We start from the raw sequence: 72,089 nt of genomic DNA, 5'->3' as shown, positions 1-72,089 counted from the left end.
TTTGTTTTGATAATACGGTTGAGGACGCCCAAATTTCAACATTTAGGTTGACCTTAGAGATGGTCGACCTAAATGTTGAGATGGTCGTCCCCGGTTTTCAGCCATAATGGAAACCGAGGACACCCATCTCAAAAACGACCAAATCCAAGGCATTTGGTCGTGGGAGGAGCCAGCATTCGTATGCACTGGTCCCCCTGACATGCCAGGACACCAACCGGGCACCCTAGGGGGCACTGCAGTGGACTTCACAAATTGCTCCCAGGTACATAGCTCCATTACCTTGGGTGCTGAGCCCCCTAACCCCCCCCCCCCCAAACCCCACTCCCCTGAGAGAAGGATGCCCATCTCCCGATTTGTGTTGGACGATGGGCGCCCTTCTCTTTCAAAAATTCCCCTGAAAGTGTCCTTCCCTGTCCTCACTACTCCTCTCTATCTGTAGTTTTGTAAACCACTTTGATGCCTATGTGTAGGCCTTTGGCCGTATATCAAATGTGTCAAATACATAAATAAATATTGTATTTGTATTGTTATCTGTCATTAGTTTTGCTATGTATGTCACTTTGTAATTTGTTTTGGGTGTTATTGGAAGAGCGGTCTAAATATCTGAATGCATAATTATTCTGGACACCTTTTGGGAGGTAAGTAGGGAAGGGGAGATGCTGGACATGGTTGGGGATGGCCTTGAGTGTGCAGAACACTGCTTCTCAGACACTTGTTTATGCTGTATTTGATGCATATTGCATGTATCCTGTTTATTGCTTAGTTTCTCCTATATTGCCAGTTGCTAAGGCATAAAGGCTCCTGAAGAAGGCACACTGGCTGAAACACGGCCCTTGTTGAGTCTTCCCACAATAGACCTTCGGAATTCATATGCAACATTGACGTACCAAGGGCGGGATGGACCACCCCGTGTGCAAATCAAAGAGGGGTGTTCCACTCCGCTGCTCTGTCGGTCCCAAGTCAGTCCCTTCTCTTGAAACTTTAGACTTGTTCCGCAGGCTGTGCCTTCCTGCAACCTTCACCCCCCGCCGGGTCACCGCCACTGCATTTCCTCTGGTCGGCTCCTCGCCATCTCTCACCTTCCTCCAGCCTGCGCCTCCACCTCCGCCCAGGCTGCCACCACTGCTAGTCTGTCAGAGAAGCAGCAGTAGCAGCAAACAGTAAATATCTTGGATCGTGGGGTCTCTGCACTACCCGTGGCTGCCGACTCCACTCCTTTTGAGGTCACTTCCAGTTAGAGACAAGAGCCAGCAGCCACAGGTAATTAGGCCCCACGATCTTAATATTTGTATTTTAGCCTGTCTTGGCTTTTTTTTTTTTTTAGTTTTTTTGTTTGCTTCCGCTGCTAGTTTGGAGCAGGAGCAGCAGAATGGGGGGAGGGGGGACATGATATGTAAAAAGGAGAGAGGGGAGCCAGGAGCACTGGATGGAAGGGAGCAAGAGGGAGCAGATGCTAATGGAAGGGAGAGAAAGTGCAGACACTGGATGGAGGGGTCAGACGCTGGATGGAAGGGGCAGAAGCTGGTCGGAAGAGGGCAGAGAAAGGGGACAGAAACTGGATGGAAAGAGGTAGAGAGGGGGCGGGTGCTGGATGGAAGGGAGAGAAAGGGCAGATGCTGAATGGAAGGGGCAGAGAGAGAGGGAAGATGCTGGATGGAAAGGAGAGAGTGAAAAGCAGATGAGGAAAGCAGAAACCAGAGACCACAAAGGCAGATAAAAATGTATTTTTCCTTTAGGATAAATTATCATTGCAGTTGTGTTAATACATGTTTATAAACAGAAAATGGAAATAAGGTAAATTTTTATTGGATTAATTTTAATACATTTTGACTAACATTCGGAAACCAAAATCCCCTTCCTCATGTCAGGACAGGATACTGTAATAGTAGTATACTGTACTGACCTAAGGAAAAAGGTTTTGGTCTCTGAAAGCTAAAGGTATTAGTCCAATAACATGGTATTATCTTATTTTCTGTATTTGTTTTATTTCTGTTTGTTAATTTGTAAAGGTATTTGGGGGTTTTTTCCCCAAATTTACATCTGTTATCTTTGGGCCCTGTTTACTAAGGTGTGCTAGCAGTTTTAGCATGCGTTAAATGCTAGAGTTGCTCATATGTTCTTATGGGCGACTTTAGTTTAGTGCTTATTAATCAGCATGCGCTAAAAACGCTAGCGTGCCCTTACCATGGCTTAATAAACAAGGCCCTTCTGATTTTGCACAGTACTAGGGAACATACATACATACATCATCACTATCACTGATGGGGGGGGGGGGGTTTAAAATGATCAGCCCTGAGTGTCAAATACTCTAGGTACGCCACTGATAAGTAATAAAGACTTGTATTTATAAGCTTGATTTCCTCATCTTTTACCACCTCACTCCTTTTTTCTGTTGCTGTGTATACTCGTGAGGATTAGACTTTCTCCTCCTTTTTAAAAATGGATCAAGATCAGGGAAAGTCAGGATTCAGATTCTGTTCTCCGGTTGACACTCCTTGAACAAGTCACTTGAGCCTCCGTTACCTCAGATACAAAACTTAGACTGTAAGCTCTCTTGGGCAGGGAAATACCTATTGTACCTCTCTATATAATCTGCCTTGAGTTTGGATTTTGGAAAGTCGAGTAATCAAAATCTAAAATTCAAATCCCTCTGCTTCAGCAGTGCTAGCTTTCTACCACTACTACTACTACTTAAAATTTCTATAGCGCTACTAGACGTACACAGTGCTGTACACTTGAACATGAAGAGACGGTCCCTGCTCGACAGAACTTACAATCTAATCAGGACAGACAAACAGGACAAATAAGGGATAAGGACAAAGAGTAGCAAGATTCTGTGTGGCATCCCAATGAGTAGCAAGATTCCGGAATCCCAAAGAGTACCAAGATTCCAGAATCCCAAAGACTACTACTTATTTCTATAGCACTACTAGACGTGTTATTTCTATAGCGCTACTAGACGTACACAGCGCTGTACACTGGACATGAAGAGATAGTCCCTGCTAGACAGAGCTTACAATATAATCAGGACAGACAAACAGGACAAATAAGAGATAAGGACAAAGACAAAGAGTAGCAAGATTCTGGAATCCCAAAGACTACTACTACTACTTATCATTTCTATAGCGCTACTAGACGTATGCAGCACTGTACACTTGAACATGAAGAGACAGTCCCTGCTCGATAGATCTTATAATCTAATTAGGACAGACAAACAGGACAAATAAGAAATAAGGGAATTACTAAGGTGGGAATGAACAAGTGTACTGAACAAGTGAGAAAGGGTTAGGAGTTAAAAGCAAGGTGGGCTTTTAGCCTAGATTTCAAGACAGTCACAGATGGAGCTTGACGTACCAGCTCAGGAAGTCTATTCCAGGCATATGGGGCAGCAAGACAAAAGGAACGGAGTCTGGAGTTAGCGGTGGAGAAGGGTGCAGATAAGAGAAATGTACTCAGTAATCTGCTGGATGAAAGATATTGTTGTATCCTCTAATAATAATTTATCAAAACACTGTAGGAATGTAAAATGGGGATTTATTTCACCCCCCCCCCCCCATAACAAATTAATGCGATATTTTGTTCTTTTTCAGAACAAAATACAAAAGAATGTTGTAGTTATAACTGATTGTGATACAATATGAGAGCCAAACAATCACACCAGATAGAGAAGCTAATAATAAAAGCAAAATTCTTTACACAGCACTTTCAACTGTTATAAAAAGCACATGGCTCCATTGGGAGTCCGGCAGACAAATGGCTCCTCCAGCTGTTTCTATTACTTGTCCTCAAGAAACAAAAAGGCAGTGTAATATATGAGGAAGCCCCACAGGAGTAAGACATGGCAGATGCTGCTGCTGACTAGCGTTATCTCTAAAAACATTACTTGCCAGCCTCTTTGTCACCCTCAGATGTTAGCGCTGCGTACGACTGGTAGCGCTATAGAAATGATTTGTAGTAGTTGTAGTAGTAGATGTTATACTCAGGTCCATCAGAATAGCATGCAGGTCCCTAGAATAGTCTAGTGGTGGGTGCAGTGCACTGCAGACAGGTGGACCCAACCTCCTACCTCTCCCTACCTGTTACAATTGTGGAGGAAACTGCGAGCCCTCCAAAACTCACCAGAAACCCACTATACCCACATATAAGTGCCCCCTTCACCCGTAAGGGCTATGGTAGTGGTGTACAGTTGGGGGTAGTGGGTTTTGGGTGAGTTTTGGGGGGCTCAGCAGACAAGGTAAGGGAGCAATGATGAGGTGTGTATCTGGAAACATTCTATGAAGTCCACTGCAGTGCCCCCTAGGGGGCCCTATTGCTTTCCTGGGATGTCAGGAGGACCAGTCTACTAAAAATCCTGGCCCCTCCTATATCCCAATGACTCGATTTTGTGCATTTTGACTTGGATGTTTTTTTTTGTTTTGTTTTTGTTCGAAAATGGACAAAAAAAAAAAAAACAACAAACGTCCAAATCACAAAACCTTGTTCAAAACAGTATTTTGGAAAAAAAAGATAGACATTTTTCTTTTTTGAAAATGACCTTCCTTCCTATTTAGATTTTGGACATTTTTTGCAAAACGTCCAAAGTCGGACTTAGACGTCATATCGAAAATGCCCCTCCACGTCTCATTAATCCATGCCTACGTATACACTCAGTAACTTTGTTCTCCATATTAGTCTCTACCATTTGCTAAGCACCAATCTCAGGCTCACCGGTCTATAACTTCCTTTTTTTTTTTTTTGCATCATACAGACAATCAAATAAACACCTTTGAGCAGGAAATTACAGTTAAATTACCAAAGAAAAAGTAATACAAAAATTAAAATGGTTAATTCACCAAATAGTTCACAAGGCTTATGCATCATAAGGAAAAGCTAAGGTAATGATAACAACAGGCTTTAAACAAAATTAAGGTCCAGTAGACATTACAAAGGCGGCAGATATTCAATGGTCTACCGCTATCCCCTTAACCTCCAAAAAAAGCTATAATTGTAAAGGCTTATTTCAAAAAGAACAAAAAAAAACCATGTAGAACTATCCAGAAAAATTTGTAAGGATATTTCAATTGAATTGGAATGGGACTTAAATATTGCCTTTCTGTGGGTTTTCCAACTACATTCAAAGCGGTCTACATATTATATACAGGTACTTATTTGTACCTGGGACAATGGAGGGTTAAGTGACTTGCCCAGAGTCACAAGGAGCTGCAGTGGGAATCCAACCCAGTTCCCCAGAATCAGAGTCCGCTGCACTAACCACTAGGCTACTCCTCCAACTCAGCCCTCAAAGTATGAACCTGTGGACAACTTCTTTCAGATATATAACCTATAAATGTACTCACTCTGCTGCTCCCCAGTATCTCTCCACACTCGTCCTTCCCTACACCCCTTCCCGTGCACTCCGCTCCATGGATAAATCCTTCTTATCTGTTCCCTTCTCCACTACTGCCAACTCCAGACTTCGCGCCTTTTGTCTCGCTGCACCCTACGCCTGGAATAAACTTCCTGAGCCCCTACGTCTTGCCCCATCCTTGGCCACCTTTAAATCTAGACTGAAAGCCCACCTCTTTAACATTGCTTTTGACTCGTAACCACTTGTAACCACTCGCCTCCACCTACCCTCCTTTCCTCCTTCCTGTACACATTAATTGATTTGATTTGCTTACTTTATTTTTTGTCTATTAGATTGTAAGCTGTTTGAGCAGGGACTGTCTTTCTTCTATGTTTGTGCAGCGCTGCGTACGCCTTGTAGCGCTATAGAAATGCTAAATAGTAGTAGTAGTATATCAGGAAAGAGAGATATCTCCCTACACACTCAGATTTATGAAAAAAAAACTATTCAAAAGCGCATATTTACCTTTGCAAAAATACAAACGTGACTATCAGGATAGATCTGGATGTAACTTCATCTGCAGAGCTTTCTAAAATATCGGTTAAATTTCAACTATCTGAAGAAGCATCAACCACAGAGAGATAAGGTTTAGATTCGGTGCTCCGAATCCAGAAACATAATAAAGTTGATGTAAAAAAGGGACAACAGTGTCACCATATTGGAACATTTCTTTTAAAACCCTGTAAGACAGGTCTTTAGTAGTTACTGTTAACATCTGGGAAAATTCAATATTTGCAAGTTAAAATATCTGGTAAATTTGTCAAAATTCTCAACCTTACAATGAAATATCATTTTTTTCTTGAACCAGAACATTTTTCTGTTGTTAAATGCTGAATTTGATTTCCTAGATCTTGAATTTTAACATTGGAAACTAAGGGGCCCTTTTACTAAGCCACTTGTAAACTACTGTGTGGCACAGGCGTTAATTTCATTTTTGACTCTCTACTCACCGCCAAGGACACTAAAGTCCTCTCAAGGACTATCACTAACCACACCCTCTCCAAAAGACATTACACAATGTGATATCCATAAGCGAGCCTTCTCCAGAGTAGACCCCACATTCTGGAATGAATTGCCTGAAAGGTTCCGCTTAACACAAGACTATCTCTACTTCAGGAACAGGTGAAAGCTTGGCTCTTCAACCAAGCCTTTAATGGAAGAAGCAACTAACTTGTTAGTCTCACTCACACACACAAGGAGTGACTCGGGCTGCACATACTGCAGCGGGACATGTTTATCCACTCCTCCATGTGCAACTTTCTTCAAATCAGTCACCTTACTTTCTAACTCTTCTTATTCTCTTACCTATCTATATGTTCCATCTTTGCTTATAACCTACTGTCAGACTTGTAGTTCTTGTAACAAGTAGAGCGCTGCTGAGCCCGGTACTCGGACCAGGTTATGCTTGGCGGCTGGACAACCCCGGGTTTCACCTGCGCTGACTGCCGTTCCACAGAGGTTGAGCCCCTAGGTGCGGGTGGCCTGCAGGACTTACGGGACAGAGCTGGAAGCGGGGTGATAAATGTATCGGCCAGGCAGGCAGCAGGTCAAGAGAGTAATCCAGGTACAAGCAGCAGTCAGTAGGCAGGCAGCAGGTCAAGAGAGTAATCCAGGTACAGGCAAGGCAGGCGGCAGGCAGAAGGGTAATCCAGATGCAGGCGAAAGTCAGTAGGCACGCGGCAGGCAGAAGGGTAATCCAGGTACATGCAAAAACAGCAACGAGGGACCAGTAGATAAGAACCAGACTAAAGAGTTAAAAACACCTACCAAAGTAGAAGCCGAAGCATGGAGTCCAGGGAGAGCTCAGCTGATAAAGTGCTGGCGTCTGACTTCAGCAGGCAGAAGGGGCACAGCCATAGGACAACAGCAGGGGAAGGAGGAACCGGAAGACCAACAGGAGAGAAGCAAGGGAAGCCAGGCAGAGGAAGAGCAGACCCAGGTGGGTGGAAGCAAAGCAATTAAGGAGTCAGCAACCACTGCTCTCTGAACAAACCCAGAGCAGACTACAGACATATGGCTCAGGCAGTGCCAGTCAAGTGTGCGTGTCGATGGGACCCCGCACAGCCCAAGGACACCACTTGTGTTGAGATAGGGGACATGACACCTACACTGTCAGTTAAAATATTACGTATTGTGTTGACATTGTAAGTAGTATACTATGCCATACTTTGTATTGTTATTTGAATATTTGTTCTGCTGTAATTATCTATTGCTTATGTTTGATTTATTCTTACTGAGGCAAGGACAAATCAAACTTGGGTATACATATAAAGTATCACATACCAAGTAAATGAGTTTATCTTGTTGGGCAGGCTGGATGGACTGTACAGGTCTTTATCTGCCGTCATTTACTATGTTACTATGTATGTATACTGCCTTGAGTAAATTCTTTAAAAAAGGCGGTAAATATTTTTGAATATTGTTCTTACTGATTTGTTTTGCTGTGTACTTGGGTCTTGTACAGTAGTTTAACAGGGTGGGTGGTTTGGAGGGTAAGCCAATCTATAAGGTAACATTGAGGGGGGTAGGGAGGGGTGGGGGAATGGGTAAGGAGGAGTAGCCTAGTGGTTAGGGTGGTGGACTTTGGTCCTGGGGAACTGAGGAACTGAGTTCGATTCCCACTTCAGGCACAGGCAGCTCCTTGTGACTCTGGACAAGTCACTTAACCCTCCATTGCCCCATGTAAGCCGCATTGAGCCTGCCATGAGTGGGAAAGCACAGGGTACAAATGTAACAAAAATAAAATAGATACTATTGGAGATTCTACATGGAATGTTGCTACTATTGGAGATTCTACATGGAATGTTGCTATTCCACTAGCAACATTCCATGTAGAAGGCTGCGCAGGCTTCTGTTTCTGTGACTCACAGAAGCAGAAGCCTGCGCGGCCACATTGGTGTGACTCTGGGCAAGTCACTTAACCCTCCATAGCCGCATTGAGCCTGCCATGAGTGGGAAAGCGCAGGGTACAAATGTAACTAAAAATAAAAAAAATGCTTAAAATCTTTTGAAGTTAAGATTACCTTTCTGTACACTAGGAAGTACTATTATCTCATATTGTTGCTTACTATAATGTAGGTTGTTTTGGTATTGTTTGCCAGCAGCCTTGATGTTTGCTTGTTTTGGCTTGATGTGTCTTGAGCTGTTGCTTCGAAAAAGTTTAATAAAGACTTAATACAAATAAAAAAAAAAGCGGTAAATAAATCCTAATAAATAAATAAGAAAACCAAATATAGTACAAATTATTCAAACCACTATTCCAGCAAGGAACATAAGCATAGAACAAAAATGCAACAAGCCAACAAAAAAAAAAAACATTGTGGTCCCTCTTGTTGCTTTTTATTGGTAAACTAGTAAAAAAGGCCCGTTTCTGACACATATGAAACGGGCGCTAGCAAGGTTGTCCTCGGAGTGTGTATGTTTGGGAGAGTGTATGTGAAAGTGAGTGTGTGTGAGAGTGAAAGTGCGAGTGTGTGTGTGTGTGTAAGAGAGAGAGAGTGTGGGTGTGAGTGTATGTGTGAGAAAGAGTGTGTGCAAGTGCGTATGTGAGACACATTGTGAATGTTTCACACAGATTCAGTGTGTGCGTGGGAGAGAGTGTGTGTGATACTGAGATGCTCTGTGAGACTGAGTGTATGAAACCAAGCGAGTGTGTGAGTGATTGTGTGACTGTCAGATGAGTGTGTGTGTGTTTGTGGCGTGGGTTCATGAAGCACTTGCAGAAGAGAGAGTGAGTGTGTGTGTTTGGGGGGGGGGGAGGTTTGAGGTAGCAGGGCCAATTGATAGTGAGTGTGTGGGGGGGGGGGGGTAGGGACGGCTGCCAGATTATTAAGTGAGTGTGTGTGTGGGTGGGGCAGGGGTTTCAGGAAGCGCTGCCAGATGAGTGACAGAGTGAGTGTGTGTGTGTGTGTACGGGGTTTTAGGATGCGCTGCCAGATGTGAGAGAGTGGTTTGGGGGGGGGGGGGGGTTCAGGAAGCGCTGCCCTAGTTAGAGAGAGAGTGTGTGTGTGTGTTGTAGGGGTATCGGGGTGTGTGTGTTTGGGGTTTCAGCAGGGAAGAAGAGGGGTCTGGGGGTTGGTTATGGAAGCGCAGGCAGTTGATGAGTGTGTGTGTGAGGGTGTGTTTATTGTGCGTTTCCACATGAGAGAGTGTGTGTGTGGTGGGGTTCAGAAAGCGTTGCCAGATGAGAGAGTGAGTGTGTGTGTGTGTTTGAGGGGGGGGGGGTTCAGGAACTGTTGCAAAATGAGAATATGAGTGTGTGGGGGGGGGGCAGGGGTTTCAGGAAGCGCTGCCAGATGAGAGAGTGAGTGTGTAGATGAGAGAGTGAGTGTGTGTGTGTACGGGGTTTTAGGATGCGCTGCCAGATGTGAGAGAGTGGTTTGGGGGGGGGGGGGAGGGGGGTTCAGGAAGAGCTGCCCTAGTTAAAGAGAGAGTGTGTGTGTGTGTGTGTGTGTGTGTGTGTGTGTTGTAGGGGTGTCGGGGTGTGTGTGTTTGGGGTTTCAGCAGGGAAGAAGAGGGGTTTGGGGGTTGGTTATGGAAGCGCTGACAGATGATGAGTGTGTGTGTGAGGGTGTGTTTATTGTGTGTTTCCACATGAGAGAGTGTGTGTGTGTGGTGGGGTTCAGGAAGCGCTGCCAGATGAGAGAGTGAGTGAGTGTGTGTGTGTGTTTGGGGGGGGGGGGGTCAGGAACTGTTGCAAAATGAGAGTATGAGTCTGTGTGGGGGGGGCAGGGGTTTCAGGAAGCGCTGCCAGATTAGAGAGTGAGTGAGTGAGTGTGTGTGTGTGTCTGTTGGGGGGGGGGTGCGTTGAGGAGTTGTGGCCAATTGAGAGTAAGTGGGGGGTTTTTTTGGGTGGTGGGTTCTGGGACCGCTGCCAGATGAATGATTGATTGTGTGTGGGGGGTGGGGGCTGGGGTTTCATGGAGCGGTGCCTGTTGTGAGAGTGTGTGTGTGTGTGTGTGTGTGTGTGTGTGTTTTTTCTTTCATTTTGGGTGGGGGATTGTATTGTGTTGAATTTCGAAGGAAGCGGAGGCTGCTTTCTGGGGTTGTTTGTTGTGTTCCGTCTCCGCTTCCTCCGCGTGATGCACCCGCCGCCGCCACGCGTTGCTCCCCCCTCCCGCCGCCATTCCAGCCTACCGTGTCTTAGTTTTGCTGGCGGCATACCCAAAATCCCGCCAGCAGAAGTCCTTCGTCGTGGGCTCTGCTGAGTGCCACTTGATGTTCTGCATCTAGGCTGTGCAGGGTGGGGTTATGTGCGTCTTACGTCGTGCATGTGCATGACGTCAGACGCACATAAGCCCTGCCTGCAGATCACGCCGGATGTGTTCTTGTGGGGTTTCGGGTTCCCCGGTGCCGGCGGCAAAGCTACACGTCGGTGGGTGGGTAGGGGTGGGGGGTTCCTTCATGTGGATTGTGTTGCGTGTTTTTTTTTTTTTTGCAGGATTTTTGTGGGTGGCCTTGGGGGGGGGGGGGGGCGCAGGTGTGTTTGTTGCACCTGCAGCATGTGTTGGCTGGGTTTTTTTTCTTTTTTTTTGCGGTTTGCTCCCCCAGCTTGTTTGTTTTTTGTTTTTCCTTGACTTTTTTTCTTTTTAAACGCTCCCTGAAGGTTCTTTTTGCTAAGGTTCTCAACTCACGTCATGACGTTTGACGTGAGGGCAGGGCTCCGAGTCATAGTGGGATGGCTTCACCACCATGAAGTTACGAACCCTTGTGCTGTGAGTTCAGAAACCTTTGTCCTCAGAACGTTCAGGGTTTATTATAGTAGATATTGATTGATAAGGAACAATTGCAAAGGAGAAGAACAAGCAAAAAACAGTTGAGGTTTGTCTACATAGAATCCTCCTAATCTACAGTAAATAATCAAGACAATGCATAAAGCTATCTGGGTGGTGTGAATCCTTTGGACTGAGGAATGTCATAGTGTTTTAACTATTCTTAAAAAAAATCTGGGGTTTGTAACTATAATTATCTTCGGATCTGCAGACCAGCAGGGTCTTCTCTGCTGCTTTGCTATCTGGAGTTTTTCTGTTTGTCTGGTTAACAAGGGACATAAATAACTCTCTCTCTAAATATGCTGGAATCTCGCAGGCTGATATGCCCGGTGTAATAAGGGGGTAATTTTACAACACAAAGCCTGTGTTGAAAGTTCAAAAAGGTGCCTTTCTTCAGTAGTGTATTTATTCCAGGTATGTGTGTTGTGTACGCACTCCCTGTCAGACACCCCCCCCCCCCCTGCCTTACAATCATCTCCCTCAATCTTCACCTGGGCAGTGGCACTCATAGACTGCCTGCAGCTTGCACCATCCCGCCCCTTCTGATGCAACTTCCTGTTTTGTGAAGGGCGAGACACTTCACAGAGAAAGCCCTGGTGCAGGCCACAGGCAGCCTATCAGTGCCACTGCCCAGGCAAAATCTGGAATGGAGCAGGTGATTTTAAGGCACGGGGGGGGGGGGGGCAGGGGGTACACACCCTGTTAAAATTTTCTGTGTACCCCACTGTCTCTCATATTCTTATTCTACAAAGGTAACATAGGTGTCTGTATGCCTTTATAAAACAGGCATCCAGAACCAGCTCTGACAGTGCCCATCTTCAAATCCCTACTCAAAGCCCACCTCTTCACTGTAGCTTTCGGCACATAACCATTTACCTCTATTCAGGAAACCTAGACTGCCCCAATTGATTGACTGCATACTTGTCCTTTAGATTGTAAGCTCCTTCGAGCAGGGACTGTCCTTCTTTGTTTAAAATTGTACAGCGCTGCGTGACCCTGGTAGCGTTTTATAAATGTTAAGTAGTAGTAGTATAGCCTCTTCGAAGATGATGTAAATCGTTAAGAGTGTGTGTGTACTCTATCAAGCTTATTTTCAAAAGAGAAGGGTGCCCATCTTCCGATACAAATCGGGAGATGGGAGTCCTTCTCTCAGGGTCACCCAAATCAGCATAATCGAAAGCCGATTTTGGCCTTCCTCAACTGCTTCCCGTCGCTGGGATGACCAAAGTTCACGGGGGATGTGTCAGCACTGTAGCAAAGGCGGGGCTGGGGCGTGATTAAGAGATGGGTATCCTTGGCCGATAATAGAAAAAAGAAGGGCGTCCCTGATGAGCACTTGGCCGACTTTACTTGGTCCATTTTTTCTTGCGACCAAGCCATGAAAAGGTGCCCGAACTGACCAGATGACCACTGGATGGAATCGGGGATGACCTCCTCTTACTCCCCCAGTGGTCACCAACCCCCTCCCACCCTAAAAAAAAAAACTTAAAATTTTTTTTTTGCCAGCCTCAAATGTCATACCCAGCTCCCTGACAGCAGTTTGCAGGTCCCTGGAGCAGTTTTAGTCGGTGCAGTGCACTTCAGCCAGGCGGATCCAGGCCCATCCCCCCTACCTGTTACACTTGTGGTGGTAAATGTGAGCCCTGCAAAACCCAACCGAAACCCACTGTACCCACATGTAGGTGCCCCCCTTTACCCTTTAGGGCTATGGTAGTGGTGTACAGTTGTGGGGAGTGGCTTTGGGGGGGGGGGTTTAGGGGGCTTAGCACCCAAGGTAAGGGAGCTATGCACCTGGGAGCAATTTCTGAAGTCCACTGCAGTGCCCCCTAAGGTGCCTGGTTGGTTTCCTGGCATGTCAGGGGGACCAGTGCACTACAAATTCTGGCTCCTCCCATGACCAAAGGGCTTGGATTTGGTCGTTTTTGAGATGGGCGTCCTCGGTTTCCATTATGGCCGAAAACCGGGGACGACCATCTCTAAGGTCGACCATCTCAACATTTAGGTCGACCATCTCTAAGGTCGACCAAAATGTTGAGATTTGGGCGTCCCTGACCGTATTATCGAAACAAAAGATGGATGGCCATCTTGTTTCGATAATACGGGTTTCCCCGCCCCTTTGCGGAGCTGTCCTGCGAGGACGCCCTCATGAAAACTTGGGTGCCCTGTTCAATTATGCCCCTCCACGCCACCTTGTGTTCCATCAGTTTTGAACAGAGTCTAAAATTTCTGACCAACTGACCCTGATGCAGATTAATGAAACACTGGTCACCATTGGTCATGGTCTGATTTTTGATGCAGGTGGAAGAAACTGTACAGCTAAGTGTTTAAAGCTGTTATTTTTTATAAGTTTTTGATAAATCTACTAATTTTGTAATTTGCAATTAAATTCACTAGGGAGGTTTTTTTTGGCCAATGATGAAGAAGCCCTGCTTTTTCAGCTTATCGATCTGAGCTTCTTGAGGCTTTTTCCTCCCTATTCATCATTTTCATTGCTTTCGCAAATCTCTGAAGACATATTTCCTCAACAAGGCCTACAAAGAGAACCTATAGCCCCAACAATCCACCTCACCAACCCATCCAGTTACGAAAGTCCACTTTTTATACTTACCCACCTAATCACTTCCTTCTTCTTCCACTTACTTAATCTCTACACATTACTAATTGTATCTGATATCCTGGAATGAAAATGTCATAACAAAACTATGTAAGCCACATTGATCCTGCAAATAGGTGGGAAAATGTGGGCTACAAATGCACTAAATAAATTCAAATAATGAAAAAATGTATTTTACCTCCAAGCAAAATAGCCTCCACACACATGGACCGCAGAACAGTTCTATAATGTTAGTACCTACATACATGAAACTGCAAGAGGGGCTTGGATGTGGGAGGGGCATAGCACTTCATCCTAAGGTGCAATTTTATACATCGGTGCAAAGATTTAGGCAAACCAATGCCATGCACTGAGTGCCAATTTTATAATGGCATATTGGCGTTGAGTCCATTATAGAATACTAGCGCAAGTCGGCATTGGTGCGGCTAAATCTTGGCTGACAGGGGCTCAGAACAACATTTTCTGTTCTCAAGTTTAAAATCGTACCATAATCCAGTCGTCTTCAACAATTTTTTAAGCCGGAGCAGCTTTGGATTCTAATGAGCTAAAGGTGAGCTGCCAAGGTTCTTTCCATGTGGGACCATGACAGCTGCAATTACATCATCCTCACCAGCCCACCTTCAAATTTCATTGGGGGATATCCTCAAGGTTGTGAAATGCATTCTTTTTTATCTATTGAGAAATGCCTTGTTCACTTTCCCCTTTCTTTCTTGAACCTGGGTAAAGAGACAGAGTAGAAGTAAAAAAACAAACAAACAAAAAAAAAAACCCAGAAAGACAAGGGGGATCACCCCACACGTCTCTGGGGGCTGCCAACCGCCGGTGCATTGAAGAACATTGTCTTGATCTTTCCATCAAAAGATAAGACATTGGGGTGCTGTATTACTATTGCAGAAATCAGGAGTCTTTGCTAAATACAATACCTTGTTTTATATTACTGCATATCTTGTATATAAAATCTATATATATAAAAGGCACCACTGAAGCCTCCAGCCGGAAGTGTGAAGCGCCAGAGATATCCGGTTTCCCCATGAGTGAAGGAAAACAGCACAGCAGGAAATCCCACGAAACTGTGAAGGACTCAGAGGGGGGAGGGGAGAGAGATGCCCTCACTCTCTCTGTAACAAAAACACAGAACAGCAGGAAACAACACTGAAGGACTGGACTCGGAGGGGGGAGGGGGAGGGAGAGAGGGCAGAGGGCAGGGACACACACACTCCCACATGCACACTCTGAACATAGTAACATAGTAGATGACGGCAGAAAAAGACCTGCACGGTCCATCCAGTCTGCCCAAGATAAACTCATGTGTATACCTTACCTTGATTTGTACCTGTCTTTCTCAGGGCACAGACCGTATAAGTCTGCCCAGCAGTTTTTCCTGCCTCCCAACCACCTGTCCCGCCTTCCATCACCGGCTCCGGCACAGACCGTATAAAAGTCTGCCCTCCCCTATCCTCGCCTCCCAACCACCAACCCCTCTTCCTTCCACCTGCTCTGCCACCCAATTGTAGCTAAGCTTCTGAGGATCCATTCCTTCTGCATAGGATTCCTTTATGCACATCCCACGCATGTTTGAATTCCGTTACTGTTTTCATCGCCACCACCTCCCGCGGGAGGGCATTCCAAGCATCCACCACCCTCTCCGTGAAAAAATACTTCCTGACATCTTTTCTGAGTCTGCCCCCCTTCAATCTCATTTCATGTCCTCTCGTTCTACCGCCTTCCCATTTCCGGAAAAGATTCGTTTGCGGATTAATACCTTTCAAATATTTGAACGTCTGTATCATATCACCCCTGTTCCTCCTTTCCTCCAGGGTATACATGTTCAGGTCAGCAAGTCTCTCTTCATACGTTTTGGAACGCAAATCCCATACCATCCTCGTAGCTTTTCTTTGCACCGCTTCCATTTTTTTTGACATCCTTCGCAAGGTACGGCCTCCAAAACTGAACACAGTACTCCAGGTGGGGCCTCACCAACGTCTTATACAGGGGCATTAAAACCTCCCTTCTTCTGCTGGTCACACCTCTCCCTATACAGCCTAGCAATCTTCTAGCTACGGCCACCGCCTTGTCACACTGTTTCGTCGCCTTCAGGTCCTCGGATACTATCACCCCAAGATCCCTCTCCCCGTCCGTGTCAATCAGACTCTCCCCGCCTAAGAAAACCTTGCTAGCCCCCCTTTCATTTGCATCAGAAACGGGTTTTTTTTACTAGTTGTTGTATAAAGCTTTGTCACGCTTTGACATGCAGTATTATTTTGGCTCACATTATCCATGGTACATTTAAGCTGTAAAACTATTAAAAGTAGACATTTAAACCTCAACAAGAGACGACTGCACTGCGACACTGTTTACTAGAGACACAAGCTGTTGGATCTCGTATCCAAACTTCCTGCCAGCGCAACACATCAAAAGAACCACCACATCCTCTAGGATGCAATCAGGTGGGCGTGGCTTCAATCGGTGCTCCTCCCCCTCCACCGATCGGAACTGCACGTCAGGGTGATCTTTCTCAGCCAATAGCTTGCAAGCGATGCGGAGGCGCGGTGAAGGGCGGAGTCCTATGGAGCTTCTGCTTTAGTTGCAGCCTCCTTGGTTGCAGCTTAGTGGTCGCCACGTGCCCACGTTCGATTCCGGGTGACGTCAGCGGGCGCACTTTGCTCTGAGGCTGCCACCGTCACCGTATGGTGCTGGCGCTGGACTTTGGGCAGCAAGGGGGGTTGGATAATTCCTTGTTGCTTAGCTTGAGCGTTCCGGCCTGGGGATGATGGTTGGAGCTGCTTCACCTTCACTTCCTGTTGGGCTTTCCCACGTTTTTTAAAAGTTGTATTTGCTTTGTTGGTTGGCTCCAGTTTGCTTTTTTGGTTGAATCTTTCCAACCCAGCAGAAAATTATAAAGAAGTTATATAAGAGATCGAGAATGGCTGTCTTGGCTCATATCTGTGATTTTTTTTTTAGGTTCACTGTATGTGCACGTGCACCACATGTTTTTAATGATTATTTGTTGTATTTGTATCCCACATTTTTTCCACCTATTTGCAGGCTCAATGTGGCTTACAATATTCCGTTATAGCACCCCCAAACCCACCTCCCCGCTCCCCCCGTTTTCTATTTCTGTTGATGGCTCTCATTCTCCCTGTCTCCTCAGCTCGAAACCTTGGGGTCATCTTTGACTCTTCTCTCTCCTTCTCTGCTCATATCCAGCAGACCGCCAAGACCTGTCGTTTCTTTCTTTACAACATCCGTAAAATCCGCCCCTTTCTTTCCAAGCACTCTACCAAAACCCTCATCCACACCCTTGTCACCTCTCGTCTAGACTACTGCAATCTGCTTCTTGCTGGCCTCCCACTTAGTCACCTCTCCCCTCTCCAGTCTGTTCAAAACTCAGCTGCCCGTCTCATCTTCCGCCAGGGTCGCTTTACTCATACTACCCCTCTCCTCAAGACCCTTCACTGGCTCCCTATCCGTTTTCGCATCCTGTTCAAACTTCTTCTACTAACCTATAAATGTACTCACTCTGCTGCTCCCCAGTATCTCTCCACACTCGTCCTTCCCTACACCCCTTCCCGTGCACTCCGCTCCATGGATAAATCCTTCTTATCTGTTCCCTTCTCCACTACTGCCAACTCCAGACTTCGCGCCTTCTGTCTCGCTGCACCCTACGCCTGGAATAAACTTCCTGAGCCCCTACGTCTTGCCCCGTCCTTGGCCACCTTTAAATCTAGACTGAAAGCCCACCTCTTTAACATTGCTTTTGACTCGTAACCACTTGTAACCACTCGCCTCCACCTACCCTCCTCTCTTCCTTCCCGTTCACATTAATTGATTTGATTTGCTTACTTTATTTATTTTTTTGTCTATTAGATTGTAAGCTCTTTGAGCAGGGACTGTCTTTCTTCTATGTTTGTGCAGCGCTGCGTATGCCTTGTAGCGCTATAGAAATGCTAAATAGTAGTAGTAGTAGTAGTAGCATTCACCATTCCAGAGTGAAAGAAACAATTGGTGATACATGAAATACATGGATGGCAATATCGAATTAACTTTATCGAAATAAACCTAAATTTTAAACTTAAGCTTTCTCTCTGAAGAATAGCTCTCCAAAAATGCAATACAATATTTGGCATGAGGGCACAAGGTGGCATTAAAATGGGCCAGATTGGACCAGGGGTAGGGTTACCATATTTTGTCCCCCAAAAAAGGAGGACACATGCCCTGCCCCCTTTCACACCCTCACAAGTGTCTCTATGTGTCTGTTAGAGATGTTTTGTGTGTGTGTGTATCATCATGAGACAGAGGGGGTTTGGGGGGGTTGTATTGGTAGTTTTTGCTTGGGGGGTTGTAGTGGGGTTCACAGAGAGAGTGTGTGTGTGTTTCTCAGAGAGAGAGATAGTGGTTTTTTTGGAAAGTTAAGAGTGGGGGGCGTAAGTGTGTGTGTGTGTGTGTGTGTGTGTCAGAATGTCTGAGAGGGGTTGTTTGTGTTTCCTCTTACCTGTTGTGCTGTTGTAATGTGTTTTTCTGTGGGCACGTCAGGCTGGCAGGTTATCTGGCTTCCAATTTCATGGGCATTGTGGGAATTGAGGATAGAGGCGACTGTATGTGTGTGTGTTGTACAGATTGTTTGTGTCTGTCATAATCACAGAGGGGGGGGGTGTAGTTGGTGAAGTGGTATGGGGTTGCGGTGGGGTTTGAGTGGAGTTTAGAATTTAGAATTGTTAGGTATTACTGTTCTATTGACAGAGGAGCGGTAGTTGATTCTGAAGTTCCAGGCTTCATCATTGTGTGTGTCTATGAGACAGACAGTGTCTCTGTATGTGAGACTTATATTCTGTGTGTGTCTGTGTCTGTCAGTGACAGTGGTGGGGTGTGTTTGATGATATTAGATGGTGTGTGAGTCAGTAATTGTGTGTATGGGGGGGGGGAACTGTGTGTGTTGTGTGTCACAGAGAGAGATTGTGTGTGTATGTGTGAGACAGGGGAGGTTTTCTGACAGGGTGTTACATTTTTTTTCTCTGTCAGAATAACAGAGGGGGGTTGGGGTGATGGGTTTGTTGAAGTGTGTGTGGGGGTGAAGATTGCGTTTCCTCTTACCTGGTGTTCCGTTGTGATTCGTTTTCCTGTGGGTGCCGTTTTTGACTGGCAGCGGGCGGGCTGGCTGGCGGTTTCGTAGCGATGTTGTTTGGCAGGGCAGGCTGCAGTCCTTTGTTTTTCTTTCCGGCTGCTGGGGGTGCCGTTTTTGACTGGCAGTGGGCGATCTGGCAGTTTCTCTGCTATTTTTTTTTTGGGGCGGGCTGCAGGTCAACTCACGCTCCTGGGTGGGCGGGCTGGCGTTGGCGTGCGGGGTGGCGGGCTGCAGGTCGACTCGTGCTCCTGGACGGGCTGGCGTTGGTGTGCGGGGTGGCGGGCTGCAAATCGACTCGCGCTGCTGTTGCTTGGGCTCTATGGATGACGTCATCCGAGGCTTCAGACCCAGGCACGGCCAATCAGAATGGAGACACGGGCCCAGGCAGCTTCATGGAACGTTCATGGTGCAAATTATTATATAGGATAAGGTTGCTATGTATCAAGGCTGGTGCAAGGCTATTGGATGGCCTAGGCAACCCTTCAGCTTTAATCCCACCCACACAATTATCAGGCCCCTAATCTGTGACTCCAAGTCATCATGGATTTAGAAATATTAAATCTTGTTGTTTGTGCATGTGTGTATCATATATACGCACATAACGAGAGTGCTGTGTACGTCCAGTTTCGCTAGCAGTGTTGTGTATGTTTAGTAGCGCTATAGAAATGATAAGTAGTAGTAATAGTAGTAGTGGTAGCAATTCCAAAAGCCATGTAAACAGGCAATTTGAAAGTTGTCCAACTTTCATGCAGGTAAAAGTATGCATTGACATTTATTTGAGTTTATGTGGCTGTCAGGATCTATTGTTTTGCTTTGTGTGTAGCTGTTCTTTGCTGCCCCCTTCCCTACTTTCCAGAAACTGCCTCCCTAGGTGACCACCCAATTTAGCCTAATGGGTTGGGCTGGCCCTGCACCAGAACTGGTTGCTAGATGTACTGCTTCCTAGTGACAATACCTACTGTCCTGGGATAGTTGCACCCTGTGATTAACCTATAACATCCATCCTTTGAAATCTGTTGACAGTCATGTATAATGGTTTGATATATCATTGCACTTTGCTTCATCTTATGATTTTTTTTCCAAACCAAGGAAATTCAAACTGCCCCACTTTTCACCTCCAAGTCAGAGAGAGAGAGAGAGAGAGACATACACAAACAAACATGCACACACACACGCACAGGGGTTAGAAAGAATTCTATGAGCAGTACGCATCATGCTTTCCCCATTTGTTATTCTTTCCAATCTAATGGATTTTGGAAAGAAATTACACATAAATGTCTCTCCATCTGTCTGTATTAGGGATGGGAACCAAATTCCACAGACAAGCCCTGGAAAATTAAAAGTCTATTATTCGGATATTTGAAGTCCTCTGCTTTCTGGGCCATCTCCATTATGCGGACTTTATCTCAAAAGTTACGTACATGAATAGGACCACCCATGGCCTCCTGTCCCCTTCTGGAGCCAGAGTCAAGCCTGATGTGTCCAATCTAGCTTGACCTGTCCGCTTACCGCCTCAGTGTAAAGCACAGTGAGGAGCCACTGTCCAAAAAATGCAATCGGGTCAGAGCCCTCAGTCTGTGCTGTCAGCCCCATAATGTGGATATTGTTTCACTGAATGTGATTTTCAAGATTATTGCTATGCTCCCGTAGAATTCTCTGTCCCAAAGCAATAATCTTGTTTTGAGCTTCAGTGAGAGTCAGTTGCTTTTCCTCCATACCATCCATACATGTGACAGTCTTACCGAGGGACCCAATTGTGCCGCCTTAGGCACCATGATTTCCAGCCAAGAGTCTAATGTATGGATTTTTGCTGCCAATCTATCCATAACCTGCTTAATTGCCCAGACCGATCTGGCATCATGTCCTCCTCTGTTGTGCCAGCCTAGACTTCTTACTCAGCTATTTCACCTTAGCTGCCATATTCCATCCCCACCCCCACCCCTCCCAAACACATTTTGAGTAGGGAGTGTTTGCTGCCATTGCGGGACATATGAACAAAATGTAGAACTGTTCAGGGAGAGGGTCCAACACACAATTAGATTGGATGACGGCGGGAACTGCATTGCTCTGCAGCTGTTCTTTTCAGCTGCTCATCAGCGCCTCCAAAATATGGAACTTTGCTGTTCTTGCTAAAGTAGAATTCGTTGCCAGAGAATGTGGTTTCCATTATCAGCGAAAACCGATGCCGGCCATCTCTGACATTTGGCCAGCCCCAACCGTATTATTGAAACGAAAGATGGCAGGCCATCTTTTTCTATAACACAGTTTGGGACCGCTCTTTGCGGCACCAGCCATATAGATGGCCACCGCTATTCGATTATGCCCCTCCTCTCTCTGAAAATGAACTCCAAGGTACAGACATCAAAGGAGGAGGCAAGTGGAGAGAACGGAAGGAGAGAAGAATAATCACTCTCTCTTAGAGAGTTGCACGGGGACAGAAATCGTACCCATCCCCGCTAGAATCTCACCCATCCCCACCCGTCCCCGCAAGAATTTAACCTATCCCCACCCATCCCCGCAAGAATTTAATGGCACATAAAAGAAAATTCTGGTTAGCTCCCTCAGTCTCTCTCTGGATTTGAGCCACATCACTGTAGGCAAGGAAGGAATGGAAGCTGAAACTTAGAACACTCTGGTGTGCACATGTAAGATTTGTCTCTGATTTCTGGCACTGTGTGCTAAGAGGTCACCACATGCACGCGCCAGTAGGTCAGGTGTCAGACCTGAGGTCTGCGCATCAGCCTGGGAACAAAGAGGATTAATTGTAACATAGTAAGTGACAGCAAATAAAGACCTGAACGGTCCACCCAGTCTGCCCAATAGTCACACTCATTATCAATTCATGATTAAATCAACGAGTGTGATATTATATACTTTCTTTCGTGTTTCTGGAACATAGACCATAGAAGTCTATCTGGCCCTACCCTTATGTTCCAACTGCTGGAGTTGCAGTTGAAGCCTGCTCCAGTCTATTCGTCTTATTTGTGGGATACAGACCGTAAAAATCTGACCAGCACTGTCCTTATGTTCCAGCCACTGAAGTTGCTGTTTACGCCATTTCTAGCCCATCCTAAACCAGACTGCCATATATTAGACACAGACCATACAAGTCTGCCTGGTATCAGCCCTAGTTAATCACAGCCAGAGTCGCCATCTAAGCGTCACTTGACACATGCAGCCATTTAAGGTTATGATTTTTATAACTTCTATTTTCTAATTAGAGATCCTCTGTGTTCATCCCAAGTCTTTTGGAATTCCATCATCATTTGTGTCTCTACCACCTCCTTAACGAAAGATTTTCCACATTTGTGCTGTTAAAGCAAGGAGGAAGAGGAGGAGGAGGAGACAGCATTCAAGGTACTTGGTAGATGAGAGGATGATGCAGTGCAGTTTACACTTCCACGGGAACCCCGCAGAACTGCTTCCATCCCCACGGGAGCCCCGCAGGACCTGCTTCCATCCCTGCGGGAACCCTGCAGAACTTCCATCCCCACGGGAACCCCACGGAACTGCTTCTGTCCCTGCGGGAAACCCGCGGGTTCCGCGGGATTCCCGCAAAACCCCGTTCCCGTGCAGCTCTCTACTCTCTCTGTCTTTCTCTCTGTGACACCCCCCATTGGGTCTGACATTTCCCTTAAAAACATTAATGGCAGAAGGTCATTACCTTGCTAGCGCCCGTTTAATTTAAATGAGAAACGGGCTTTTTTTTTAACTAGTAAATAAATAAATAAAAAGCCTTAAAAGTCATAATAGCTATTTTGAATTGTAATCTAGCCTCTATCGGTAACCAATGTAATTGTAGTAAAAGAGGAGTGATAGACTCGTACTTAGCTACTGCAAAAATAGTTCATATAGCAGCATTTTACACTCTGTAATTTGGTCTTTAAAGCTTTAGAGCAATCAACGTATGTTGAATTACAGTAATTCAACTGAGTATCAAAAATTGTACCAACAGACGAAATAGTTCTGTGTCAAAAAACTTACGGATAGCTCGTAATTTCCTGAGAAGGAGAAATAAGTGTCTGACAACTTTACCCACTTGGGAACTGAAGGACAACTGAAAGTCCACCTGAACTCTCAGGATTCATGAGACAGAATCTAATTTTACCAAGAAACTACCTATTTCTATAGAAGGATTATCTCATATAAAAGCCATAGAGCCCAACCATAAAAACTCTGTTTTTTTCCTTTATTCAGTTTTAGCTTGAATGATTGGACCCAGGCTTCTATTGCCAAACATTGAAAAAGGTTTGTCTCATGATGTACATTGCCCCGAGTAAAGGGTAGGATAACAGTAACATCGTTCGCATAGATCATGGGTTCTCAGTCCAGTCCTTGGTTCACACCAAACCACTCAAGTTTCAGGATATCTACAATGAATATGCATGAGAAAGATTTGCATACAATGGAGCCACTGCATGCAAATGTCTCATGCATATTCATTGTGGATATCCTGAAAACCTGACTGGCTTATGGGCCGATGATCAGAAACAAATGCAGGCGCTAGAGGCTGTTGCTACCACCCTGAACACAACTAGCATGCAAATGCATGCAAAACAGGGTCCTTAGCGCATACAAATGCATGCAAAACAGGGCCCTTAGCGCATACAAATGCATGCAAAACAGGGCCCTTAGCGCATACAAATGCATGCAAAACAGGGCCCTTAGCGCATACAAATGCATGCTAAACCTATTCATCCCCAATGACCAGCACGCCAAACCTTACGCCAGCTTGCATCTCATTAATGTTGAGCAGTAGGGAGTAGTTCTGACGTGCTGATCTGGCGGGATTTTTCTGGTGCTGTTTGGCACAATGCCAAAGTTTTGAGTGCCTATTATCTATGGGCATCATTTATTGAAATGTGTTAACACCTATTAATTAGTTATTTATTTCCATTGCCTTCCTCTTTGGTCAAGAACCCTGATGTCACTCTTGTGAGTTTCCAGCTGGTTGTGATCCCTGCTTCCTGTGCCCTATCTGTCTCTCGGTGGCCCTGATAATACCTCATGCTCCCCTGTTCCGGGTTTGTGTCTTCATTCTAGCCGGCCATGTCTTGTGTATCCTTGGATTCCTTGTCAGTTCTGCGTACTTATGGATTCCCACAAACATGAGCTGTCACATGCGGCCCCTGCTCTCCGGCATGTCCCCCTGTCTCCGAACCCCTCACCCTACCTTAAAACAGCATTTCTTAGTAGAAGGATCAGGGGAGTGTTTTCTGCTATGTCCCATCTCCTTCCTGCTTCCACAAGAGCGGGACACACAGCCGAGGGCAAGATGGGCAGCAGCAAATGCCTTTGCAAATTGCTGCCACTGCCCTGAGCCCTCCATGGAGAAATACTGTTTTAAGGTGGGGGATTTGGAGACAGGAGGACATACCAGACCACTGGGAGGGGTCTCTCCAAACTGGTCCGCACAGGGCCCTAAAGTAAGATCAGTCCACAAAGGGGTGAGTGAGGGACCGGGCCTATTGCACAGTCTATATATACGATTAATCTATATGTTGGCAGGTTAGTGAAGATTAAACTGCCTTTGAATCTTCTGTGGCGTGCACTGCTTATTACTAGGGGACCAATTCCTTGTGGCCGCTCACAGGGCCGCCAAGAGACTGGGCCAGGCCCGCCCCTGCCACCCTTGCTGTCCCCCCCCCCCCCGAGGTCACCGCTGCCGCTCCCCCTCCACCCCCTGAGGTTGCCACTGCTCCCCCTCCCCGAGATCGCCGCAGCCGCCGCTCCCCCCTCCACCTCCCCTGAGGTCGCAGCCGCCGCTCCCCCCTCCATCCGCTACCGGGCCGGGCCCCCTGCATTGAAATCGCAGTCTCACCTCTGTGAAAGCAGCACTGCAGGCAGCAGAACGCCTCCCTTCGGCCCTCCTTGTGTCCCGCCCTCGCGGAAGTTACATCAGACGAGGGCGGGATACAGGGAGGGAAGGAGGGCCGAAGGGAGGCGTTCTGCTGCCTGCAGCGCTGCTTTCACAGATGTGAAACTGCGATTTCAATGCAGGGGGCAGACGGTCGATGACGGAGCGCGGGTGGGACTGTGGCACCGGGCCCCCCTTGGAGGCCCAGGCCCGGGGAATTTTGTCCCCCCTGCCCCCCTCCTCTCAGCGGCTATGGCCACTCATGCCCCAGCCAGTTCTTCTCAACAGTAGGGAGAGTAAAGAACAGGGGAGAGGCAGTTTGATAGAAGCTGTAACTATTTTTCCCAGAGAAATGCATTGGGACCATTTTGGGAGAGCTTATTTCTCAGGCTGAGTTGGCCAATTTCAAACTCAGTGAATCTTTTCACTGTTTTCTCCCCATTCCAAGTTTCATCCCTCTCTGTTACATTTGCAGAGTTATTTTGCCCCCCAGACTGATATTCTCAACCCTTGTTGTATAATTCATTCCAACAGGGGCTTGGGGCTTTGGGCTCGGGCCCACCCAACAACGGTGCGCCTCATAGACGCCAATAATAAATGACTTGGGAAGACTGTCTTCCCCAGCCCAAACCATGACTTTTCCCCTGCCTTCTGCTCACTTCAGCTTTCCCTCCTCCCAGCCACCTGCCGGCATGCTGCAGGTTTTGTTACCTCCCAATTTCCATTGGGTTGGAAAGAATGAAAATGTGGCAGAACTGTGCAGGAGCTTTTGAGGTGCAGACACAGAATCTATTCAAACCAAATATAGAGGAATATCTTTTATATTTCATGTCTAAAAGTGGCACTTCAGAGAATGAATCTCTTTCTGCTCTGCCTTCCCCAGCAGCTGGCTCCGAAATGTCCCAGTTTCAATTGCAGTATTTGAAAGACCTTCCAGTACCATGAATCAGATAATGAGAAGATTTGAAAGAGGCTCATTAGTTGGAAGACCCTGCAGATCCTATATCATGCTTCAAAGAGAAAGATGAGTGTGGTAGGGAGCACTACACATTTTACTGTGCTGTGGACAGAATATGGGAAGTAGACTACGAGTGTTTCATTTGACATTGAAGAAAAAACCATGAGCTTATTATCTTCATATAAACTAAATTCATCAAGCAATGGGGGTAATTTTATGAGATATTTCTGTGCATAAAACAGCATTTCACATGCAGAAATCATCATCATTTATAAAAGTGCTTGGTGTCTAGCATTTTTTGCAGGTGCGCTGAAAAATGATTCTGCGCACGCCCAAACACGCGTCTACGCTACCGCAGGCCATTTTTCAGGGCACCTTAGTAAAAAGGACCCCCTTGAATACTGTGTGCAATTCTGGTCACTGCATCGCAAAAAAAGATACAGTGGAATTAGAAAAGGTACAGAGAAGGGCGCCGTTCAATTATGCCCCTCCACGTATGCTTACTTCAAAGCTAATATTAAATATTACTACTACTACTACTTATCATTTCTAAAGTGCTACTAGACGTACGCAGCGCTGTACATTTGAACATGAAGAGACAGTCCCTGCTCGATACAGCTTACAATCTAATTAGGACAGACAAACAGGACAAACAAGAGATACTATTACTACTACTACTACTAATAACATTTATATAGCGCTACCAGACGCACGCAGCGCTGAACACTTGACATAGAGAGACAGTCCCTGCTCAAAGAGCTTACAATCTAGGTAGAACAGATAGACAAGATATAGAACGGGCAAGGGAATTAATGGGTAAAGAGGAGGAGGGCAAATGAGTAGTGGTTAGGAGCCAACGGCAGTAGTGAAAAGGTGGGCTTTCAGCATAGATTTAAAAACAGGGAGCTAGACGTATGGGTTTGGGAAAACGGTTCCAGGCATAAGGTGCTGCGAGACAAAAGGAACGAAGTCTGGAGTTAGCGGTGGAGGAGAAGGGTGATGACAAGAGAAATTTGTTCAGAGAGCAGAGTTCACGGGGAGGAATGTGGGGAGAAACAAGAGAGGAGAGGTAATGAGGGGTCGTAGAGTGGATGCATTTAAAGGTCAGTAAGAGGAGTTTGAACTGTATATGGAAGCGGACAGGGAGCCAGTGAAGTGATTTGAGGAGTGGGGCTAGTGTGGGCATAACGATTCTGGCGGAAAATAAGTCATGCTGCAGAATTCTGGACAGATTGGAGAGGGAGAGATGGTTGAGTGGAAGACCAGTGAGAAGTAAATTACAATAGTCCAAGCGAGAAGTACAAGGTGTGGATAAGGGTTTTGGTGGCGTGTTCAGAAAGGAAGGGGCGAATTTTGCTAATGTTGAAGATAAAGAAGCGACAGGTTTTGGCGATTTGTTGAATATGATCAGAGGAGAGAGAGGAATCGAAGATAACTCCAAGGTTGTGTTTCGCCACAATCCGGCTGCATCAGGGGAAAGTACTCTTAATAAATACCACCAAGAGTATTTAAACTTGGTAATTGGGAGAAGACGCCGGCCACCATTTTGTTGTAGATGCCAGAGGACACTTTGTAGGCGAGTTGAGCTCTTGGTGGTGTTTATTAAGAGTACTTTCCCCTGATGCAGCCGGATTGCGGCGAAACAGGGCTTCCCTGTCGGGAGTAAAGGAGAACGGAAGAGTGGTGCAAAATGAGAACTAAAAAGTCGCACTGATTTGTGGAAGAAATCCACGTCTGTCCACCATCCAAGATAAGTAGTGGAGTTTTTGACGACAGCATTTAATTACAGTGTCTGCCCCTATGAGTGTTTGGTAGGGTGTGTTGGCACATTTAAGATGAAAGTAAATAATGTGGAGGTGTTTTTGAAGACTGATGATTAAAGAGGTCTCCTCTTTATCCAAAAGGCGTGTCCTTTACTAAGAGGCAGGCCTGGTTTTCACTGAGGTCTTTTTTTCTCCACCTCCTTTCAACAAGGTCCATATTCACCCTGACACTCGTGGGTAATTGAAATCACCCATTATTATTGTGTTGCCCAGTTTGTTTGCGTCCCTAATTTCCTTTAACATTTCTGCATCCTTCTGTTCATCCTGATCAGGCGGACGGTAGTACACTCCTATCACCATCCTTTTCCCCTTTACACATGGAATTTCAATCCATAGTGATTCCAAGAAGTGTTTTGTTTCCTGCAGAATTTTCAATCTATTTGATTCAAGGCTCTCATTAATATACAATGCTACCCCTCCACTAATTCAATCCACCCTATCACTACGATATAATTTGTACCCCGGTATGACAGTGTCCCACTGGTTATCCTCCTTCCACCAGGTCTCAGAGATGCCTATTATATCTAATTTTTCATTTACTGCAATATATTCTAACTCTCCCATCTTATTTCTTAGGCTTCTGGCATTCGCACATAGACATTTCAAACTATGTTTATTGTTCCTCTATTTACATCACGCTCAGTACTTGACAGTATTAATTTGCAATCTTTTGTCTGTTTTTTATTTTTATTTAAGGACACATGTACTATGGTCTGTTTTGCAACCTCGCTATCAGGATACCCTATCTTCCCTGTTTTGGTGATATCCTTGAAAGATACCTTATCCTGAACCATGCGTTTTTGAGTGACTGTTGGCCTCCCCCCCCCCCCCCATTTCTAGTTTAAAAGCTGCTCTATCTCCTTTTTAAATGCCGATGCCAGCATCCTGGTCCCACCCTGGTTAAGGTGGAGCCCATCCTTTCGGAATAGGCTCCCCCTTCCCCAGAATGTTGCCCAGTTCCTAACAAATCTAAAACCCTCCTCCCTGCACCATCGTCTCATCCACGCATTGAGACTCCGGAGCTCTGCCTGTCTCTTGGGCCCTAGAGGTTCTGGAGCTTTCTACCTAAGAGTCTAAATGTTGCTTCCAGAACCTCTGTCCCACATTTTCCTATGTCATTGGTACCCACATGTACCAAGACAGCGGACTCCTCCCCAGCACTATCTAAAATCCTATCTAGGTGACGCGTGAGGTCCGCCACCTTCGCACCAGGCAGGCAAGTCACCAGGCGATCCTCACGTCCACCAGCTACCCAGCTATCTATATGCCTAATGATCGAATCACCAACTGCAACAGCAGCTGTCCTAACCCTTCCCTCCCGGGCAGCACTTGGAGACATATCCTCGGTGCGAGAGGATAGTACATCCCCTGGTGGGCAGGTCCTGGCTACAGGAGTACTTCCTACTTCACCAGGGTGATGCTCTCCTTCTAGGAGACCTCCCTCCTGCAAGGTAGCACAGGGGCTACCAGACTGGAGGTGGGACTTCTCTACAACATCCCTGTAGGTTTCCTTTATGTACCTCTCTGTCTCCCTCAGCTCCACCAAGTCTGCCACTCTAGCCTCAAGAGAACGGACACGTTCTCTGAGAGCTAGGAGCTCTTTGCATCGGGCACACACATGACATCTCACCAACTGGGAGATAATCATACATGTGACACTCAGTGCAAAAGACTGGATAGCACCCCTCTCGCTGCTGGACTGCTGACTCCATCTTAGTGTTTTTGAGTTTTTCAATAATTTAAAACTTGCTACAGTATTAAGGATATTAGCCTAATATAACAATGTCTTTTAGTTTATATAGTATATTATATGATTTATTTATTGTTTCCTTCTTAGATGATAATGAAATGTATTTAAAACTCTGTAAGAACACTCCTTGCTTGTTACCCTAATTACAATAATTGACTATAAATGAAGAGTTGTTCTAGGGATGGGTGGGAAGACTAAACCAGATCCTGCAGTGCCTGCAAGAGTCTATCTGTTAATGCTGAGGTACAACGTTTTTAAAACTAAGGGGAAAAGGCTATGGAGATTAGTTGATAAAATTTGCTTTTTTATATTTTTTATTTTGCCTATCACTAACCTACAATTCCTCCTTTAAACCCCAATCTTTAAGTTCCCAAAGCACAAAGCAAAATAGTGTTCACTTACCAGAGAAATTTCCTCTTCTCTCAGAACTTCTCAGAAATGAATGAGGGGAGATATGATTGAGGTCTACAAAATCCTGAGTGGTGTAGAATGAGTAGAAGTGAATCGATTTTTTTTTACTCATTCCAAAAGTACAAAGATTAGAGGACACTCAAGGAAGTTATATGGAAATACGATTAAAACAAATAGGAGGAAATATTTTTTCACTCCAAGAATAGTTAAGCTCTGGAACTCTTTGCCGGAGGATGTAGTAATGGTGGTTAGCGTATCTGGGTTTAAAAAAGGTTTGGACAAGTTCCTGGAGGAAAAGTCCATAGTCTACTATTGAGATAGACATGGGGAAGCCACCGATTGCCCTGGGATTGGTAGCATGGAAACTTGCTACTCTTTGGGCTTCCGGAATCTTGTTATTGTTTGGAATTCTGGAATCTTGCTACTATTTGGGTTTCTTGTGACCTGGATTGGCCATTGTTGGAAGCAGGATACTGGGATAGATGGACCATTGGTGTGACCCAGTATGGCTATTCTTATGACAGTTACACGGTTAAGGCACAGCATCCTGGTGCCTAACTTTTAGCGATCTGTAGAGAATTACCCCTATAGGGGGTACCTGTATAACAGTGCACCTATGTAGCACCAACTGTATAAAGGAACATAACTTTGTCCCTGTGTCACTTTCTATTTTGAAGCCTGTTAATGAACTGGACTATTATTTATGTTTGATTGATGCAGACAACAATATTTTTATTTATTGGAAAAACAAGCAAACATGCTGGCCATAGCTAGCAAAATTTGCATGGGGGATCCTGTACATCCTGCTACCAGCACATCTTCTGAGAAGACATCTTCTATTGCAGGAGGGACTGTGGAAGACAGGAGAGCTAGACTGAATCTTGAGATTGTTGATGACTTCTTATTCATCCACAGATTAAAAAATCATAACAGTGCTTCACAGGGCATATTTCTCCCCTCTAGGGCATACAGAACGGGTTGTATATTATACCCCTGGACATTTTAACAGGGCAAATTAGGATTCCTTGGGGTAGTAGAAATCAGCTATTGTTGGGGTTGGAATGGTAGAGGGTGATGGTGAGGAGGGTTATTAGAGCTGCTCACTGTTATTATTGTTTTCTATTTGTAATATATACACAATAGTTGCACAGCATATTCCTTTTTATACTTTAATAAAAAGATTTAAATATAAAATCATTAGTGTTTGAGGCTTCTGCAGATGAAACCAGAGCCCATGGGTATGGGACGGGGACAGAACCTGCGGGGATGGGGCAGGGACGGAGACAGGACCTGCGGAGACGGGACGGGGATAGAGATGGGGCATGTAGGGATGGGGCAAGGACGGAGACAGAACCCATGGGGATGGGGCAGGGACGGGGACAAATTTTATCCCCGGGTCATTCTCTACTATGATGAGGAGGTGTAAAACCACACGAACATCAAAAAAAGTGTAAAGAAAATGGTGGCACAGATCACGCTTAAAGATGAAAAGGCAAATAGAGAGGGCGGGGGAGGGGTGGGATTATTGGGGTAGGGGACAAAAGGTTAAACTGATGATGACGGGCTGTAATGATTTGACTTCCCAGAGAGTATAATATCGCATCTGAATTTTTATATTTTCAGGCCATGGAAAGTGTCCTTTGTTGAATCATAAAAATAGGGCAAAATAGGAGATGCTATGACCCTGTGAAATAGTACGCTGCTGGTGCCCAAGGATAGTGAACTGTCAGTGGGCTCTTCTGGGCAGATGTCAAGGAGATGCTGAATGTTAAATGTACTAAAAATGCGGATATACTAAGCCTAAGGGGGGGTTGGAGAAAAGGACTAAAAATGATTGATGAGGAATGGAATCTCTTGTTTACACTCCGATGCTTGTGTTATGTTATGTTATGTTATGTTATGTTATGTTAACACTTTACTGTAAAACGAGGTTGTGGGATGTTTTCTTGTTGAAGAATCATCAATAAAAATGTTGAAACATAAAGATGAAAAAGCAATGCCACAGAAATAACAAGCCGACGACAAAGTAATTGCAAAAAAAGTTGAACAATCTAACACAGCTGTCAGCGTACTGGAATTATTAATCAGCAAATCCAAACCTTGCGCTGTGAGCGTGTTAATAATCAATTCCATATCTTGTGTTGCAAATGCAATAATGTTAACATGTAAAACCTTGGGCAGCAGTGATGTAAAAATGTTAGCAATGATAAGGAATGAAACCAAGAGTAAAGGAGCTACAATAGAAAAGAAAACCAAGATATTAAGACATGATAATGTAAAGAGAGAACACCGAGATAAGGAATGCATAGTTCCAATGAACATGAATCATCATCAGAACTAAAAAGCAGTGCTTTACTTTTCGACGTTCTTACTCTGTTATTTGCCTTGGTCATTTGGTACATTCCCTCTCCCACCCGTGCTGTTGCTTCCTGAGCTGGGTATCGAAACAGTCGATAGAACCTTTGTCCATTATTACATTTCTCAGGGGCGGATGCTCAGAACCTAACACCGGCATTAGAGCCAATTATCCTGCGTTAATCTGCGCAGAATGTTCAGAGCAGAGGCGTAGTCAGATATGCTATTCTGGGTGGGCCTGAGCCCAAAGTGGGTGAGTACACAATTCTCCCCAACCCTGCCCCTTCAACAGCGACCTCCAACTGAGCTGGCAGGGATCCTCAAGCCCCTCCAGCCAGAACACGTCATTCTCTTACCTCTGCCAGCGGCACTGTCCACATGCTGCTGATGCGCCAGCCTCTTCCCTCCTGCACATGCTCAGTTTTCATGAATGTGCAAAAACCAAGCAGGCGGGGGGGGGGGGGGGGGGAGTGTAATAAAAAAGGATTTTACAGATTGCTTTTCAACTCTATCTGCCTTGACCAACAAGTGTACTCGGGGTCTGTATTTGTGATTATAAGTAATTATGTTTAAAAATGATTGTTTAACTTTGATTGTGTGAAAATAAGTTGGAATGTAGAAGATAAGACACAGCTCTAATTAATTTGGTATGTGAAGAGGGGGATGGAACTTGTTTTCAAGTTCAGATTGGCCACCTGGACTTGGAAACATGTGACCATGTTCCCACAGAATGGCTTGATTCTCAAGCATTCTGTAATTTTCCTTAGCTCTGAACATGAGTCCTAAGCCTAATAAAAGGGGGAGTTTCTTTCAGTGAAATTGGGAGGCTCATCTGTGGATGGATGCATCGCGCAGAAAAGACTGTTCCTGGTCATAAAGAGACTTCGGGCTTTTGCTGCAACGGGCCTCCCGGCCGATGAGATAAGGGCCTGAAATTCCTGACCAGTGATGTTGTATATATAATATGTATATATCTGCCTTATAGCTTTCTTTTAGTTAGATTATTTAATCATTGTATATATCTCAATCATTGTAGATTTTAGAACCTCTAATAAAGGTCTCATTTACCTAATACGAATCCAAAAGAATCCACAGTAATTATTGAATAGTCTGCGTTAGTGAGACAGGCTGTAAATCCATAGCAGTATGGGGGGGGGGGGGGGTGGGGGGGTGGTGCAGCAGCAACGTGTGGACAGTGCCACCAGCTGCAACAAGTAGGAGAATGACCTGTTCTAGCCTCCAGAGGACCTCTTCCAGCTGGTGGGGCTTGGGGATCCCCACCAGCCATAACAAGAGTGCCAGAACTTTGGGTGGACCTGAGCCCCAAAAGGCCCACCTATAGCTACACCACTGGTTCAGAGGACCTTAGCACAGGAAACAACATGCTCATCAAAGATGGCTGCAAATTGTATTTACATATAATCAAATGTTAATGAGGTCATTTGCTATGCCCTCCCAATGCCCAGAGAATAGCACACAAACCAACCCTGCTCTTACCATTGGATACCTACTGCCAGCTCAGAGCTGGCATTGGGGGTTTGAAGAGAGGATTTCTAATGATTTTCTGTTTTAAAATCTGCCAGTTTTGATTTCTTGCAGAAGCGGAAGAAAGCCTGTGCAAGCCTCTAAGCACCAGTTCTGAGAAAGAAATGTGTGTTTAAGCAAACACAAATGTGAATGCACATATTGGCACCTGTCTTCCGTGCTTAAGTATAAGCCTTCCAAGTGAAATAAAATGTCTGAAAAGCTTATATTTAAAGACGCAGAAGAGCAGCGCCAATATGTACTTCACTTGGGATGCCTGGGCATGTACACAAGAGCTGTGCTTACCACGTAACTCTTGTGCGATATGGGCTTCACTTCAAGGGTTGCCTGGGCATGTGCACAAGAGCTGTGCTTACCACGTAACTCTTGTGCGCATGAACCAGGCATGTTCCTCCTCATTACTTCCAGTCTCAAAGCACACATATAAGTTGAGTGCCATTAGATTTAAGCATTTGAGGGCTATTTTTCTGCACTATTCCTACAGTATGGGACAAGGCAATGTTTGCTTTAGCACCCAGCTTTGAACATCAGGACCAAAGCCAAAAAGCAGAGGAGCATGCTCAGTAGTCCATATATTTAACAATTAGTCATCTCCTCCCAAAGTGTTCCCTCTTTGAGAGCTCCTATACACAGCTTCGTCTTATTTTTTTTCCAACTGAACTACCTTGCAATATTTTCCTTGCTGAAACATAAAATCAACTTCAGAATTTTTGCAGTGATATCAAACCATTTGTATCAACTCAAATTAAAAATTATAAATATATAAACCATATTTCAATCACAAAACAAATCCTTTGCCTGAGAAGCAGAAGGATAATTTGCAGCCCAATCTATTTTGACACTGCTAGGGTATAACTCCTGGGAGATAGCAGGTTATAACATAAACCTTAACGTTTGACCTTTACAGTAGAGCAACGCATAATCACATAGAGAATTTGCATTGATGAATGATATTTGCATCACTTGAATAGTGCTAACAAATGGAATGTTCATACCAGCTAATCAGCTGTGAGATCCGGAGGGCACCATCTGACAGCAGGCACCTGCTGGGACTCCACAGCGGAAAGGGCAGCGAGAAGAAAGATGAAAGACACTTCCACGTTAGGTGCTCTCCATTATTTTTATGACATTTTCTAAATGCTAAAGTCTCCACGCTGGGGCTTTATCTTGGTTTTCATTTTGTTGGTGGCTTCATTTCGGCTGAAGATATTTACCTTGAGAGGCAAGAAAGCCGCAGCATGTCTGGACAGGGGCTGCTGCTTAATCTTCCCAGGATGAACGGCTGTCAAGTGACCCGGTCAACTCTTAGCCAGTCCAGGTTTTCAGGTTTCATACCTCGGTGCATTGTGGGATTTGTAGTCCTGTGTCTTTCTGTTTCTAATCAGCAGTCGTTCCATGCATTAGGCAAGAGGTATAATAGAAATTGTGCTGGGCTACTTGGAAGTTCTGGCGTAGAAAAGCAATTGAAGATTTGACAGTGGTATCTCTTCTTATAGATCTCAAAACTTGTGCTAATTACGTTTCCTTTTCTGTATCTGGCAAAATCAAAGGTTCTTAACTCTAGTCCTCATGGACCTCAGTCAGACCTGATTTTCAAGATGTTCACAGTGAATATTTAGCATTTCCGTGGATCTAGATGCTAATTTGAGAACTTTGGAGCCAGTGGATGATCGCTCTCTCAACTTCCCTGTCATGCCCACAGCAATGGACTTCCCTACCCCTCCCCTGCCCCTGGGTAATCTAGGATCTAAGTTCATCACATTTCTCTTTATTCTGTTTTGCTGATTTATTGAGGTATATTATATGTTTCACATTTCTCTTGTTACAGTGACAGTGGGCAAACTGGATTGGTCTTATAGTCCTTACTTGCCAGCATATCCTATAATGTTGCTAACGCTTTAACAGGCTGCCTAGCAAGAATGCGAAAATATCTCTGTGGATAACACTCTCATCTTCCCTGTCTCATCAGCCCGTAACCTTGGGGTCATTTTCAACTCTTCTCCTTCTCTGCACATATTCAACAGACTGCTAAAACCTGTCGTTTCTTTCTCTATAATATCACCAAACTTTGCCCTTTCCTTTCTGAGCACACTACCAGAACCCTTATCCACACTCTTATCACCTCTTGCTTAGACTACTGCAACTTGTTTCTCATAGGTCTCCCACTAAGCCATCTCTCTCCCCTTCAATCTGTTCAAAACTTTGCTGCACGACTTATATTCCGCCAGTGTCGCTATGCTCATATTAGCCCTCTCCTCGTCACATTGGCTCCCTGTCCGTTTCCGCATACAGTTCAAACTCCTCATATTGACTTTCAAGTACATTCACTCTGCAGCTCCTCAGTACCTCTCCACTCTTCTCTCTCTCTACACTCCTTCCCGGGAACTCTGTTCAGTGGGTAAATCTCTCTTATCTGCACTCTTCTCCTCCACTGCTAAATCTAGACTTTGTTCCTTTTATCTTGCTGCACCACATGCTTGGAATAGACTTCCTGAGCTGGTACATCAGGCTCCATCTCTGGCCATCTTCAAATCTAGGCTAAAAGCCCACTTTTTTGATGCTGCTTTTAACTCCTAACCCTTACTCACTTGTTCAATACCCATGTTTTATCCTTCCCACCTTAGTAATTCCCTTATCCCTTATTTGTCCTGTTTGTCCTGATTAGATTGTAAGCTCTGTAGAGCAGGGACTTTCTCTTCATGCCCAGTGTACAGCGCTGCATACGTCTAGCGCTATAGAAATGATAAGTAGTAGTAGTAGTAGTAATATGTGCATAAAAGCAAATACCCATGTCAGTGCTATTCTGTAAATATGCACATATTGTATTGTTTTTAATAAACGCCTGGGCTATCATTAGGAACAATAGGTTTTCTGAAGTCTGAAGTGTTAACCAATATTGCTCTCCTCCATTCCCCCCTCCCCCATGATGACCAGATGTCTCTTTTCACCTCTTCCACAGATGCAGTGCAGATGTGATTCCATGTGCCCCAATGAAGGTAAAATTAGGTCTTACCTGATAATTTTCTTTCCTTTAGTCGCAACAGATTAATCCAGGAAGTGGTGGGTTGCATCCGACTACCAGCAGGTAGAGATAGAGAACACTGAAGAGATAGCAGTGACCCTGGACGCCCAGCTCCATATCACGTCAGTATAGGTCTCAACCCCAAGCAGAGGATAAGGATAAAGTATTAAAACAAGAACACTCCTCACAACTATGCGGCAACAGCCGAACACATAACTTGAACTTGTCAGAAAAATAACAATAATTCCAGAAACTCTTTTTCTTTATTTTCCTTCATTTTATCTTAATCTCTGAAATCAGGTCCTCTATCTGAAGAAAGAAATGCGGAAATGCGCAGCTCGAACAATACAGGGTAGGGATTCTGGATTCATCTGTTGCGACTAAAGGAAAGAAAAATTATCAGGTAAGACCTAATTTTACCTTCCTTAGCTTCAGCAGCAGATGAATCCAGGAACTGGTGGGATGTAACAAAGCAATCCCCTAATTAGGGTGGGAAGCCGCTGCCCCCCGAGCGAGCACCGTTGCCCCAAAAAGTGCATCCTCCTGCACTGCAACGTCAAATCTGTAGTGCTTAATAAAAGAATATCGAGAAGCTCAAGTAGCCGCCTGACAAATGTCATCCAGAGAAAGGACCCCTGTTTCAGCCCAAGAAGTAGCCTGAGCGCGAGTCAAATGGGCACGCAAGCCGTCAGGAGGAATCTGACCTTTCAGAAGGTAAGCCAAAAGAATGGCTTCTTTAAGCCACCGAGCAGTGGTCGCTTTGGAAGCAGGAAAACCCCGTCTAGGGCCTGACAAAAGGACAAAAAGATGATCCAAACAACGAAAGTCATTCATTATCTGAAGATACCGGAGGAGGACGTGACGAACATCCAATAGTCTTAGAAGAGAAAAATTCTGCGGAAAGTCCGACCTCCGGAAGGAAGGAAGAAAAAGTGGCTGATTCAATGGAAAGCAGACACGACTTTAGGCAAAAAGGACGGATCAGTCCTCAGAGAAACGCCAGAGTCTGAAAATTGCAGAAAAGTTCCCTACAGGACAGTGCCTGCAGTTCAGAAATTCAACGCGCTGAGGTAATGGCCACCAAAAACACTGTATTCAGAGTGATATCTTTATCGAAGGTCAAACTCAAGGGTTCAAATGGCGGACCCTGCAATGCACTGAACACAAGATTCAACTTCCAGGCAGAACACGGACGTCGTATTGGAGGCCTAAGGTGAAGAGCTCCTTTCAAAAACTAATTAACATCAGAGTGAGCTGCCAGAGAAGAGCCGGACACTCGAACACGGAAACAGGCAAGGGCTGCGACATGAACCTGAAGGGAATTATAAGCCAAACCCTTCTGCAACCCTTCCTGTAAAAATGCCAAAATCTGAGAAATAGAAGTCTTAAGGGGAGACCAACCCCGCTCTGCACACCAAGCGTCAAATGTGCGCCACACTCTGGCATAAGCTGTAGAAGTGGAACGCTTCCAGGCTTGAAGTAAAGTAGCAATGACTGAGTCAGCATAACCTTCTTCCTCAATCTTGCCCTCTCAAGAGCCAAGCCGTAAGACCAAAGCAGGAGGTGTTTTGAGCAGTCTGGGAAGAACTGGCAGCTGGAGCAGAGGCTCCAGCAGAAGACGAACTAAGTCCGTATACCACGGACGACGTGGCCAATCTGGGGCTATCAAAACCACCGGACCGCAATGAAATCTGATCTGATGTAGAAGACGCCCAATTAGAGGCCACAGCGGGAAGACTTAAAGAAGATGTGCTTCCGGCCAGGGCTGTAACAGAGCATCTATACCTGCAGAACCAATCTCTTATCTTCTGCTGAAGAACTTGGGAACTTTGGCATTGGATTTGGTTGCCATCAGATCCATTACAGGTGAGCCCCACTTTTGGCAGCTCAAAAGAAATGCTTCTGTCACCAATTTTCATTCCGCTGCATGCATTAGATGATGGATGAGAAAATCTGCTTGAACATTGTCCTGGCCTGCAATGTGAGTCGCTGACAGACAGAGAAGATGAGACTCCGCCCAAAGCAACAGGGCGGAGGCCTCCATGATCAGAGCCCTGCTCTGAGTTCCTCCCTGCCAGTTGATGTAAGCTAACGCTGACGTGTTGTCCGAGAGAATTTGAACTGCCTGACCCTCCAGGATATCCTGAAAGGATTGAAGAGCTAGCAACACGGCTTTCAACTCCAGTCTGTTGATGGGCCACTTCGCTTCCTTCACTGACCAACTCCCCTGCGCCACCCGGTGGAGACAATGCACCCCCCAACCCGAGAGTCTGGCATCCGTCACTACCTGAAGCCACTGCGGGGATGCTAAAGGCATTCTCTTCTGCAGATTGGGAGCACGCAACCACCAAGTCATGCTGTCCCTCGCCAAAGGAAGCTAAGGTAGATGATGTTGGTAATCGTGAGAGACTGGAGACCATCGCAGTAGCAGGGCACACTGAAGGGGTCGCATGTGAGCCCTCACCCATGGAACCACCTCCAAGATGGATGTCGTTGACCTGAGAACTTGAACATAATCCCAAGCCTGAGGGGAGGGAGTCTGAAGAAGACAGCGAATCTGAGAACAAAGTTTGAGTCTCCTGGCTTCTGGTAAGAAGACACGTCCCTGGGCTGTGTCGAAAACTACTCCCAGATACTCCAAGGACTGGGAGGGAACCAAATGACTCTTGGGCCAATTGATTACCCATCCTAGGGACTGAAGGAACTGGACAACTTGAGAGGTGACTTTCAGACTCTCTTGCTCCGAGTGTGCCCGGATCAACCAATTGTCCAGATAAGGGTGGACTTTGATCCCCTCTTTTGAAGAAAAGCCGCAGCGACTACCATAACCTTGGAAATGTTTGAGGGGCCGTAGCTAGGCCAAAGGGAAGCGCGCAAAACTGAAAATGACAGCCTAACACAGCAAACCGAAGAAACTTCTCATGAGGCCAAATGGGGATATGCAAGCACGCCTCTTTCAAATCCAGAGCCGTGAGGAACTCTCCCGGGTGGACAGACGCAATCACCGACAGAACGGTGCCCATGCAGAAATGGCGGACTCGGAGACGCTCGTTCACATGCTTGAGGTCGAGAATAGGCCTGAAGGAACCTCCTTTTCGAGGAACCACAAAGTAGATGGAATAGCGACTGGTGCGTACTTTGGATTGAGGCACCGGGATGGCCTCTCTGCCTTCTAGCAAAGGAGTTCTCTCTGTTCAATCGTGCAAGAAGGGATAACACGGCGGTGAGACACATCGCTTCAAGCATATGTATTGAATGATATGCTTTGTGACCCCTGACGCAGGCGCTGTGCGCCGAAACACGGACCGTGTCGGGTCCATTTAAGGATTGTTTTCAACAAAATATAGGAATAAAGGTGTTCCCCCTTTTTTGAAGGCCCCTGGTACTTCTTGGTTTTTTTTTCTTTGGACTTTGGTTTGAACTTTGCTCCCTCTCTTTACTATACTCACTGAAATCTCACCATCTGTAGTGTATAGAGCAGTGTAAAAAAATGTGCACAAAATACCGAGGTTATAACTGCGGTTTCTTCCAGCTATAATAATTTTTTAAGGTGCTTTAGAGAGATTCAAATTTTATGTCGTGACATTTATATCTATATATGTTATCAATAGAAATCAAACAAAATAAAACATGGAAAAGAAAATAAGATGATACCTTTTTTATTGGACATAACTTAATACATTTCTTGATTAGCTTTCGAAGGTTGCCCTTCTTCCTCAGATCGGAAATAACAATAAGCAAATGTGCTAGCTGACAGTGTATATAAGTGAAAAAATTCAAGCATTACTATGCTTAAAACCATACAAGAACGTAAGACCTTTGAAGTCAGAATGATTGAATATTTTAACACCCAACAGAAAGGACTTAACAAGGATCTGGGGTTCCTAGCCCATTATAAACCATAAAGCTGTATGTCTCTGTTGATCACCCCACCCCTCACCTATCCACACCCATCCTGTTAGAATATCAATGATATGCTTTGATGTCCCCATGCATACCTCCTACCCACCCCCATCCTCCCACCCTGTCAGACTGTCATAGTAATGCTTGAATGTTTTCACTTATATACACTGTCAACTAGCACATTTGCTTATTTCCGATCTGAGGAAGAAGGGCAACCTTCGAAAGCTAATCAAGAAATGTATTAAGTTATGTCCAATAAAAAAGGTATCATCTTATTTTCTTTTCCATGTTTTATTTTGTTTGATTTCTATAGATTCTACATGGAATGTTGCTATTCCACTAGCAACATTCCATGTAGAAGTCGGCCCTTGCGGATCACCAATGTGGCCGCGCAGGCTTCTGCTTCTGTGAGTCTGACGTCCTGCACGTACGTGCAGGACGTCAGACTCACAGAAACAGAAGCCTGCGCAGCCTTCTACATGGAATGTTGCTAGTGGAATAGCAACATTCCATGTAGAATGTCCAATAGTAGCAACATTCCATGTAGAATCTCCAATGGTATCTATTTTACTGTCATAGTAATGCTATTTTACTGTCATAGTAATGTTTTCACTTATATACACTGTCAACTAGCACATTTGCTTATTTCCGATCTGACGAAGAAGGGCAACCTTCGAAAGCTAATCAAGAAATGTATTAAGTTATGTCCAATAAAAAAGGTGTCATCTTATTTTCTTTTCCATGTTTTATTTTGTTTGATTTCTATTGATAACCTTAAGAGTGGACTAACACGGCTACCACACTCCTCTACTTATGGGAAGCTTTCAAATAAATGTAAAAAAGCTGTCAACTAAGTAAAAAGAAAAACATTTTGCTCCACCTTTCAAGTCACTGCCTATCCAACTGGAACAGCTTTAGACTTTTTACAGATGCACCACGCATTTCATCATTTTTAAAGAATCTTTTGCTATTGTTTTTTGGGTGAACTAAAGCTCCGCCTACTGGCTTCAGCCCGTATAACGCACTACATAGGAACACCCCGTCTCCTTGACCCCCCCAACCTTTCGCTCTCCGGCGTCCCGCCCCCTCTCCCCACGCGACGTCCTTCCAGTTCCTGTTTCTTGCTGCACGAAGGAAGTTGCGTCAGTGGTGGGACGGGACGGGACGCCACCAGTGAGTTCCAAGGTAGGTCTTATGAATCGTTCTGCTGTCGCTGATCTTGAAAATACCTGTTTCAAGGTGGGATTGTGGGGGTTGGCGTAATTTAGAGAGATAAAGGTCTGCTAGACCGCGGGGGGGAGAGGTGGGGGTCCTGGGTCCTTGAATGCGTGCGGAGAGAGTGCTCAGCTGTGCAAGCTTCCACTGCTGCTGGATTCTTTGAATATACAGGGCAGTGAAGGTCTAGTGCTGAAAATCAGCCAGACATCCCCAGCAAGTTCTTATGCACATGTTTCTAATAATCAGTGTGTTTTGACAGAGAATGGGAGGGGGAGGGAGGGGGATGAAAATGTAAAACGTTTCTGGAGAGACAATAGAAATCAAACAAAATAAAACATGGAAAAGAAAATAAGATGATACCTTTTTTATTGGACATAACTTAATACATTTCTTGATTAGCTTTCGAAGGTTGCCCTGCCTTCGTCAGATCGGAAATAAGCAAATGTGCTAGCTGACAGTGTATATAAGTGAAAACATTCAAGCATTACAGGACCAGGACACTGTACCAGTGACTTCACAGTGAGAATCCTGAAAGGTAACTTTAAAACCATACAAGAACATAAAACCTTTGAAGTCAGAATGAATATTTTAACACCCAACAGAAAGGACTTAACAAGGATCTGGGGTTCCTAGCCCATTATAAACCATAAAGCTGTATTTCTCTGTTGATCACCCGAGCCCTCACCTATCCACACCCATCCTGTTAGAATATCAATGATATGCTTTGATGTCCCCATGCATACCTCCTACCCACCCCCATCCTCCCACCCTGTCAGACTGTCATAGTAATGCTTGAATGTTTTCACTTATATACACTGTCAGCTAGCACATTTGCTTATTTCCGATCTGAGGAAGAAGGGCAACCTTCAAAAGCTAATCAAGAAATGTATTAAGTTATGTCCAATAAAAAAGGTATCATCTTATTTTCTTTTCCATGTTTTATTTTGTTTGATTTCTATTGATAACCTTAAGAGTGAACTAACACGGCTACCACACTCCTCTACTTGGAGAGACAATAGAAATGAGTCCTTTGATGCAGCAGGACATACAATAAGTTGTAAAAATTTAAGGTAGAGCATCAACGATGTTAGGCAAGTAGGTAGACAAGCATTACATGGAATGTTTTTATTTTTATTTATTTATTTATTGCATTTGTATCCCACATTTTCCCACCCTTTTGCAGGCTCAGTGTGGCTTACAATACATCATGAATTGTGGAAATTTGTAGGAAAGTATAGTGTTGCAAAAGGATCTTGGATAGCATGATAATAATAAAACATGATCATATTATAACACATAATAGAGTAGGATAGTTCTGGTTACATGTGGAAGAGTTCACATGTGTTGATCATCGTGGTATGTGGTATGTTTTTCTGTTGACTTCACCAATAAAAATCATTGAAACATAATCAGTGTGTTTTTTCTAGCAAAAAAGGTGCCGGTACTCAAATGCAAGGCCACCCTTCAGGGGTGGGGAGATTACTGAGGGACCCACCCCAGAATGGCCAGGCCCCCTGCAACCAGTCAAAGAATCTATGACAAGGCAGAATTAGTGTGTAGAGCCCGACCTCTTTCATTAAAATTTGGGGGACACAATGGAAAAGGTGCCGGTACTCAGTATCTCTTCAAAAAAAGCCCTAATTATAGTTTTAAGTATTTCTTAGTTTGTGTTTGAAGTATTCTGGTATATAATGTGTTTTGTTCCTTGTAGATGCTGTGCTTGCGAAATGAAACCGTCTTGAATGAGGTTATAGCACTGGCAAGGTAAGAGGTGCGAAGAAAAGATGGACAGTATAAGATCTGTACGGTTTCAGCAGGCAAGTCCTTTAAAGCGGCAGCAGCACTCAAAATCTGTTTGCAAGTTGTGAATTTGTTCTTGAAATTTAATGTGGACAAATGCAAGGTCATGCACATTGGAATAGTTACCTGATGCTGGGTCCACTTTGGGGGGGGGGGGCAGCGCTCACGAAAAAGATCTGGTGCCATTGTAGATAATATGCTGAAATCTTCTGCTCAATGTGCAGTGGCGACCAAAAAAGAAAACAGGATGCTAGGAATTATTAGGAAAGGGATGCTGAATAAGACCAAAAACACTATAATGCCTTTGTATCGCTCTATGGTGCGCCTGCACTTTGAGTATTGCATTCTGTTCTGGTCGCCATATTTCAAAAAAGATGTAGTGGAATTAGAAAAGGTTCAAAGAAGAGCGACCAAAATGATAAAGGGGATGGAACTCCTCTCGTGCAAGGAAAGGCTAAAGAGGTTAGGGCTCTTCAGCTTGGAAAAGAGACGGATGAGGGGAGATATGATTGAGGTCTACAAAATCCTGAGTGGTGTAGAATGAGTAGAAGTAAATCGATTTTTTTTTTACTTTTTCCGAAAGTACAAAGACTAGGGGACACTTGAGCAAGTTACATGGAAATACTTTTAAAACAAATAGGAGGAAATATTTTTTCATGCAACAAATAGTTAAGCTCTGGAATTCTTTGCCGGAGGATGTAGTAACAGTGATTAAGACTTTTTTTAAACCCAGATATGCTAGACGGAGGAAAAGTCCATAGTCTGCTATTGAGGCAGACATGGGAAGCAACTGCTTGCCCTGGAGTTTGTAGTATGGTGTGTTGCCAAATTAGAGCTACCGCCGAGCTACCGCGTCCCCTGGGTGGTAATTCTAATTTTTACACACAGCAGAAAATATTTGTTATTTTCTACCATGTGGCGCAAACTGGGTGGTAATCGGCAGTGTATGCACGCTGATGAGTACTGCCCGGTTACTGCGTGAGACTTTACCACTAAGTCAGTGGGTGGCGGTAAGGTCTCAGGCCCAAAATGGATGTGCGCCAATTTTTATTTTGCCACATGTCCATTTTCGGCCTTAAAAAGGCCTTTTTTTTTTTTGCAGCTACGCTGAAAAATGGACCTGTGCACGTCCAATACACACGCCTACACCAGCGCAGGCCATTTTTTGGCATGCCTTAGTAAAAGGGCCCCTGGGTGCATACATCCATAGCACGTATTTCAAAAGGGGCATGGCCATGAGAGGGGCATGGGTGTGTTAGGGGTGTTGGATGTATTACTGAATAATGAGATCAGCGTCCCCAACTTGGACACCAGCATTTACACCTGGTTTCAGGAGACATAAATATGGCGCCTGAAGTTAGGATGCAGGAATCGTCACTAGGTGCAATTTATAGAATTGTGCTTAGTGCCAGTCATTTCTGGCACTCAAATTCCCCCATTATGCTTTTGTTGCAATGTTTGTAGGTACTTTTTAAGAATCTGCTGCTGTGAAGTGCCTGCGAACTCTGTTGGTGATACACAGACTATTGCACTATGGTTTTTTTTTTTCCTGCAGATTAGCCACTTGGCGTGAAGCAGTGATTTACAGTTTCCAAATCTTTCCCTTTTAGGTTAACAGTGTTAAGAAGTCCTCCCTTCTGTTCAGGAGGTAAAGCTGTATGAATGATGATTTTATGTATTTGTGTGTTCAGTTTTTAGTTTGAACTTGTACACTGCTCTGATAGCTTTGCTCTCTAGTTTTCCAGACCTTAAGATATTATATTTAAACGATTTTTATTAGTGTTTTCATCTGTTATGACATTACAGACTTTCATAAAGCAGGCATCACAACTAGCCCAGTCTACAACATTCCAAATACATAAGTATGGAGTGGAGGAGTGGCCTAGTGGTTAGGGTGGTGGACTTTGGTCCTGGGGAACTGAGGAACTGAGTTTGATTCCTGGCACAGGCAGCTCCTTGTGACTCTGGGCAAGTCACTTAACCCTCCATTGCCCCAAGTAAGCCGCATTGAGCCTGCCATGAGTGGGAAAGCGCAGGGTATAAATGTAACAAAAATAAAATAGATACTATTGGAGATTCTACATGGAATGTTGCTACTATTGGAGATTCTACATGGAATGTTGCTATTCCACTAGCAACATTCCATGTAGAAGGCTGCGCAGGCTTCTGTTTCTGTGAGTCTGACGTCCTGCACGTACGTGCAGGACGTCAGACTCACAGAAGCAGAAGCCTGCGCGGCCACATTGGTGATCTGCAAGGGCCGACTTCTACATGGATTGTTGCTAGTGGAATAGCAACATTCCATGTAGAATCTCAAATAGTAGCAACAGTGGAGGAGTGGCCTAGTGGTTAGGGTGGTGGACTTTGGTCCTGGGGAAGAGAGGAACTAAGTTTGATTCCCACTTCAGGCACAGGCAGCTCCTTGTGACTCTGGGCAAGTCACTTAACCCTCCATTGCCTGCCGCATTGAGCCTGCCATGAGTGGGAAAGCGCAGGGTACAAATGTAACAAAAATAAAATAGATACTATTGGAGATTCTACATGGAATGTTGCTACTATTGGAGATTCTACATGGAATGTTGCTATTCCACTAGCAACATTCCATGTAGAAGGCTGCGCAGGCTTCTGTTTCTGTGAGTACGTCAGACTCACAGAAGCAGAAGCCTGCGCGGCCACATTGGTGATCTGCAAGGGCCGACTTCTACATGGAATGTTGCTAGTGGAATAGCAACATTCCATGTAGAATCTCAAATAGTAGCAACAGTGGAGGAGTGGCCTAGTGGTTAGGGTGGTGGACTTTGGTCCTGGGGAAGAGAGGAACTAAGTTTGATTCCCACTTCAGGCACAGGCAGCTCCTTGTGACTCTGGGCAAGTCACTTAACCCTCCATTGCCTGCCGCATTGAGCCTGCCATGAGTGGGAAAGCGCAGGGTACAAATGTAACAAAAATAAAATAGATACTATTGGAGATTCTACATGGAATGTTGCTATTCCACTAGCAACATTCCATGTAGAAGGCTGCGCAGGCTTCTGTTTCTGTGAGTCTGACGTCCTGCACGTACGTGCAGGACGTCAGACTCACAGAAGCAGAAGCCTGCGCGGCCACATTGGTGATCTGCAAGGGCCGACTTCTACATGGATTGTTGCTAGTGGAATAGCAACATTCCATGTAGAATCTCAAATAGTAGCAACAGTGGAGGAGTGGCCTAGTGGTTAGGGTGGTGGACTTTGGTCCTGGGGAAGAGAGGAACTAAGTTTGATTCCCACTTCAGGCACAGGCAGCTCCTTGTGACTCTGGGCAAGTCACTTAACCCTCCATTGCCTGCCGCATTGAGCCTGCCATGAGTGGGAAAGCGCGGGGTACAAATGTAACAAAAAACAGTCCAACGAATAACAATGTAGTCCCACAACTGCCCCCCACTTTTGTCCCCCAAACTCCCTCCCCTCCCCCCCTTTCCTTTGAAGTATCGATGTTACTACTGTTATTGCCAGATAAACACGCTAAGAGGCATATTTTCAAAGCACTTTGGGAGGCTAAGTTCCATAGGTTTCTATGGAACTTTGGGAGGCTAAGTGCTTTGAAAATAAGCCTCTAAGTGACCCCAGCAAGTCTCATCCAACATCAACACGGCGTCCACTTCCTCCTTTATGATCATTTAACCACTGGTAACATCAATTAAATTACTAACCTACTCATCCCTCCCCCCACCTTCCAGTCCAGACCTTAAGATATTAAAGGGATTTCAGGGACTTTGGGATATAGGGTACAACTCACATTTGAACGGATAATGTTTAGCTCAGTATTGGTGTGGGCAACAGGGACGAGGGAAGAGAAGATATTCCTAAGTAAATCCTGCATTCTGGGGAAAAAATGCATATTGAATCATTGGCTGATGGACATACCGCCCTCATACTGGTATTGGAGGAATAAACTACACGCGCTTATGCTCTGGGAGGCAAAAGGTGCTCGATATACGCCAAAACGGAGGCAAAGGTTTATTAAAACATGGAAAGCATATTTAAATGTTATAGCTCCTAAAGTTAGAAGCCAGGTATTGAATGAGTTGGGATGAATGTGGAATGAATGGAGGGGAAGGGGGGGGGGGGTAATGCTCAAGGGGTATGATGGGGGGGGGGAGAGAGATTGCGATGGGCTGCCAAAAGGAGCATTATAATGAAAGCATAGTTATGAAACAATATGAACCCATCATTGACCTTAAATGTGAACATTGGTCTATTACAAATGTCAATGCTATAGACAGCCTTCTTCTATTTAAGTATTTTAGTAATAATACAAAGAAAGAAGAATTAATAAAAAAAAGGAATAAAATAAAACAATGTACACAAAATGGGGGTAGATTGTCCTTACCTGAACATTGTTGTCATTACATTAGGAATATGACTGTACATGTAAGAAAGATGTACCAAAAGACTAAAAAAAGCAATCGACTTGAAATAACAGCCCAGTGCTGTAGACAATCAGTTGCCCTTTAAAGGACCCCAAATCTTGAAGTTAAAGGTTGTGTGGTAACTGTGGTTTCATCAAAGAAAAAGTATTGAACCTAATATAAAGCACAGTAGGAAGGGGGGGGGGGGTAAAAATGTTAAAAGTTTGATGACTATAAGCAGTAATGTATATCTGTTGTGTTACTATTGTGAATGCTGCATTATTGTACTTACATCACTATGTTTAGGTGACTTTGTATTTCTTGACTTGTCATCAATAAAAACCGTTGAAATATATAAAGATATTAAAGGGAAAGGGAAATGGGACTTGATATACCGCCTTTCTGTGGTATTTTGCAACTACATTCAAAGTGGTTTACATATATTCAGGTACTTATTTTGTACCAGGGGCAATGGAGGGTTAAGTGACTTGCCCAGAGTCACAAGGAACTGCAGTGGGAATCGAACTCAGTTCCCCAGGATCAAAGTCCGCTGCACTAACCACTAGGCTCCTCCTCCACTAGCAACATTCCATGTAGAATCTCAAATAGTAGCAACCACTAGGCTACTCTTCCACTCCTTGAGATTCCAGAATCTTGCTATTCTTTGGGGTTCTACATGGAATGTTGCTACTCTTTGAGATTGTGCATGGAATCTTGTTAATGGCACTTGATATACTGCCTTTGTGTGGTACGTTGCAACTACATTCAAAGCGGTTTACATATATACAGGTACTTATTTTGTACCTGGGGCAATGGAGGGTTAAGTGACTTGCCCACAGTCACAAGGAGCTGCAGTGGGAATCGAACCCAGTTCCCCAGGGTCAAAGTCCGCTGTACTAACCACTAAGCTGCTCCTCCATTGGGACTCATTTGATTCTGCTTTGTGTGTACACTCTCTGAACTTTGAACAAATATATACTTGTAGAACTGAGGGATATGTTTGACGCAGATATGCATTATTTAAAGGTAAACAGAAGAGGGAGGAAGTGGGAAAAGGACCACGGACTCCAGAGTCCGTGGTCCTTTTCCCATTTTCTTCCTCTTCTGTTCGTATATCTCTCGTGGGACCTTCTAGTTCTTCGCTTTTGCGGATTTTCTTGCAACTTATTTAAAGATAACACAATGCAATACGAAGGCTGTGAGTGAAAGACCACATGACAGCAGCAGTGGCAATGTGGTACACGGCAGGCATTGAGGGGTCCTTTTACAAAGGCGCACTGAAAAATAGCTTGCAGTAGTGTAGGCGTGGGTTTTGGGTGTGCACAGATCCATTTTTCAGCGTGCCTGCAAAAAAAATGCCTTTTTCTGGGGGGGCCAAAATTGGACGTTCGGCAAAATCAAAATTGCCGCATGTCCATTTTGGCTCTGAGACCTTACCACCAGCCATAGATCTAGTGGTAGCACACCAAAATTGAAATTACCGCAAGGGCCATGCGGTAGCTGGGCGGTAACTCCAATTTGACACGCATTGGGTGTGAGTAGGCACCTACGCGGCTTAGTAAAAGGGGTCCTGAGTGACATAAAGGTGCCGGAAAGATGGAGGCAGTAGGTAGAAAAATGCCTTCCTAACCCTTCCTTAGTGAGCTGAAGGCTTAAGCTTATAGATTTGTAGTAGCATGAAGACGACCGGACAGATCTGTCACTGTGCCATGATACTGTGTCCTACTTAATGGCTCTGATATCTAGTGTGCTTTGAGAGCCTGACTGCTAGTTTTCTAGTCTAACAGGTTCCGAACTTGTCTTGCTATTTTAGAAATCTGTTTGTTTTCAAGGTGGTGTTTTGCTGAACAGTAAGAGGCAGCACAATTCCAAGCCCAGCCATGGCATTGGCAGGTACCGACACTTACTGCCTGAGGAGACGGTGGGTATCTCTGCTTCCTGGAGATATATTTTTCCTTTGTTTCTAGTGTTATGTTTTATCATTGCCGGCCCTGTGGGTTGTCAGGTTAAGTGAGTTAAAAAGGAGACCAGAGCCTAGAATGCAGGTAAAATTAAGTATACTCACTGTTATAAATAGATGCTATGCCAACTAAAATAATGTTTCAGCAAGAAGCTCATTTTAGAGAAAATCTACGGCAAGGACCAAAACACATGAAGTCCATACAAACTAATAGATACGCACCAATACACTCTCTTCTGAATTCTCTTCTCCCGTATCTTCACCACTCTTAAAACCCTACCCACAGATAAAATTATTAGACCTTTATGTCCCCCTGACACTGTTTTGTCCCCTTCTCAATTCACCAATGTTATATTCCACTGTTTCTACTCCCAAATGATATCCTGAATTTACTCTGTCTTCCCATAACTCTTCATAATGTAATCCATAATCGTATTACAACTAATTGTATTTCCATCACTTACAATGTATTGTAAGCCACACTGAGCCCGCAAATAGGTGGGAAAATGTGGGATACAAATGCAAATAAATAAAATAAATAAATAAATAACAAATCACGAGAGATGCCTGGTTTGGATGAGGGCCTTGGGTCTGCGAGAGGATTTGAATTAATGAATAGTCTAAAGCAGCTGTTGAGGGATGTGAAGCAAAGAATACAGTAAAATGTTTTAGGCGTGTGCTTAGGCTTTCGCAGCTGGCGTCATGCTTGTTGCAGTTTGTCTGGCTTTTGCGTGTCTGGGTAAGTGGAACCCGATGATGGCTGAAACGGATGCGGCAAGATCCAGACATAGTAACATAGTAGATTGCAGCAGAAAAAGACCTGCACGGTCCATCCAGTCTGCCCAAGATAAATTCATATGTGTACATAAGTACATAAGTAGTGCCATACTGGGAAAGACCAAAGGTCCATCTAGCCCAGCATCCTGTCACCGACAGTGGCCAATCCAGGTCAAGGGCACCTGGCACGCTCCCCAAACGTAAAAACATTCCAGACAAGTTATACCTAAAAATGCGGAATTTTTCCAAGTCCATTTAATAGCGGTCTATGGACTTGTCCTTTAGGAATCTATCTAACCCCTTTTTAAACTCCGTCAAGCTAACCGCCCGTACCACGTTCTCCGGCAACGAATTCCAGAGTCTAATTACACGTTGGGTGAAGAAAAATTTTCTCCGATTCGTTTTAAATTTACCACACTGTAGCTTCAACTCATGCCCTCTAGTCCTAGTATTTTTGGATAGCGTGAACAGTCGCTTCACATCCACCCGATCCATTCCACTCATTATTTTATACACTTCTATCATATCTCCCCTCAGCCGTCTCTTCTCCAAGCTACTTTTTTTATTTGTACTGTCCTCTTCAGTATTCTGTTAATGATGTCCGCCTTTGCGACATAATGTAAACCACATTGAGCCTGCAAAAAGGTGGGGAAATGTCGGATACAAATGCAGCAAATAAATAAAAAATAATAATTTCCTACAAGGCAAGCTAAGATATTACTTGACTATAGAGGTGATATCCCTGATTACATTTCCGTGGTGGTGAGGAGGAGAGGGTATGTTGGAGGTGGAGCTGTGAGAGAACTGCAGGGAGAAAGGATAATGGGTGATGCAGTCCTTGAATCTCAGCATTCAAATGGACTAACATGGCCACCACATCTTGTGTGATGGTAGCTCACTTACATAGTTGATCAAATGAGTCCCTGGAGGATGTGATACTTTCACTGTGGCTGAGAAGACTTTGCTCTCGTGGTTTGTTAGGCATTGTACCATTGATGTAGTTCAGGAAGGTGCTTCTAATTGCAGTGCACACATTGAGGCATATTTTCAAAGCACTTAGCCTTCCAAAGTTCCATAGGTTTCTATGGAACTTTGGAAGGCTAAGTGCTTTGAAAATGTGCCTCATTGTAACTTTGTGTATATCAAATCTGCGACTCTTTACCCTTTGACCCTTTACAGCCAAAGAAGAAGAAGGATAAACTGCCGGACAGACAGGTGACGCTTGCTACTGACCACGAGCACGGGGCTGTGAATATTTGTGCATCGGGATACGATATGACCCTGGTGGAACATTATGCACAGTACATCCAGAACCTCTGCAGACACCTACACATTAAGGTGGAGGAAAGGTACAGCGGTTCCCTTGCGTTTCACCTGTGTGTGAGGTCAGGCACTGGGCGAGGCAGGTACCGTACAGAGCATGAGAAACCCCTGGGAATGACTCATGCCATGGCCCAGCTTGACAAACGCCCAGCCTTCTTTGAAAGTAATTACTTAATACTACTATTCTGTGCATTGTTACACTCCCAAATCTGGGTTGAAAGCCTGCTTGTGTCCAGAATTACTTTTCATGCTGATAAAAAACACCAAAGCTTGAAGAGAGCTGGAAAACGAGGTGGTGTGACGTTTTAAATCTGTTGTATGTTCTGTGCTTCTCTGTTGATCCTTCAGTCTTTAACATACCTTGATAACCCACACTGACTGCAGAAAATGCTCCATCCTCTCAGGATCACCAGATAAATAACCTTTGATTGTCACCAAGAGTGCACCTTGGGAAGATGGAGAGCAGCTTACACCCTTTTAAATCCTCCTCGGTTCTTGTGTTAGCCCCACATGGCTGTACAGACCCCTGGGAAACCCCACTATCTACCCTTCTCCATTCAGAATACTGACTATTTAACCCCACTCTGTTTTCTATCTTTTAACCAGGTTTTATTGATGATTCCACCTGGTAACACATCCATTAGAGTACATACATAACAAATTGTAAAGCTATCGTTCTTATGTACATTAATCTTAAGTTGCTATCATCAGTTTTTGTTTTTATAACAGTACCCTCTCTTATCCCCCTCCCCCCTTACTACCTTCACTTTTGCCATGTACACTGAAAGAAACAATAGTCAGCATGTTACATTAAACTCAAACCGTAATTCCAGTAGTAGCACCTTACATTATTCCGTGATTGAACCCCTTGTTACTATTATCCCCCCTCCCCTCCCACTCATCCCCTCCCCCCCCCCGTCTTTCTAAAAACTCCATGCTCATTCGTAATCCTTTCATGGTCTAGTCCTAGCCAACCTCTTCATTTTCCTATATTTAATGTGTTGGTAAAGGTTCACTGCCTTACTGGTGCTTCTTAAAGCTCTATATACCATTATCCTCTCTGTCTATTGTATTCCTTGTCCAGACTCCCCCCCCCCCCCCCCCCAAAAAAAAAAAAAAAGATATTCCTTCTCCTTCTTAATGTGTAGAAAATGTATTTAACACTGCACTTCTCGCTTTATGGGAAATACTTTGCAAATATTTATTCCAAATAGAAACAAACCGCTTTCTTTTCTTTGGGGAATCCTGAGCTTCCCTGGCCTCCCATAACATCAGCTCATGAAATTTATTCCTCCAATACCAAAAAGAGGGCGATTCCTCCTGCATCCAGTGCCTGAGTATACATTTCTTTCCCACAGCAAGTGCTTTGCATAATAATAGTTCCAAATTCCTGTCGGAGATCCCAAAAGCTGCCCTTCTATTTAAAAGTACTCCTCTCCAAGATGGGATTATTCTTTGATCAGTAATGTTTTCAAAATATTTATGCACCACCTTCCAAAATATTTTCATTCTATCACAGCTCCAAAATGCATGCATAAAGGTATTCTGTCCCCTGTTACATTTAGGACATTGAGCGTCAGGTGTCCACCCTGCCCTTGCTGCTTGTGTTTGTGTCATGTATCCCCTGTGTATTATCCTGTATTGACTCTCCTGCAATTCCGCCCCCCCCCCCCTGCTTTGGGATATCTGTTATCAATTTTGCAAAATTTACTCCCTTCAATTCATAACCTAGTTCTTTGCTCCATGCCTCTTTAAGTGCTTCATAATTACGGGGGGGGGGGGGGGGGGGGGGGCAAACCAGCAGCAGTGCTTTATGTAAACTAGATATCGAAACCTGATCGTATTCATGCCCCTTTAAGAAGTCTCGGAGCTTTTGACCCAGTTTTGTTCCCAAGGCCTCTTGGTCTAAACTAAACCAATAGTGATGTAATTGTCTATAAGCATAATAATCTTTGTTGGTAAGGGAAAGCCTCTGTTGCAGGTCTTGAAATGTGTATAACTTTCCATCCTCATTGACTAAGTGTTCAACTAATGTGATTCCCTTTTCCGACCAATTTTTAATGATCCCTGCTTCCATTCCAGGTTGGAAGTCCCCATTTCCTCGAATAGGCAACTGATCACTAACATTTGGGTTCTGATTCCAAGCTTTCATTAGGTATTGCCAAACTTGTCTCAAAGGTCGTCGCAAAAAGCTTTTCTTACATGCTAACGGTAGGCTATCTGAATTGGCTTGCAAAAGAAAGTTTACATGCCAAGGTTTATACAATGCCTGCTCCCATCTAATCGGGGTCTTTTAACCAGTTTTTAATCCACAATAGAACACATAAGTACATAAGTATTGCCATACTGGGAAAGACCAAAGGTCCATCAAGCCCAGCATCCTGTTTCCAACAGTGGCCAATCCAGGTCACAAATACCTGGCAAGATCCTAAAAAAGTACAAAACATTTTATACTGCTTATCCCAGAAATAGTGGATTTTCCACAAGTCCATTTAATAATGGTCTATGGACTTTTCCTTTAGGAAGCCGTCCAAACCTTTTTTTTTAATTCTGCTAAGCATTCAAGTGTATGATATTAGGAATATGAGTCATTTAAAACCTAATGTTAACATGGGCCAAGGAATCGTTAAGAGGGGAGGGGGGAGAAAAATGGGGACGAAAAGTGTTTGGCGAAGTTGAATATGTTGCAAGAATGCTGTTTTGTATATCAAGCAATGCTATATGCATATTCTACACTACTTTGTATTGTGATAATCGTTAATAAAACAGTTTAAACATAAATTCTGCTAAGCTAACCGCCGTTACCACATTGTCTGGCAACGAATTCCAGAGTTTAATTACACATTGAGTGAAGAAAAAATTTCTCCAATTCGTTTTAAATTTACTCCTATCCCATGACTCTCCAATTTCCTCTTGAGTTTTTCATGAGGTACTTTTGTCAAATGCCTTTTGAAAGTCCGGATTCACAATATCAGCCATCTCACCTTTATCCACATGCTTATTCACCCCCTTCAAAAAAATGTAGTAGATTGGTGAGGCAAGGTTTCCCTTCACTAAATCCATGTTGGCTGTGTCTCATTAATTCATGCTTTTGAATATTCTCTGTAATTTTGTTCTTTATAATAGTCTCTACCATTTTGCCCAGCACCGACGTCAAGCTCACAGGTCTATAGTTTCCCGGATCACTTCTGGAACCTTTTAAAGAAATCGGCGTTACATTGGCCACTCTCCAATCTTTCGGTACCATGCTTGATTTTAAAGACAAATTACATATTACTAACAATAATGCAAGTTTTCATTTTTCAATTCTGTCAGTACTCTGGAAGCAATACCATCTGGTCCAGGTGATTTACTAATTTGTCAAATTGTGCCATTACATCTTTCAGGTTTACAGAGATTTCTTTCAGTTTCTCTGACTCGTCAGCTTTGAATTCCATTTCTGCCACTGGTATCTCTCCCACATTTTCCTCGGTGAAAACCGAAGCAAAGAATTAATTTAAGCTCTCCGTTATGGCTTTGTCTTCCCTGAGTTTACCCCTCTGTCATGTAGCAGTCTGATTCTTTTGCCGGCTTCTTGATTCTAATACACCTAAAAATGTTTGTACTGTGTTTTTGCCTCCAACGCAGTCTTTTTTTTTTTCCCAAAGTCTCTCTTTGTCTTCCTTACCAGCATTTTGCATTTGACTCGCCATTCCTTACTATTTTCAGTCAGATCCATCTTCCATTTTCTGAAAGATTTTTTTTTTTTTTTTTTTTTAGCTCTGATAGCTTCCTTCGCCTCACTTTTTAACCATGCTGGCTGTCATTTGGTCTTCCTTCCTCCTTTTTTAATACATGGAATATAACTGGCCTGGGGGCTCATTTTCAAAGCACTTAGCCTTCCAAAGTTCCATAGAAAACTATGGAACTTTGGAAGGCTAAGTGCTTTGAAAATATGCCTCCTGGTCTTCCAGGATGGTAGTCTTGAACAGCATCCATGCCTGTTGTACATTTTTGACCATTGCCGCTGCTCACTGTTCTCATTTTATCATAGTCTCCTTTTTGAAAGTTAAATGCTAACGTATTGGATTTCCTGTGTGTCACTTACTCCAGAGCTACTACCAAATCTGATCATATTATGATCACTGTTATCAAGCGGCCTCAGCACCATTACCTCCTGCACCAGATTATGTTCCTCGGTTTGTTAGTCTCCATAATTTCTGATAACATTTCTACATCTACTACTACTTAACATTTGTCCATCCTGGCCAGGTGGACGGTAGTACACTCCTATCTCTATCCTTTTCCCCTTTACTCATGGAATTTCAATCCATAGGGATTCCAAGATGTCTTTCGTGTCCTGCAGAATTGTTGTCTATTTGATTCAAGGCCTTCCTTAACATACAGTGCTATTGGATCAATTTGATCCACCCCTGTCACTTTGATATATTTTGTACCCTGGTATGACAGTGCCCCACTGGTTATCCTCCTTCCACCAGGTCTCAGATGCCTATTATATGTAATCTTTCATTTAGTGCAATATATTCTAACTCTCCCATCTTATTTCTTAGGCTTCTGGCATTTCCACGTAGACACTTCAACTGTTCTTTCTATTTACATCTTAATTGACAGTGATAATTCTTGAAAATATGTCTGCTTTTTATTTAAAGACACCTGGAGGTGTATTTTCAAAGCATTTAGACTTAAAGTTACATAGAAACCTATGGAACTTTGTAAGTCTAAGTGCTTTGAAAATGAGCTCCTCGGTCTACTATGGTCTCTCTTGCAACCTCGCTATCTGGATACCCTATCTTGGTGATATCTTTGAAAGATACCTTGTTCCAAACCATGCGCTTTTGAACAACTGTTGGCCTTCCCCCAGTTTCTAGTTTATGTTTCAACGGTTTTTATTGATGACAAGTCAAGAAAGACAAGTCCACCTCAATACAGTAATCTCAATACAATATTGCAACATGCACGGTAGTAACATAACAAATAAACACCTCTATTCACTGTCATCAAACGTTTTTACATTTTTACCCCCCCCCCCCCCCCCCCCCCACTGTGTTGTTTATATTTATATTTAATCATATTCATTGACGCAAATTTGGTACAACTTATGTACTTATGTGAACCATCAACACCAAGCAGAATGCAGCTGTCATCAAATCGTGCCCAAATCCTTGTAATCGTCAATGAATTCCTTTTATATCCTTCCCCCCCGTTTCTAGTTTAAAAGCTGCTCTATCTCCTTTTTAAATGCCGATGCCAGCAGCCTGATCCCACTCTGGTTAAGGTGGAGCCCATCCTTTCAGAATAGGCTCCTCATTCCCCAGAACGTTTCCCAGTTCCTTACAAATCTAAAACCCATCTCCCTGCACCATCGCCTCATCCAAGCATTGAGACTCTGGAGCTTTGCCTGTTTCTTGGGCCCTGCGCGTAGAATGGGGAACACTTCTGGAAATGCTAGCCTAGAGATTCTGGATTTGTGCTTTCTACCAAAGAGTCTAAATTTGGCTTCCAGAACCTCCCTCCTATATTTTCCTATGTTGTTGGTACCCATATGTACCAAGACAGCCAGCTCCTCCCCAGAACTATCTAAAATCCTATCTAGGTGACACGTGAGGTCCGCCACCCAGCTATCTACATGCCTAATAATCGAATCACCAACTACAACAGCCACCCTAACCAGCCAAGCATCCTTCTGTCTATTCCTTTACCTACTTGTTATGGTTACCTTAAGATCATCAGATACAATTACCCCCAGGTCTTACTCTTCTATTATGCACAGAAATCCCCCCTCTGTATTTAACCCTTCTCTACAGTGGAGAAGTAGCCTAATGGTTAGTGCAGTGGCCTGAGAACCAGGGGAACTGGGTTAAATGCCCACTGCATCTCCTTGTGACTCTGGGCAAGTCACTTAACCCTCCTTTGCCCCAGGTACAAAATAAGTATATAATATTCAAACCACTTTGCTTGTAAGCACAGAAAGGCAGTATATCAAGTCCCATTTCTCTTTCCCTATTTGAGATTCTACATGGAATGTTGCTAGTGGAGGAGTAGCCTAGTGGTTAATGCAGTGGACTTTCCTGGGGAACTGGATTCGATTCCCTTCAGCTCTTTTTGACCTTGGGCAAGTCAGTTAACCCTCCATTGCCCCAGGTACAAATAAGAACCTGTATATACTATGTAAACCGCTTTGAATGTAGTTGCAAAAACCATAGAAAGGTGGTATATCAAGTCCCATTTCCCTTTCCCTATTTGAGATTCTACATGGAATGTTGCTAGTGGAGGAGTAGCCTAGTGGTTAGTGCAGTGGACTTTGATCCTGGGGAACTGAGTTGGATTCCCACTGCAGCTCCTTGTGACTCTGGGCAAGTCACTTAACCCTCCATTGCCCCTGGTACTACTACTACTACTATTAAACATTTCTATAGCGCTACTAGACTTACGCAGCGCTGTACAAATGAACATGAAAAGACAGTCCCTGCTCAACAGAGCTTACAATCTAAATTGGACAGACGAACAGACAGCTAGGGGTGGGGAAATTGCAGTGGTAGGGGTGATAAGTGAGGGTGTTGAGTAAGAGAGTCATGGTTAGGAGTGGAAAGCAGTAGCAAAGAGGTGGGCTTTAAGCCTAGACTTGAAGACAGCCAGAGACTGAGCCTGACGTACTGGCTCAGGGAGTCTATTCCAGGCATAGGGTACAAAAATAAGTACCTGAATATATGTAAACCGCTTTGAATATAGTTGCAAAAACCTCAGAAAGGCCGGTATATCAAGTCCCATTTCCCTTCCCATTCTTCTAGTTGGTTCCCAGCTTTCGGAATCAACTCCCTATTTCTATAAAGGCTTTAAAGACCCAATATTTTTCAGTAGCATTCAGGATCCTGGGTCACTGGTTGGGTTTCGGTCTGTAATTAACTGTCCATTTGTTAATTTAATTTTTTGGTCTTATTCTAGTCTTTTGTTTGGAATGTCAGGTCTCGCCTATTTTATTTTTTTTAAGGCCATCACTTCCAACGTGTAAGGGTTTAAGATCTAAGAGAATTTTTCTTATTTATTTATTTTTTCTTATTAGACTGCCAAGATTTGGAATGTATTACCTATGTATGTAATTAATTTGACTCTGTTTCTTTTCATATTTTATTTAAGAAATATGTACTTTCAGACTAAGGGCTTCTTTTACAAAGTCGCACTAGCGATTCCTGCGCAGCAAATGCAACAGAGCCCATAGGAATTGAATGAGATTTGTCATATTTGCCATGCAGGCATCGCTAGCGCAGCTTTGTAAAAGAAGTCCTGGGACTTATTATTATTATTTATTACTAGTCAAAAAGCCCCGTTTCTGATGCAAATGAAACGGGGGCTAGCAATGTTTTCTTCTGTGTGCATGTGGGAGTGTGTGTGTCCCTGCCCTCTGCCCTCTCTCCCCTCCCCCCTCTGAGTCCTTCACTGTTACAGAGGCAGCGACTTGATTTCGTGCTCTGCTGTTTTCCTTCACTGACTGTGTTACAGAGAGGGCGGGGCAGACACTCATAGGGAAACCGGATATCTCGCCCCCTTCACACTTCCGGCTGGAGGCTTCATAGAACGTTGGTTTTGCCTTTTATATAGAGAGATTATTATTAACATTTGTATAGCACTACCAGACGCACACAGCGCTGAACACCTGACACAGAGAGACAGTCCCTGCTCAATAGAGCTTACAATCTTAAATAATACAGACAGACAAGACAATTAAGGGCGATGGAAGTACTGGGTGAGAAAGGAACAAGGGGAGGGCAATTGAGTAGTGGCTAGGAGCCAAAAGCAGTGGTGAAAAGGTGGGTTTTCAGCATAGATTTGAAAACAGGTAGAGATGGAGCTCAGCGTATAGGCTCAGGAAGTCTATTCCAGGCATAAGGTGCCGCGATGGAAAAGGATCGAAGCCTGGAGTTAGTAGTGGAGAAGGGGGGATGACAAGAGAGATTTGTCCAGTGAGCGGAGTTGACGGGGAGAGATGAGAGTGGAGAGGTAATGGGGGGCTGCAGAATGGGATGCATTTAAAGGTCAGTAAGAGAAGTTTGACCTGTATGCGGAAGCGGACAGAGAGCCAGTGAAATGACTTGAGGAGTGGGCTAGTGTGGGTATAACGGTTTTGGCGGAAAATAAGTCGTGCTGTAGAATTTTGCACAGACTGGAGAGGAGAGAGATGGTTGAGAGGAAGACCAGACTTCTATATTAATGAACATCAATGATTCAATCTTAGTCTATTTTTAATGGTTGAGTTAATACAAATATTATTGACTTTAGTGCTACTGCTCTTATATTACATAATCCGCTTCGAACCAGGAACTGATGTAAGCGGAAATAAGTATTAGGTAACGTTTTGAATTGTTTGTGTGTGTGAGTGATTAAAGTGCTTTTGTGGTTTATGCAGCTATGCCATGCCCACTAAGACCCACGAAATGATGCTTACGCAGGAAAAAAGCAGCAAGATGTACGTGGATGCTGTCCTGACGACCCACGAACGTATTGTTCAGGTACTCTACCAGGTTTGGCATTTTACGTTAGAAGAATTTTGCTCGGCACAGAGACTGAAGCCCCTGCAAGGAGGACATGATTACAGCCCGACGGAGACTTAGTTAGTTTGTTCAATTTGATTATTTGCTTGCATATTTCAGTACAGAATCTCAAAATCATAAAAAAAAAAAAAATTAGAAAAAGAAAATATGTCCCACTAATACCTTCCCCTCTAATATAAAAGCCCAGTGCTTCACATCCCACCCTACATAATCTCCTCAATCCTACTCCACAAACCCGTATCTTTTGAAAGTCCACATAGTTCAGCTTCACTCACAAAGCTGGCAATGGTAATTTTTTAAAAATTTTTATGTATCATTTTACTTAATTACATTCATGTTGATCACATAAATGTAAGGAAAAACAGAAATTAATATAAAGGAAAAAAAAAACATATTCTCTCATCAATATATATTATATAATTGTCCACAATTGGGAGATCCAAGATCAGGAAAACAATCTCAAAGAAAATAAGAAAAACTCAAAATGGTTAATCTTACAATTCACATTTTCTGAGGGAGGAAGGTTAATCGGTTATTGCAGTCAGTACAGTGGTAACTAAAGGAAGTTGCTGCGGAGGGTTCTTCATCTGTTCTTTCAACTCCACAAACTCTGTAATTTCTTAGGTTCAATTATTGATAACCTTTAAGAGTGGACTAACACGGCTACCACACCTCTCTACTTAGGTTCAACAAATAAGTAATAAGGAAATAGAACACTTACAAGGGAATCGCACTAGGAAGGTCCCACCTAGGACAATGATTCCTGGCTTAAAAGCCAAGAATTCACGCTTCCTAGTCTGCGATTCCCTTGATATGTCAGGGAATATATTAATCTTTGAACCCAAAAAACTATCAGCCATTTGTCAGAAATGCAATTTCAAAACATTGTTCCTATCTAAATCAAAGGCGAAAGTCACTAATAATATAACTCTATCTGTAATTTCTGAATTTTCCAAAACGTCAGTTAAGTTCACATCTCTTTTCTCTGATAAAGAACATTTTAAGGGAAATATAAATCACTTTAGACACCAGAGGGTGGCTATCAGAAAGGATTTGCAAAATATCAGAGAAATATTTCTTCAACAGTTCAGTAGCTGATATATAGGATGTTATAGGAAAATTTATCATTCTTGGCAATGATAATTTTGTCGATGTCAATACAGAGGAACAAAAGCCCTCGCAGTCGCACAGACACACCAATCACAGCGAAGGTGACTCGAGGAACACAATGTGCCAAGAGAGTCATGTTTCAGCCTATTGGGCCTTCATCAGGAACCTTGTAAAGGTTGTTGTATTGTAAATGTTCTTCAAGCTTTTAAAATAATAAAAACAAAACAAAAATCTTTTCAGTGTAAAATTTTTCTCACAGCCTAAAACAGGTTATTTATCAAATGCTAAACGCAACCAAAGAACAAATCAAGAAAGCCGACACTGAAGCACCATCTCAGCAACGTGTAATGTAACATAATAGTAATTTTGTTCCACTATTTGGTTATAGCATTTGCTGGAACACACCTGAGCAAGGAGCTGAATAACTGAGCGATCGTAGCTCATATGTAAGCCGCTGGAGCGTCTGTTCTCTGGCTTATTTACAGCCCAGGTAAACTGAGGGCCGGGCAGGTTTGGCTATCCAAACACTTTTTAGGGTTGTACCAAAATGTCAACTTATTGTCTAAGGTTAGGTCATGCTGGCTTCCATTTTGTAATTACTTTTGCCATAAACAAAGAATGGAAAACCTATTTATTAATTAAGTTTGCTGTACTGCTCCGTCCAGAAATCAAAGTGGTTTACAATTATAAAAGCAGAAAGGAAAATAGAATAACAAATTATTCAGTGAAACAAAGAAGGAAAAAAGTGGCACGAAGGAGGCCCCCCAGGTTTTAGTCTGCAGTCCGACTCATTCTCTACCAGCCTGTCTTCCTATATTCTCTGCAAATATCAGGAAATGCCAGAGAAAAATAGGGCTTCAGCTCAGAGGTGTAGTGCTAATGAATTCTGCAGCGACAGGGCTAAATAGAAAATTGCTGCCTCATGAGTACTATCCAATCTTCCCTTACCAACAGAAGAACTGCTAACTTGTGTGTTTGAGAGCATAAAATCCTAGGTGAAGCATATGGAACTTATATATATACTAGTAAAAAAGGCCCGTTTCTGGAACGAATGAAACGGGCGCTAGAAAAGGTTTTCCTGGGAGTGTGTATGTTTGAGAGAGAGAGCCAGAGTGAATGTGCGGGTGTGTGACAGAGTGAGACTGTCTGTGTGACAGTGTGTGTGTGAGAATGAGAGTGTGTGACAGGGCCCCCTCCCCTGTTCCTAATGCCCCTCACCCCGTTCCCTCCCCTCCTTTTCCTCCTCCTTCCCACACTTTGGGTTCCTTAAGGCTTTCAAAAGTCTATGTACCCTCGTGGCCCTAACGCCCAGTATCTGGATACCCCACCGCTTTCCTCCTCACCCCTCCCCCAAGATGTAATACTTTCACGTCCTTCATTTTTTTTAAAAAGTGTCCTATCTACCCTGTGTACAAATGCCGGGCATTCAGATTGTGTTCCTCTCGTAAATTTTCATTTCTTTCATTCATTCAGAACTTGCCCCCACCCCCCCCCCCCCCCCCCCCGAACACTTTTGGTTCCTTCAGTCTTTTAAAACTCTCCTATGTACCCTGTGTGCTAATGGCCAGCATTGAGATTGTTTTCCTGTCCCAAATTTGCATGTCTTTCAGTCATTCACAACTCCCCCCCCCCCCCCCTTCTCCAGTTTAACACTTTCGTTTCCTTCAGTCTTTTAAAACTCTCCTATCTACCCTGTGTCCTAATGGCCAGCACTCAGATTGTTTTGCTTTGCCAAATTGTCTGTCACTGATGTCACTGAGGTCAGTGCATGCCTGCCTAGCAGACCACTTCCGGCAGGCACGGTCCCAAGCACATCCTGTTGGAGGTGAGAATTATTATATAGGACTAGTAAAACAGGCCCGTTTCTGACACAAATGAAACGGGCGCTAGCAAGGTTTTCCTCGGAGTGTGTATGTTTGAGAGAGTATGTGTGAGATTGACTTTGTGTGTGAGAGAGAGAGAGTGAATGTGCGAGTGTGTGTATGTGACAGAGAGAGAGACCGCTGGGTGCGAGTGTGTCTCCTCTGCCCCCTCTCCAGCCACCCAGCGATTCTCCTCTCTCCCCTGCTCCCTCTCCAGCCACCCAGCGATTCTCCTCTCTCCCCTGCTCCCCCTCCAGCCACCCAGCGATGCTCTTCTCTCCCCTGACCCCCCTCCAGCCACCCACTGACTCTCCTCTGTTCCCTGCCCCCCCTTCCAGCTACCCAGCGATTAACCTATCTCCCCGGCCCCCCCTCCAGCCACCCAGCAATTCTCCTTTTTCCCTTGCCCCCCCCCCCTCCAGCCACCCAGCGAATCTCCTCTCTCTCTCCCCTGCCCCCCCTCCAGCCACTCCTCCACTTTAATCAGCATATATTAAATTCCCCTCATGTGCTACAGAAAAGCACCGAGCACATCCTATCCGTGAAGCCTTCAAGCCTTGAAGCATTCCTGCAACGTTCCGTAACTACATGTCGTCAATTGAGGAGATGGAGCCTTACAGAGCGACACGTAGCTACGTCTTGCAAGGTTCCGCGTTAGGAGTTACGGATCAAGAAAGGGATCTGGGTGTCGTCGTCGATGATACGCTGAAACCTTCTGCTCAGTGTGCTGCTGCGGCTAGGAAAGCGAATAGAATGTTGGGTGTTATTAGGAAGGGTATGGAGTCCAGGTGTGCGGATGTTATAATGCCGTTGTATCGCTCCATGGTGCGACCGCACCTGGAGTATTGTGTTCAGTACTGGTCTCCGTATCTCAAAAAAGATATAGTAGAATTGGAAAAGGTACAGCGAAGGGCGACGAAAATGATAGTGGGGATGGGACGACTTTCCTATGAAGAGAGGCTGAGAAGGCTAGGGCTTTTCAGCTTGGAGAAGAGACGGCTGAGGGGAGATATGATAGAAGTGTATAAAATAATGAGTGGAATGGATCGGGTGGATGTGAAGCGACTGTTCACGCTATCCAAAAATACTAGGACTAGAGGGCATGAGTTGAAGCTACAGTGTGGTAAATTTAAAACGAATCGGAGAAAATTTTTCTTCACCCAACGTGTAATTAGACTCTGGAATTCGTTGCCGGAGAACGTGGTACGGGCGGTTAGCTTGACGGAGTTTAAAAAGGGGTTAGATAGATTCCTAAAGGACAAGTCCATAGACCGCTATTAAATGGACTTGGAAAAATTCCGCATTTTTAGGTATAACTTGTCTGGAATGTTTTTACGTTTGGGGAGCGTGCCAGGTGCCCTTGACCTGGATTGGCCACTGTCGGTGACAGGATGCTGGGCTAGATGGACCTTTGGTCTTTCCCAGTATGGCACTACTTATGTACTTATGTGTGTGTGTGTAAGTCTTTCTGAGGTGTAAAATAAGCCACACGTGAGCTAATGATAAATGCACCCTACAAGCAGTGACCCAGACTCTGATATGGATTGCATCTCAGGAATAACAGATAGCCTGATGTGCGTGACTTAGGGAGTGCTGTTAGAGTATTGCATGGAGCATATTTTACAGGTGCAAATGCTGCCCTCCTGTCTCAAACAGCACGCGAAGCATAGCGATGATGATAACCAATCCACACGTGGTCAGTAAATGGTGCTATAAAACTTTAATCAGAGTCCCTCTTTAGAGGTACGAGGCAAGGTTACCTGTTATCTTCCTTGCTGTTGGCCCTGGTGGTGGAACCATTAGCTTCAGCTCTTCAATCTAATCCTAATATCCAGGGTGTTCAGGTGGGTGCTATTGAGCATAAAATTATTTTGTTTGCTGGTGATATTTTGCTTTATTTCACGTGTCCTATTACTACTCTGCCTAATTTAATTTCTGTTTTGCAGGCTTATTCTCGAGTCATAAGTACATAAGTATTGCCATACTGGGAAAGACCAAAGGGCCATTGAGCCCAGCATCCTGTTTCCAACAGTGGCCAATCCAGGTCACAAATACCCGGCAAGATCCCAAAAATGTACAAAACATTTTATACTGCTTATCCCAGAAATAGTGGATTTTCCCCAAGTCCATTTAATAACGGTCTATGGACTTTTCCATTAGGAAGCTGTCCAAACCTTTTTTAAACTCCGCTAAGCTAACTGCCTTTACCACATTCTCTGGCAACAAATTCCAGAGTTTAATTACACATTGAGTAGTGAAAGTTTTTCTCCAGTTCGTTTTAAATTTGCTACATTGTAGCTTCATCGCAAGCCCCCTAGTCCTAGTATTTTTGGAAAGCGTGAACAGACGCTTCACATCTACCCGTTCAACTCCACTCATTATTTTATAGACCTCTATCATATCTCCCCTCAGCCGCCTTTTCTCCAACCTGACGAGCCCTAGACGCTTTAGCCTTTCCTCATAGGGAGTCTCAGGGTTTAAAGTTAATACGAGTAAAACCAAACTCTTAACATGACTATAGATGGGCCCACATTATTACATCTCCTACAATCTTTTCCTTTTCGCTGTGTTGCGTTATTTTGGGGTGTGGTTGAAACCTGATTACTTTCACATGTATACTGCTATCAAGGCTGATTTGGGCCGATGGAAACAACAGACCTTGTTTTGGTTTGATAGAATTTCAACCATTAAGATGGGTATGTTACCTAGACTGTTGTATTTATTTCAGGTGCTTCCAGTTAAAGTTCCTTGCCGGGCTCTCTCTTCTCTTCAGGGTGTACTGATGTACTGAATAAGTTTATTTGGGGTGGCAGGAGGCCCAGGTTCTCTCATCTGATTCTTTTTCGGAATGCAGTGAGTGGAGGTTTGGGGATACTATACCATAGGGAAAGGGGGATGGGACTTGATATACTGCATTTCTGTGGTTACAGTCAAGTAGAGGGTTAAAATACTTGCCCAGAGTTACAAGGAGCTGCAGTGGGCCATATTTGGTGGACTTGCCTGAAGGCGACTGCTTTTTTGGAAATCTATTAGCTTTCAGATACTATGGATAACGGGCTTGAGAGTTCCTTGGTATCCTGGGATGATCTTGTTGAATAAAGAGATTCTGGGACTTCGGAAATATCAGAAACTTTTGGTTCGTCATCTACATGTGGCCAAGTTTACCCTTGCAGCTGCTTGGAAGAGTCCAGGGGTTCCTCTCATAGCAAAATGGAAGTCCCAGCTGTATACAGTATATAAATTGGAGATGCTAACAGCTATTAGGTGTAACTCCTTTAAGACCTGGGTAAAGATTTGGGGGACTGTATGTAATTTGAATTTTGTGGGTGAGTGAGGCATGGTTTGGCCTTTTTCCTTCTATTGTCCTACACTTGGGTTCCAATCATTGGGTTATATCTCCTCTTTGCGATCCCCTTTCCCCCTTCCCCAGTTTTTTCCTCTTTCTTTTTTCTTCTTTTTCTTTTGAATAGTTCTATAAAATTGAAAATATTAGAGGTGTGCTTAGAGAGAGTGTTATTTTTTTCTTTCAGCACTTTGAACACTGTACTTGGCATTGAATGTTTTATATTGCTTACTGTTTCTATCTTGCTCAGATTAATAAAGACCTCGTTTAAATTAAAAAAACAAACAAACTTTTATCAGTCATACACGACTCAACACAGGCCTGTGTTTCGGCCACCTGGCCTGCATCAGGAGTCAAATGTTACTGAAGATATCAAAATAAATGCTGTGTGCACCACAGGTACTAAGATGAAGAAAGTTGGCGATCCTATTAAAGGGTCACTTATCTTGATTATCGCTAATCAGGTTTCTGTGTAGATGACATCGATTAGCGATAATCAAGATAAGTGACCTTTTAATTTATTTTGATATCTTCAGTAACATTTGACTCCTGGTGCAGGCCAGGTGGTCGAAACATAGGCCCGTGTCGAGTCGTGTATGACTTTGATTAAAGTTTTATAGCACCATTTACTGACTGAGTGGATTGGTTGTTGTCCTTGTTGTGTTTTGCTTGCTGTTTGAGTTGGTGTGAAGATTTGTCCTCCTCCTGCCTAAAATGTCAAAGGGAATAAGAAAATCTATTTTGCTCCTTTTGGGGATGCTTGACTATACAACAATTTCTGACTGCGGTAGTCAGTTATGACTTCCATCTTAGGGTGTAGATTAATTGGTTCTGCTGAACAGTTGGATACACCAGGGGCCTTTAGAGGTAATGATAAAGGAGAGACACTTTTGTTTCATGAAATGTGCCTTGTAGCATGAAAGTGTATTTTACAACGTTGGACATCTCCTGAACCTCCAGCTGACTGGCACTGGAGAAGCGTGAAATACAAAGCGCTACACGCGTCAACCTTTTCTCACATGAGCACGCAGTTTTGGAATACACTGCCGCGCAACTTAAGAACAATCAACGAGCAAGATTCCTTCCGCAGGTTATTGAAGACCCATCTTTTCGAAAAAATTTACGGAAAGAAACAAAACACTTAAAGGCCACACTTAATGTTCACTAGTGCATCATACATTCACCCCTGAATTCTCATTCCCGTAATATCACATCTCTCATACCTTTACTCACAGAAAGATATATACCATATGTCTTCATGCCTTTTTAGCGCCCTCTAAGCTCCCATTGTTTCCTTCCAAAGTTTCAATGTTTGTGCTCCATTGTTACATTCCTTAACGACACCTCAATTGTTTCGCATAACTCTGCACAATGTAATCCATAACCAATCTGTAACAAATTGTATTTCCAACATTTAACTCTTATTGTAAGCCACACTGAACCCGCAAAAAGGTGGGAAAATGTGGGATACAAATGCAATAAATAAACTATGTTTATTGGCAACCTGGGAGGCGAGATGCTCGGGGCTCACTTAAGCAGCAAAAGTGTTTGTCTAGAATTCTTATTTAAAAATACTAAGCCCAAGAGGGCGAAGCTTATTCTAAACTTCTGATGATGCGAAATAAGCAGTGAATGTTATAGTAGATAGCTATAACCAGAACATCATCTAATAGGGAGGGGGGAGGTAGGATAACCCCCTTCCCCCCCTTTATAATCCAGGAGTTGAGATTATAACAGGATGGTAAAGTACATCACCACATTAACACAATCAACACCCCCTCCGAAAACAACTCACCATTATCAGCTATCAGAGGCCCCTTCTTACGACCTTCTGAGCATATACTTTCTGGAAGGAGAAAGGGGAAAAAAATGTGTAGGAAATTGGGGGGTGAGGGGGATAGAGGTTGTTCATTCTAGTTGTATAACAAAATGAAGTTGACTGCTATTGTGACTTTATTTTGTTGATTGTTCCATGTAATGAATAGCCATCAATTAAATCTTTAAAAATAAGAGGGACTCTTACACCTGAAATCCTTAAAGAAAAGGGACTTAGCTGGTCCCTGCGTTTGGTAGGAAATAATTTGTCTGGTCTTTTGCTCTTGATATGTGTTGCAATTTTATATTTTGTGTACATTTTTATTTTATTTTTTATTTATTTTATGACTTTCAGATCAGTGATTTGAGTTCAACATTGGCACCTGTCCTCATAGAGGTTCTTCAGATGAATCAGCCTGAAGGAGTTCAACTGTTTGTCAAAGAAGTACGTTCATGCATGCACATACACACATACATCCCCACACCATGTAGCATATACAATTTCAAAAAATGAGGAGGAATTATTACATACTGCTCTGCAGTGACACCTAGTGACTATTTAAAGAGCAGTACGGTAGGAGTTGTGGCTTGCATTCTCTGGAGCTGAATTGCTTTGTGTTTCTATTGGGAGGAGTATGAGAGAAAAGGGGGAAACAATTTTTCTTTGGAAAATTAGGATGAAAAATCACAACTGGGCTACAATTTCTTCATTTCATTTTGGTTCATCTCCTACCTTCTCTGAAATTCCCCTCTCCCCCCCCCCCCCCCCCCAATTAGTTGACAGCAGACTAACTCAATAATACCATTAGAGCATAACTGAAGCTTGATCTGGTTTATTTAAGTCAAGAGGTTCTCAGCCTAGTCCTTTGAATACTCCAGCCTACCAAGTGGTCAGGATATCCACAATGAATATGCATGGGAGACATTTGCATGCACTACCTGTATTTTGGGCAAATCTAGTTATACGTATTCACTGTGGAAATCCTGAAGACCTGACCGGCTATGGGTGTCTTAAGGACTGAGTTGAGAGAGACTGATTGTGTTAAAGACAATAAAGTACACATGGTTAAAAAAAAAAAAAAAAAAAGTGAAGCTTGAAACTGAAAATAAGAGGAGAGGGGCAAAGCTTGTAATTGATGTTAATGTTGTAAACCACCTAGATATTTTAACAATATGGTATATCAGATAAATTTTAAACTTAAAACGATTTCAAATCCCCCTCTGTGCTGGCTTGTCAGAGAATGTAGTAAAAGCAGTTAGCTTAGCGGGGTTTAAAAAAGGTTTGGCTATCTTCCTAGAAGAAAAGTCTATAAGCCATTATTAAAATGGACTTGGGGAAAACCCACTGCTTATTTCTAGGATAAGTAGCATAAAATGTATAGTACTGTTTGGGGATCTTGCCAGGTGCTTTTAACCTGGATTGACCACTGTTGGAAACAAGATGCTGGATGATGGACCTTCGGTCTGCCCCGGTATGGCAATACTTATGTACTTACGGAAGGAGGTTGGTGTAACAGTACTGCAGAAATACACCCATTTTGGAGTATCCAGACTGTAGGTTGCTCTGAGATAACTCTCAACTAGCGAGGTTTTCAGGATATCCACAATGCATATATATCTGTATTTTCATTCTGGATGTCCGGAAAACCTGACTGGCTGGGTGTATTCCAAAGATTAGGTTCAGAACCCCCACTCTAGGATCTGTATAAGCCTGATTTTGGAGGGGGGGGGGGGGGGGTTCTGGATTGTTTCAGTATAAAGCCTGCTCTTAAATGGACTCTCTGGTTTTTATCTTCCCCTTTTCCTACTGTAGACCTTGCTTGATTGCCAGTTTTATTTGTGTCCTACACACCAGGGATCCCCTCAGTCTGCACACAATTCCCATCCAAGTTCTGTTTGTTTCTACTCCGTGCAGCCATCGCTCTTCCTTCAAGAACATGCGACCTAGATCTGACAAATTCTTAAGCTTCTTCCTATCTTTCTCTTCGCAGCACACAGAGGCAGACTTCCAGGTACGCTTCAAGATCCGACCAGAACTGCAAGATTTAAAGGCACAAATGAGCTGAACCCTCGCCCAGCAGGTCCAACCAGCGAGCGCAGAAGCCTTGAAGGTGGATTTCTCAATACCATCTGCTCATTGGTCCTCCCGTGCTGGCAGCCTTCTTCCTATATGTAAAATAGTCATTTTTTTTTTAATCATTAAAACCCTCTCAAACCTTTTTGCATTTTATTTTCAGATTTTGCCTGGAGGTAGGGGTTTTGAAAGGGGGGTTAGGAAATGGCCTGATTCTCTTTCCCTGTAGCCTTTCTTTCTCCATTTAATTTTGGCCTTGAGCACCATTGATATTTTAAGTAAGGCTCTCGTGAGGCACATAAGTATGTATAGCAAACATTAAACCATAGCCCTAAAAAAAAAAAAGTGCCCCTGTTTATTAACCTGTGGTAAAATAACATTTTGTACGCTATATTACCATGGGAACATTTACTCTGAGATTCACTAACCAGTGGTGTACTCTGTGGGTTAGTGAACCCCAGGATAAAATTATTTTAATGTCTTTTATATTACCTGCAAACCCAAAAGTTATTGGTGCAGTATACATTCAGATACAGTAGGTATTTTTCTGTCCTGGCAATCTGAATTGGTACCTGAGGCAACGGATGGTTAAGTGATTTGAAAAGTGTTTTTGTGTTGACAAACTCGCGCATTCCCAGTCTGCTACCTTGTATAATATGGCCCAGCCGCACTAGGATAATTTGCCCCTCAACTGTACCCCCAGTCCTTAAAAAAAAAATTGTGCGGCTGCCCAACCTCTGCCCCCCTAATGTTCTGAAAAGCACTCTGCACTCTTTAGCCATCTATGACCTGCACCCCCACCTAAAGTGGAGGAGTGGCCTAGTGGTTAGGGTGGTGGACTTTGGTCCTGGGGAACTGAGTTCGATTCCCACTTCAGGCACAGGCAGCTCCTTGTGACTCTGGGCAAGTCACTTAACCCTCCATTGCCCCATGTAAGCCGCATTGAGCCTGCCATGAGTGGGAAAGTGCGGGGTACAAATGTAACAAAAATAAAATAGATACTATTGGAGATTCTACATGGAATGTTGTTACACTTGGAGATTCTACATGGAATGTTGCTATTCCACTAGCAACATTCCATGTAGAAGGCTGCGCAGGCTTCTGTTTCTGTGAGTACGTGCAGGACGTCAGACTCACAGAAGCAGAAGCCTGCGCGGCCACATTGGTGATCTGCAAGGGCCGACTTTTACATGGAATGCTGGTGGTGGGACTCTGGGCAAGTCACTTAACCCTCCATTGCCCCATGTAAGCCGCATTGAGCCTGCCATGAGTGGGAAAGTGCGGAGTACAAATGTAACAAAAAAAAAATGCTTTAAAGATTTGGGCCTCCCTTAGACAGGCCTAGACTAAACCCCCC

General features: G+C 44.0%; 1 protein-coding gene across 2 annotated transcripts; it reads left to right on the top strand.

Annotated features, from left to right (window-relative positions):
* The first annotated feature begins 41,644 nt into the window (after positions 1-41,644).
* Positions 41,645-70,877, top strand: MRPL48 (mitochondrial ribosomal protein L48). Of its 2 annotated transcripts, none has more exons than XM_030200020.1 (8): positions 41,645-41,702; positions 43,447-43,499; positions 45,146-45,183; positions 49,755-49,843; positions 51,839-52,008; positions 60,384-60,486; positions 69,014-69,103; positions 70,650-70,877. In XM_030200020.1, exons 2-8 carry the CDS (start codon positions 43,447-43,449, stop codon positions 70,722-70,724), a joined length of 618 nt encoding a protein of 205 aa, XP_030055880.1. In that variant the 5' UTR covers positions 41,645-41,702; the 3' UTR covers positions 70,725-70,877. The 2 variants fall into 2 exon arrangements, with proteins under 2 accessions (XP_030055880.1, XP_030055879.1); XM_030200019.1 differs by having other exon boundaries at positions 41,682-41,756.
* Positions 70,878-72,089: the final 1,212 nt, after the last annotated feature.

This window comes from Microcaecilia unicolor, chromosome 4 (assembly GCF_901765095.1).
Source record: "Microcaecilia unicolor chromosome 4, aMicUni1.1, whole genome shotgun sequence".
NCBI lineage: Eukaryota > Metazoa > Chordata > Amphibia > Gymnophiona > Siphonopidae > Microcaecilia > Microcaecilia unicolor.
Note: the sequence above shows the minus strand (reverse complement) of the source record. Positions and strands in the feature narration are given on the sequence as shown.

Coding starts and splice junctions, on each gene's coding strand:
- MRPL48 (XM_030200019.1), top strand. CDS start 41,712: ATGAATCGTTCTGCTGTCGCTGATCTTGAAAATACCTGTTTCAAG. Junction 49,844..51,838: donor ACTTACTGCCTGAGGAGACG/GTGGGTATCTCT, acceptor GACCCTTTACAG/CCAAAGAAGAAGAAGGATAA. Junction 52,009..60,383: donor CACATTAAGGTGGAGGAAAG/GTACAGCGGTTC, acceptor TGGTTTATGCAG/CTATGCCATGCCCACTAAGA.